Source organism: Eschrichtius robustus, chromosome 20 (genome assembly GCF_028021215.1).
Source record: "Eschrichtius robustus isolate mEscRob2 chromosome 20, mEscRob2.pri, whole genome shotgun sequence".
In the NCBI taxonomy this organism is placed as follows: Eukaryota; Metazoa; Chordata; class Mammalia; order Artiodactyla; family Eschrichtiidae; genus Eschrichtius; species Eschrichtius robustus.
This window is the reverse complement of record NC_090843.1, coordinates 26,988,259-27,060,347: the sequence shown is the minus strand read 5'-3', so window position 1 is coordinate 27,060,347 and position 72,089 is coordinate 26,988,259. Positions and strand designations below refer to the sequence as shown.

At 41.2% G+C, this 72,089-nt stretch overlaps 2 protein-coding genes across 2 annotated transcripts; both read right to left on the bottom strand.

Annotated features, from left to right (window-relative positions):
- Nucleotides 1–33,777: 33,777 nt before the first annotated feature.
- Nucleotides 33,778–61,710, bottom strand: LOC137755556 (leucine-rich repeat-containing protein 37B-like). Its single transcript, XM_068531763.1, has 7 exons — nt 61,127–61,710; nt 58,666–58,737; nt 51,920–51,991; nt 48,584–48,655; nt 47,872–47,952; nt 34,402–34,473; nt 33,778–33,856 (listed from the first exon to the last, which is right to left on the bottom strand). Exons 1-7 carry the CDS (start codon nt 61,708–61,710, stop codon nt 33,778–33,780), a joined length of 1,032 nt encoding a protein of 343 aa, XP_068387864.1.
- A 660-nt stretch (nt 61,711–62,370) lies between these two features.
- Nucleotides 62,371–65,596, bottom strand: LOC137755555 (leucine-rich repeat-containing protein 37A3-like; the record flags this gene model as incomplete). The annotated part of the gene is made up of 2 exons (XM_068531762.1): nt 62,371–62,724; nt 65,471–65,596. Coding segments are annotated over 2 exons (480 nt in total), but the record flags the coding sequence as incomplete, so codon positions are not given.
- Nucleotides 65,597–72,089: the final 6,493 nt, after the last annotated feature.

The window sequence follows — 72,089 nt, the reverse complement described above, 5'->3', positions numbered from 1 at the left end:
TTATGGCATATCTAGCAAACTAACACAATAAGGAAGAGTCTCACTCAGCTCCCTCAAGTGTGGGGCATTTATTATTTCGATGCTTGCTAGAGTTTGAAAACCACTAGGCTAAGACTCCCTCCATCTTGGGCCCACACAAGTTGTGTTCAAATCACCAGTCATACCATAGGCCTATGAGCTAACTAGAAGCCTTTGAGAAGAATGAGGACCCTAAAACACATTAAAATAAATTGTTCCATATCCAGTTGCTTGATCCAAGTATAATTTCTTATTACCAAAGTCCAATTTTATTTCCAATTATTAGGCGTAGTTATTAATATCACAAAAATTTAGACCTATAAAGGATCTCAAAACCTCCATTTGCAAATGAAGAAAACAAAGCCCAGAAAGGTTGTGGGACTTTCCTAAGGTCACACAGCAAGTATGTGGCAGGACAGGAATTTGAAATGAAGAAAGTCTTAAGTGCCTCGTGCAGGGACAAGTGACTGAGATGGTGGTCACCCCTCCTACCCAATCCTTAGAGCTGCCCACTAGGCATACCCACCCTACCCTAACCCATTTGTGACAATCTAAACCACTGACCTCAGCAAGAAGCCTGGCTATATTTCTTAACTTCCCTTGATTTTGGCCTGAGTGTCCTTGGAGCCATGAAGTTCTTCGGGGCACATGCATGTCACTTTTACATCTCCCTCGCACCAGGACAGGCAGTCACATCATTGGTAGCTCCCAAGAGCAGACTGCCTATCCCCCATCCCTCTCTGGGAAGGAAAGAGAAATGTCCAGTTAGTCTGAGGAGTCAATGTGTCCCCTAGAAGTGGACTCTGCCTGGAAAATACCCTAGACAAGCCACCTACAGTGGGCACAGAAGCCTTGCAAGAGAGGGGTGGAGGGAAGCACAGATTTTACAGGGAGTTAGAAAGCCTCACATCTGCTGCCACGCTGAGCACAGCCAGCCTCCTTCATATTTCCCCTCTTCCTTTCTGGCACTTAGAAGGATTCTAAACCCTGTACCCCAGCACCAAAAATAGGCACAATTGCTCAAGCACAATTTCTCACATTTCCTTTATATCCCCTGCTCTATCTGTGCCTCTGGACAGTCTTGGGACAGTATTATAACTTATCATCATACACATTTTATAAGACAATGAGGGTCAAAGAAGTGAGACAAGTCCAAGGATAGTTGGTCATTCACGCAGCACAGCTGGGATAAGAATCTGGGCCAAAGCAGAAACTAACATAACATTGTAAAGCAATTATACTCCAATAAAAATGTTAAAAAAAAAAAAAAGAATCTGGGCCATCTGACCTACTTTTTTTTTTTTTTTTTTGCCTCACTGTGAGGCATTCAGGATCTTCCCCAAACAGGGATTGAACCCACTCCCCCTGCAATGGAAACCAGGAGTCTTAACCACTGGACCACCAGGGAAGTCCCAGACTCTGGGCCATCTGAATCCACACCTGTGCCCTCCGCCATGCCGGTCCTGCCTGGAATCCCACCACAAGGCAAATCCTAGTAATTTATTGCCTTGCTTAAAACCCTCCATGGCAAAAAAGGAGTCTCCTGCACTGTTGGTGGGGATGTAAATTGGTGCAGCTACTGTGGAGAACAGTATGGAGGGTCCTCAGACAACTAAAAATAGACTTACCACATTACCCAGTGATCCCAATCTTCGGCACATATCTGGAGAAAACCATAATTCAAAAAGATACATGCACCCCAATGTTCATAGCAGCTCTATTTACAATAGCCAAGACATGGAAACAACCTAAGTGTCCATCTCAAGATGAATGGATAAAGAAGATGTGGTATGTATACACAATGGAATATTAGTCAGCCATAAAAGAAGAATGAAATAATGCCATTTGGCATGGATGGACCTAGAGATTATCATACTAAGTGAAGTAAGTCAGACAAAGACAAATATTATATGATATCACTTACATGTGGAATCTAAAAAAATGATACAAATGAACTTATTTGCAAAACAGAAATAGACTCACAGACTCAAAAACAAACTTATGGTACCAAAGGGGAAGGGGGGTGGGGGATAAATTAGGAGTTTGGGACTAACACACTACTATATATAAAATAGATAAACAACAAGGACCTACTGTATAGCACAGGGAACTATACTCAATATCTTGTAATTACCTATAATGGAAAAAAATCTAGGGACTTCCTTGGTGGTCCAGTGGCTAAGACTCCCAATGCAGGGGGCCCAGGTTCAATGCCTGGTCAGGGAACTAGAAGATCCCACATGCCGCAACTAAGAGCTCGCATGCAGCAACTGAAGATCCCACATGATGCAACGAAGATCCAGTGCAGCCAAATAAATAAATAATTTTTTTAGAAGGAATCTAAAAAAGAATATATATATATATAACTGAATCACTTTGCTGTACACCTGAAACTAACACAACACTGTAAATCAACTATATTTCAATAAAAAGTTTTTTTAATTCTTTTAAAAAACACTTCATGGCTTCTCATACCCCCAGAACCAAATTCCAGTTCCTAAATGGCTGGGCAGACCTTCACAACCTGGCCTCTTCTGACTTCTGCTGCTGTCCCTCCCCCTGTGTGCCCCACAACCTGCTTCTGTGCTTTTGCCAATACTGTACCCTCTGTCAGGCATGCCCTTCCCCTCCTTCTCCACTTGGCAAATGTCCATTCTCCATTGAAGACTCCAGTGTTACTCAACCTGGAAAGAGTGAGTCGGTTCTCCCCACCATCTGCCTTTGCCCTGTTAATGCTTCTGGGTTTGCAGTTACCTTTGCTGCCCTGTAATTATTGTCCTGTTGGACTACGCTGTGAACACTTGGAAGGCAGGACCTGGCTCTTTTCCATCTCTGATTCCCCAGCCCAGGTGTGAAACCTTGACTACAGTGACTGGAGTTGATTCCATCTGCTGCCACCAAGCTGCCTGGGACAGGAAGGAGTCAGCTCCCATAACCCGAGACTCCTGCTGAAGCAAAATGGAAATATGCAGAACTCCTCTCTCTACATTAGGAACACATGAAAGGCTCCAGCAATAAACATTTTTTAAACAATAATAGCAACATGTCTACCTGTTCTTGAAGAGCAGGGGATTGCACAGAGGCTGTCTTTCCCAAGGATTTCACTCCCGCCACTCCCAACAAGTCAGAATGAACCAAGCTTTTTGGCAAGTGCCAGGGGGACAGCTTCAGTGAAGCCCAAGAGGCAGATCCTGGAAATAAAGGGGGAAAAGAGGAATCTCTGCGAACTCATTGGGTCACTGGGTCTTCACCCAACACCTTGTGATTCCTGCCCCTCCAAGGGTGGGAAAGGCAAAAAAGGAAGACTAAACTTAAACTAGTTGATGTTGCTGCCTCTCGGCCAATGACTGGGACCACAGCAATTCATTCTAGTAGCTGTACATACGGGTAGCTAATCGTTATAGCGTTGAGTCCTGCAGGAAGTGATTATTAAGGCCAATGACAGGGGATCAAAGGGACTTTAAAAAATACAAAGGTCAGGAGTACACCCCAGACTAATTAAATCATGACCTCTGGAGTTGAATCCTGGGCATCAAAATTTTTTAAAGCTCCCAGATGATTCTAATGCCAGGCATGGTTGAAAAATACTGGCCTAGATGCAGGGCCAGGAAAACAGTGTCAGGCAAGGCACCTCGTTGTTCATTCATTCATCCTGCTTCCCTGAGACCAGGTCCTGCCAGTCACTGGGTCAAGGGCGAGTAATAGAAGAAGGAGTTATGCTCTCCTGGTTCACGAAGCTCAGGGTCTGCTCCCAGAGCCGTGAGGCCTGGCCTCTGAGAACAAGGCTATCATGTCAGGGGACTGGGGATGCCATCTAGAACAGAGATTCCCAGGCTTTGGTATTCATAGATATAAAAAAATTAAAATGAGGGAACTGGTGGTGTTGGTTGACCAGCTTTTAATTTTTCCGAAAAAAGCAATAGAGTACTATTTTAAAAGAACTATCATTGATCATTAAAAATCAACCATAAAAATGAATCTCATTTTAAGTCCTCTGGATCATAAGATCTTTTGGAGAATGAAGCCTGTCTATCATTTTCAGCTGCATCCCAAGGGCCAAGATGGACACACATTTGGAATGGAATAATGGTGACAGCAATGATGATGATAACAATGTTTATCAAGTGCTGACTAAACTAACCCCATGCCAGGTCCTGCTGCTTAGTCCTCTCGTGACCTCCCTGAATTCTTAGAGCAAACCCAGGAGGTATTTGTATCAGTCGGGGTTCAGTACAATAAACTCTTGTGTAAATGTTTAGTCCTTTGCCTCCTATAGAAGGGCCTGAGCGGAAAAAGCAAATGTAGATCCCTAGAGAGGGGATTTCCATTGGTACTGAGTTTTTTCCTAGAATCCATGGCACTTGAGCTTAGGGTTTTAAGTCAGAGGCAGGGCTGTTCGCGAATGGAGTGGAGGAGGCTCCACCATCCACCTGAGTGGGTGATGGTTGAGGAGAGGCCAGATCATCTGCACTACCACCAAGTCTATCTCACTGTATGAATCCAGCCCTTTACGCACAGGAGAGCAGGGTCTGTAGCAGTGTAGCCTCAGCTTGTCCATTTGAAATCTGTGAGTAATATGAGATTTGTGCCACGTTCTTTGTTTGCATTTCCCATCGAGTATTTTAGGAACTTCCAGAATAGATCTGAGCAGTAAAAATGTGCCATGGCAGGGTATACCTACAACAGAGACATTCAACTGTAGGCCAGTGTTGTGCCTGCCCTTAATCACTAAGATAATGATCTAAGAATCACAGATGCATTTTTAGTTTTAACCATATAACCTAGAAATCAGTTATTCAGATAGGCATTTTAAATTCATCTGTTTTGGTTGGATTTAGGGTCATTATCATTCCTTATGAAAAGGAAGGTAACCCAGAAGCTTGCTATTCAGAAGGCTATGACAGATACATTCCAGAAACTGCTGATTGTGGTTTTAGGAAAGACCTTTTTGACTGTCCTTGAAGTGCTTCAGTTTCAGTGAGCAAATCAACTTATTTGAAAAGTTAATTGGATGAAAATAATGGTTATCTAAAACATTACATATTCTTTCATTCACCAGATGCTTTCACAGCAGCAGTCTTAAATTTGTTCTTTGTGGCATTTATGAGAAAAACGACAGCAACTATTATCGTCCCCAGTGTTTAGATGTAGAATGACTTGCCTCAGTTCATACAGAAAGTGTTTGATCCAGTTCTTCCTCAATTGCTTGCTTATCATACAGAATAGTGTAGTGATGATAAGCCTTGGACACCTGTGTTTGAGTCCTAACTTTGTCTCTCAGATTTTTTTGTTGTTGTTGTTGCAATTTTAGGTTTTCCTAGCCAGAGACATTTGAAGGTATTTAATAGCTCTAAGCTGCAATTTCTTTATCTGCAAATAGGGTTAGTAATTCAGCTTATCACCTAATGGGGGATATTGTAAGAGGAAATGAGATGATGAATGTCAAAAGCTTAGAACTATGCCTGAAACATAGTAAGCAGACAAAATGTATTGACTATTATTATTGTCGTTGTTTTCTTGTTGAAGAGTTTATTAGATTATGTTATTGGAATCAGCTTAATTTCAGTTTTCATTTCTGATATATTGGGTGAATATGATTCTTATATAATAATCGGCTACGTTTTTGTGAGCCTTGAAAGGGGTCATGCTATTGAACAGCGTTGATTGTGTTCCCTATCGAGTTATACAGCGGTGAGAATGTCACAGGCTGTGCCCAAAGGAGACTTTATGATTAGTAGATTCCCGGAACAGAATTGCTCCTCTGCTTCACAGCCCTGCAGGCTTAGAGACTGAGAAATCCTAGCTAAGTTGTCAGAGACCTTATTTGCTTGTAAGAGTTGACCCTGGATTGGTCTTGGCCTTCCAGCCTGGGCAGTCTTTCCAGTGAAGTTTGACTTCCCTGGTCATCAGGCAGAATCTCCATCAGCTGTCAACTCTGGGTAACAACCTTTAAGAACCAAACTAAATGTCTGGGCTGTTTGTCCCTAATATGCAAAGGTATTGCTTATATGTCCTCAAAACTCCTTAAACCAAAAAGCCTGGTGGCTCTAGCTTGCCTTGAGGAAAGCTGTATTGTCCAAAAGGTACATGGGCCAGTTTCTGCCAGTAGAGTGTTCAAATGCTCTCTCTCTCTCTCTCTCTGTCTCCAAAGCTTTGTTCATTGTATCTGGTAGAATTTTGGTCCCAAGGAGTAGGCACTTGCCTTGCTTCTAATATGAAGTATCTATTATAGTCCAGTGGTATCTATCCCAGGTTTGAACTCACTTTGACCCCCACCTAATGCCTTGTTTTTATTGATTTGAGTCCTCTCCCTCTTTTTCTTGATGAGTCTGGCTAATGGCTTGTCAATTTTGTTTATATTCTCAAAAAAACAGCTTTTTTTTTTCAGTACCCAAAGTTCATTAAAATAAATGTCCTATGATATGTCCTTTAGTTGTAGTAAAATTAGCTCTTATATACTGTATTTTTAACTTTTCTCTCTTTGAATATCATTCACAGGCACAGACCTGAACTTCTTATATAATAATAACTTTTTCTTACTGATGTTCAAGTATTCACAACTTAGCTACTAGTAGCAGCTTTAAGATGACTCTTTGTCCTTTCAACATTATCCTAGACAATTTCTTTTTTTTTTTCACACACACACACACACACACCGTATTCTCTTTTTACAAGAGATATATAGACTGACACCAAGCATTGTAAATGGATGACCACAACAAAAGCAACAATGATTGCAATTACCAAACATGAAACACACTCATACTATGTCATAATACTGACATTCAGTCCAGTAATCCTCCACTGTAACAGCTCCTTTACTTTGCAGTGAAAATTGATTTCTATATTCTTTGCCTCTGAGTCCTTGTGGAATTTTTTCTTTTTAATTCAAAGAGAAAGTCACAAAAATTATAATCATCCTCATCAGTTCACTCAGTCCCTTGTAATTAATTTCTTTTTTCATCTTGATCTTTTGTTAGCACTTTTATGAGTTCATCAGTTTTCCATTACAGTTCTGAAAATGCTTATTCATTCAGTTCAACAGTACAGTTCCCAGAAACCTGTACTTGTCAGAGTCTTTTCTATGAATTCCTTGAAGATGAAACCCTTTTATAGGAACGTATTTGCAAAAGCATCAGAGTACACCCAGAACTGTCTGTAACTGACAAAAGACTTAAAAATGACCACGGTTAAAGATTTGATGAAAGTTCATAATAGTGCAATTGACAATGAAATTTAGTTTTTTCTGAGATATACATTTTAAAGTAATAACTAGAATTATGACTTATAACATGATACCAAAACATATAAGATTTTTAGAAATTTCACGTAATGTCTGAAACATTTATATTAACATATTTCCATACAGATAAGCCAATGAAAGTTCAGTATTAGTTGTTTCGTTTGTTTTTTTATACTGCAGGTTCTTATTAGTCATCAGTTTTATACAAATCAGTGTATACATGTCAATCCCAATCGTCCAATTCAGCACACCACCATCCCCACCCCACCGCAGTTTTCCCCCCTTGGTGTCCATATGTCTGTTCTCTACATCTGTGTCTCAACTTCTGCCCTGCAAACCGGCTCATCTGTACCATTTTTCTAGGTTCCACATACATGCCTTAATATAGGATATTTGTTTTTCTCTTTCAGACTTACTTCACTCTGTATGACAGTCTCTAGATCCATCCACGTCTCAACAAATGACTCAATTTCGTTCCTTTTTATGGCTGAGTAATATTCCATTGTATATATGTACCACATCTTCTTTAACCATTCGTCTGTCGATGGGCATTTAGGTTGCTTCCATGTCCTGGCTACTGTAAATAGTGCTGCAATGAACATCGCGGTGCATGTGTCTTTTTGAATTATTGTTTTCTCTGGGTATACGCCCAGTAGTGGGATTGCTGGATCATATGGTAAATCTATTTTTAGTTTTTTAAGGAACCTCCATAATGTTCTCCACAGTGGCTGTATCAATTTACATTCCCACCAACAGTGCAAGAGGGTTCCCCTTTCTCCACACCCTCTCCAGCATTTGCTGTTTGTAGATTTTCTGATGATGCCCATTCTAACTGGTGTGAGGTGATACCTCATTGTAGTTTTGATTTGCATTTCTCTAATAATTAGTGATGTTGAGCATCTTCTCATGTGCTTCTTGGCCATCTGTATGTCTTCTTTGGAGAAATGTCTATTTAGGTCTTCTGCCCATTTTTGGATTGGGGTGTTTGTTTCTTTGATATTGAGCTGAATGAGCTGTTTATATATTTTGGAGATTAATCCTTTGTCCGTTGATTCGTTTGCAAATATCTTCTCCCATTCTGAGGGTTGTCTTTTCGTCTTGTTTATGGTTTCCTTTGCTGTGCAAAAGCTTTGAAGTTTCATTAGGTCCCATTTGTTAATTTTTGTTTTTATTTCCATTACTCTAGGAGGTGGATCAAAAAAGATCTTGCTGTGATTTATGTCAAAGAGTGTTCTTCCTATGTTTTCCTCTAAGAGTTTTATAGTTTCCAGTCTTACATTTAGGTCTCGAATCCATTTTGAGTTCATTTTTGTGTATGGTGTTAGGGAGTGTTCTAATTTCATTCTTTTACATGTAGCTGTCCACCTTTCCCAGCACTACTTATTGAAGAGACTGTCTTTTCTCCATTGTATATCTTTGCCTCCTTTGTCATAGATTAGTTGACCATAGGTGAGTGGGTTTATCTCTGGGCTTTCTATCTTGTTCCATTGATCTATGTTTCTGTTTTTGTGCCAGTACCATATTGTCTTGATTACTGTAGCTTTGTAGTATACTCTGAAGTCAGGGAGTCTGATTCCTCCAGCTCTGTTTTTTTCCCCTCAAGACTGCTTTTGCTATTCGGGGTCTTTTTTGTCTCCATACAAATTTTAAGATGATTTCTTCTAGTTCCATAAAAAATGCCATTGGTAATTTGATAGGGATTGCATTGAATCTGCAGATTGCTTTGGGTAGTATAGTCATTTTCACAATGTTGATTCTTCCAATCCAAGAACATGGTATGTCTCTCCATCTGTTGGTATCATCTTTAATTTCTTTCATCAGTGTCTTATAGTTTTCTGCATACAGGTCTTTTGTCTCCCTAGGTAGGTTTATTCCTAGGTATTTTATTCGTTTTGTTGCAATGGTAAATGGGAGTGTTTCCATAATTTCTCTTTCAGATTGTTCATCATTAGTGTATAGGAATGCAAGAGATTGCTGTGCATTAATTTTGTACCCTGCAACTTTACCAAATTCATTGATTAGCTCTAGTAGTTTTCTGGTGGCATCTTTACGATTCCCTATGTATAATATCATGTCATCTGCAAACAGTGACAGTTTTACTTCTTCTTTTCCAATTTGTATTCCTTTTATTTCTTTTTCTTCTCTGATTGCCATGGCTAGGACTTCCAAAACTATGTTCAATACTAGTGGTGAGAGTGGACATCCTTGTCTCGTTCCTGATCTTAGAGGAAATGCTTCCAGTTTATCACCATTGAGAATGATGTTTGCCATGGGTTTGTCGTATATGGCCTTTATTATGTTGAGGTAGGTTCCCACTTCCTGGAGAGTTTTTATCATAAATGGGTGTTGAATTTTGTCAAAAGCTTTTTCTGCATCTATTGAGATGATCATATGTTTTTTATTCTTCAATTTGTTAATATGGTGTATCACATTGATTGATTTGCGTATATTGAAGAATCCTTGAATCCCTGGGATAAATCCCACTTGATTGTGGTGTATGATCCTTTTAATGTGTTGTTGGATTCTGTTTGCTAGTATTTTGTTGAGGATTTTTGCATCTATATTCATTAGTGATATTGGTCTGTAATTTTCTTTTTTTGTAGTATCTTTGTCTGGTTTTGGTTATCAGGGTGATGGTGGCCTCATAGAATCAGTTTAGGAGTGTTCCTTCCTCTGCAATTTTTTGGAAGAGTTTGAGAAGGATGGGTGTTAGCTCTTCTCTAAATGTTTGATAGAATTCACCTGTGAAGCCATCTGGTCCTGGACTTTTGTTTTTTGGAAGATTTTTAATCACAGTTTCAATTTCATTACTTGTGATTGGTCTGTTCATATATTCTGTTTCTTCCTGGTTCAGTCTTGGAAGGTTATACCTTTCTAAGAATTTGTCCATTTCTTCCAGGTTGTCCATTTTATTGGCATAGAGTTGCTTGTAGTAGTCTCTTAGGATGCTTTGTATTTCTGCAGTGTCTGTTGTAACTTCTCCTTTTTCATTTCTACTTTTATTGATTTGAGTCCTCTCCCTCTTTTTCTTGATGAGTCTGGCTAATGGCTTGTCAATTTTGTTTATTTTCTGAAAAAACCAGCTTTTAGTTTCATTGATCTTTGCTATTGTTTTCTTTCTTTCTATTTCATTTATTTCTGCTCTGATCTTTATGATTTCTTTCCTTCTGCTAACTTTGGGTTTTGTTTGTTCTTCTTTCTCTACTTCCTTTAGGTGTAAGGTTAGATTGTTTACTTGAGATTTTTCTTGTTTCTTTAGGAAGGCTTGTATAGCTATAAACTTCCGTCTTAAAACTGCTTTTGCTGCATCCCGTAGGTTTTGGATCGTCGTGTTTTCATTGTGATTTGTCTCTAGGTATTTTATGATTTCCTCCTTGATTTCTTCAGTGATCTCTTAGTTATTTAGTAACCTCCACGAGAGGCTGTTTCATCTTCAGGAGAAGAGACTTCTCAGGAAAATCCTTTTCCAGGATTATTTTCTCTTTCAAACCCTTCTATAGAAAACACTACTTCAGAAAACAATACTGCACAAAATGTTTCTGAAAAACTTATTTCTACAGGAAACTCTTGTCTGCCAGGAGGAACCAGCCCTGGAAACACTACCCATAGGAACGTCTCCACTGCACATTCTACTGTTGCTGCAGACAACAGTATGCCAACTGTTCAACACACCAACGAAACACAATGGGAGTACCACAACACAGGCACTGAATTATCCTCTAAGCCCACAGGCTTCACTTTCCTAGGGTTCACATCCCCGGGTGATCAAGTTGAAACTCAGCTAAAGCAGCAGCTACGGTCCCTCATCCCCAACAATGACATGTGAAGGCTCATTTCTCATGTTATCCAGACTCTGAAAATAGACTGCTCGGAGACCCACGTGCAGCTGGCCTGTGCCAACCTCATCTCTAGAACAGGCCTCCTGATGAAGCTTCTCAGCAAGCAGCAGGAAGTAAAGGTGTCCTAAGTGGAATGGGATACGGACCAGTGGAAAAGTGACAACTCTATCAGTGAGAGCACAGAAGCCCAGAGTGAGCAGAAAGAGCAGGAGTCAAGTGAGGTGAGGAGAACCCCTGAAACATGGGACCTGGACTTTTACTCAGTTTAGGACATGCCATGAACGTGCCCAAGCAGGAATACCACGGGCTCCTAGTCTGTATCTTATCTTCAGCCATGACACTGGCTAAGACAGTGATCTCCCACTTGGCTCATTTAGAGAGTGTGCCACTATTCCTAGGGTAGACGAGAAAAGGACATAACACAAGACAAATAAATTGTAGATAAATAAATTGTAGAAGAAAATGCTAATGATAAGATTAATAACATTAAATTTGGCTTGTTCTTATAGAAGCTACTCGCCTGAAAGGATTGGGTTTTATAGTAGTTTAAGAATAGTTAGCTATTGTTTAGAATAGGTTTAAGAAGAGTTAGCTTTCATCCCTTCTATCTCCTTGTTTTTAAAAAATTGTTATTTATTTTTTTAGCTCACAAAAGAAGTTCCAGGATATGGCTGTAACAACAAACTCATCTTGGCAATATCTGTAACTGTAGTAGTGACGATTTTGTTTACAATTCTCTGTCTCATTGAGGTAAGGACAATAATTCATTCAAATCCAGAACCCACAAACTGAGAATCAAAGCCACCTTTCCACCTACTACTACTTGATACTTCTCTTTAGTCATGAGGACTGAGATACAATTTGTTCTTTTACTGAAAATTATATCCCCAGGATTTTTTTTTTCTTTTTTTCGGTGCGTAGGGTCTTCATTGCGGTGCGTGGGCTTCTCATTGCGGTGGCTTCTCTTGTTGTGGAGTACGGGCTCTAGGCGCGTGGGCTCAGGAGCTGTGGCGCACGGACTTAGTTGCTCCGCAGCATGTGGGACCTTCCCAGACCAAGGATCGAACCCGTGTCCCCTGCACTGTCAGGCGGATTCTCAACCATTGTGCCACCAGGGAAGTCCCCACAGGATTTTTAAAGGAACTTCACTGCCAGGAGATCTCTATGGAATTGGATCCATGATAACAAGCCATTGGACTATTTTGACAAGTTAATTTTATAAGAAGGCCAGAGTTGACATGATAGTAAAATTTCCTCAACTCAAAAAACTATGCTGATTTGATGTACTCACCTGTCACTCTTAGTCTACTGTTGATTTCTTTCCTTGTTGGCTGAAGTGATGAGAGGTATACGATCTCCATACTCACGGAGCTATCAGTCACCCTGGGAGGGCTAAAAGGACATGCCTTAAAGATAAAAGTATGATCTCGTCAATTCCTTAGGTTTACTTAGCAGCTTTCTTCTCCGGTGTATTAGGAATTGTGTAGATAGGTTCCATTAAAACACTGCAAGTAATATCCTGCCGCAGGCTACCCTAAAGTATGCATATTTATAGTAACCTATTCCTGGAGCTAGCCTGTTTACCTTTTGGTCAGTTACATAATAGTTTGTTACTTTTCCCAACAGGCAGTTGCTAACATTAAAAGAGTGATTTTAATAAGCCGGCAATCTTGATTCTACCCTACCAGTCCAACCTACTTTATTTAACTTTTCTCTTGTTATGGCAGCCCTCCATTGCAGCCAAAGCAGCTCCTCACTATATGCTAGTTACACCACACCCATCCCTACCTTTGTCTGTGCCTTTGCCCATCTAAATTACGTTGATTTTGCTTTGCCTGTGGAAGTCCTATGAATCTCTCAAAAGCCAACTCAAGTTCAGATATCTTTCTTCATAAAGCCTTCCCTGAATACTCCAGCCCTCCTGATCCTAGTCCTGTGAGGTTTGTCACCATTTCTTAGGGGCCATAGCAAACCAGTCGCCTCCCCTCAGAACTCACCAAAGTGATAAGCAGTTTTTAAAAAGGCAGCCCCCCAAGAGAGAAACACCAAGGTTAGCACATCATGGAGCTGAGCAGAGACGTGCAAGGACCAATGGCTTCCTGGCCTATCAGACTTGAATAAAACCTGACATGATGTACTAACTTCTAAAGAGAAATGTGTCTGTCTGCAGGAGGGTTGGTCAGTAGTGAAAGCATAGAAAAGGTGAGGAGAGAACAACATGGGCAGTGCCCATCCTCACATTGCCCGAGAGTAGAGATGGCACCTTAGGCAGCAGAACTGAAGAGTCAGGCCCACTAGCCATGCTGTGCCTGTTGAGGAGATGGATGGATCCAGTTGCCTCAGGCCTTCCCATTAAATTCTGGATTCAGCTGATTCCTTTTCTAATTCTGTTCTCACCAAGTAGCCTTCGATTGTGTGATTGTGCTTTAGTGTGCCACGGAGGCCTGTTTCCACAGAAGGTAATTCTCTGATTGTGTAGACACGGATGCCCTGTGTGTAGAACTGATGTATTTCTCATTGTCAAGTAATAATTTGGCATTCTGATTTTTGATCAATCCTGTGCTATTGATAAAGTGAGACTGCCACAACAGGAAGACGTGAGTTCTCTCTTGGTGAGGAAGAGTATGGTTTCTGAGCCTAGGAGGCTGGGGACTAGCATGGGGTCAGCTTGCTAGTCATTGGCCATTGCCCAGACTGAACCCTCTACATCTCCAGGTGGCATATGGCCGTTTGCTTTTTTAGAATTTCTGTAGAGTCCCCTTTTTATTGTTTCTAACTTCTATGGAGTTTAACCTTGAATTTGTTTTGTTTTGTTTTGGCCTGTGGGATCTTAGTTCCCCAAGTAGGGATTGCACCTGTACCCTCGGTAGTGAAAGCGAGGAGTCCTAACCGTTATTTCCTCTCCCCACTTATAAGATAAGCTCTTTGAGGACAGGGGCCATGCGTGTTCTTCCTATGGTAGACACTAATGGTGTTCAATGAAAGAGAGATGAGGCGTTATGTCCATTCCACAGTGAGGAATCATGCAACCGAATATTTATTTGAAGTAGCATCGAGTCCAGCAATAGACCATGTGTTCTTAAGACTTTTGAAATGTCATGTTTTAATATTCCATCAGTGGGAGAAAATGAATAAATGGTGATAGAATAGCTGCCTAATTATTTGGGCGGTAAAGAATAGCAGATCCCCATTTTTCATCTTAAATAAACATATTTCCATAAACGTGAAAAAAGACCACATAAAGGTATTAGAAGGAAATAAAAGCAATATTTTTATAATCTTATGGTGGGAAAGAGCCTTCAGAGCCTGATGCCACAAGCAGAGCCTTTGATATATTCCACCATCTTGTCTCTGACACCAGCTTAGCACTGATTCATGCCAAGCGTAAGATGAAGAGTTATCCATATATTGTCTGATTTAATGCCCACAGTTCTGTGAGGATGATATTACTATCCCTCCTTCATAGATGAAGGAGATCAATGTAAGGCCCCAGTGGCCAAACCAAAAGCAGAAGCCAGTTTCACCCGACTGCAAAGCTAGTGCTCCCTACTCCACTCTTTTGTCTTGTCTCCTTAGAGAAAAAACACTGGAAAGATTCGAAACACTGGAATTCAATGAAAGCCAGTATTTCTTTACTATAAAGAGTTTTTTGTTTCTTTGCTTGTTTGCGGGTGGCGGGGTTTGGCCATGCTGTGCAGCTTGCGGGATCTTAGTTCCCTGACCAGGGATTGAAACTCGGGCTACAGCAGTGAAAGCGCCAAGCCCTAACCACTGGACCACCAGGGAACTCCCAAGAGTTTTATAAGTCAACAAGAAGAAGACAAACAGTCCAGGGAAACAGGAGGCAGGGGCTGTTCATAGTAGCAGGTGTGTTGACAGTCTGCCACCATATCTACCCGTCCTCTCCTCATGGCTCATGTGGGGTGGATTTTGTTAGCCAGGCCGTTGTCACCTCATGACGTACAAATAATCGCTAATATTTTCTTCAAGTACTTTTATAATCTGTCTAGAATTTGTTGTATTTGTTTTTTAGTGTGGTTGAGGTAGGGGATCTAACTTTTCCCCCCTACATGAAGATCTAATTGTTTTCAAATCTTTCACTGAATGGTTTATTCTGTCTTCCCTGGTCTAATATACTATCTTCATCTGGACTCTATTCTGTGATCCAGTTATCTTGTCCTGTACCAGTACCAATATCACACTGCTTAATTCCAGTTGCTCTATAACATATTTTATATCTGGTAGGGCAAGTTCCTACTCTTTGACCTTATTTTTCATACATTTCATAACTATTCTTACATATATTCTCACCAAATGTCAGCTGGCAAGGTTTTATTTAAAAATTATTTTGGATATAAATGGATTGCATTGAATTTGTAGGTTAATTTGAGGAGAATTGACCTCTTTACAACATTCTAGGAGGATGGTATTTCATGCCATGTAAGTACTTCTTCTTAATGTCCTTCAGAAAAGTTTTAATATTTTCATCACAGAGTTCTTACAAATTTTTGGTTAAGTTTATTCCTAGGTACTTTATGCATTTTTATTGATATAGTAAATGGGATGTTTCTTCTGTTTTTTAGTGAGTTATTTGTGTTATATGGGAAAGCTATTGAGGCTTATATGTTGATCTCTTGATTTTGTATGTAGCCATCTTACTCATGTTACTTCCAATAAAATTTCGGTTGATTCTTTTGGTCTTTTTAGGTCCCTCATTTCATATGCAAATATGTTTGTCTCTTCCTTTCCAATACTTCGTTTTTCTTATCGTACTGATTAATACCTCCTCCACAATGATCGATAGTAGCAGTAATGATGGACATCCTACTCTTGTTCTTGACTTTAAAGCAATGCTTAGGTTTCTGCTAGATACTTTTATTTTCTTTTCCTACTTCTAAGAATTTTTATTAGGAATTATCTGTTGAACGTTATCTAAAACAGTCAATAAAATATATCGCCAGCTGCATGCAAGACCCTACGTTAGGTACTGTGGAAGAGTCAAAGGATTATTAAAAAGGGTAGAAATCCTTTCCTTAAAAAAGTTGTCGTCTCACTGAGTAGATAAGATTTAAAGTAAAAAGGAATGAATAAAGATTTGGAAATAATTGTAATGGATAATCATGATCATGTTTTCTTTCAAAACAGATTTATTCTCATAGAATTGCAAAAGGGGAAGATAAAAAAAGAAGCAGAAGGTAAATATTGGTCTTTTAAAGCAGAATTTTACAACTACAGGAGAACTATATCCATTTCAATTTCCTCACCAAAGGCAGGAAGAATGTTTAATTACCCTAATGGTTTACCCTAATTTATTTATCAGCAGAATTAGCTTCCCAGCCCAAGCTGAGTTAGAACAGGACTGGCACAGATTCATCTGCTTTCACTAGTCCTTTAAGGAAAGAGGGTGGACGGGGAGAGGTTTTGGTTGTACCTGTTCCTGCTGGCCTGGTGCCTGGTTCCTAGGCATCAGGCCAGGCCAGAGGCCTTCTAGGTGGCTCTGCGGTAGGGAGGGCCACATGGTTGGGGATTTAGAGGCTGGCCTCACTCAAAGCTGATGAAAGGTAGAACATATGAGTCCCTTCTGTAAAGTGGCAAGAAAACGTCTCTTCTCACCTTACTGTTTTTCAGGCCCCTACTCTCTATTCCCTTTATCCAAACCTCATAGAATTTTAACCGGGAGAAACTTTAGACAGTAGTTTGTCTCTTCCTTTTATAATAAGGAAATGGAGAAAGAGAAAGGGAAAATATCTTGCCCCATGGTCATACTGCTAGTGATTATCAAAAAGAAGATGGTCCCTTTCCACTGAGGACTTCTCTACTGATCACACTGTGCTTGGGTTGTGAGCTACGTTTTATGTCACAATTCAGTATACACATACTATATGGGCATAAGTAGTTTCTGAAACAAACTTATTGTGAACTCTGATTTTTTTCTATTCTATTTGTATTCAAAAAGAGTATTTTGTGTTTCCCTGCTGGTCATGGCCTTTAAACTGATTTCACAATTCACGACACCTCAGTGACAGCCTGCAATATGAAAGTCAGAGAGCTATAGATAATTTTGCTAGTTGGATTCAGGTGTTTACTTGGTGTGATTCAACTTATAGGTTAGGATAGAGCAGCCAGGAAAATAAAAGCACCTTCTCCCACAGCCACACCCCCAGCATATGCTGCATGTGCGACTAAGTCCGAAGCAGACTGGTGTGAAGCGCATCTAGAGAGTAACGTGTTTCTGCCCAGCGCCGCTGTGCAGTGTTTTCTCTGAACGAGGGCTCTTGGCCAAGGGCCAAGAAAGGTGAACGGGGCTGAAAATCCTGCCTATACTCCATGCTAAGCCACATGCAAAGGTCTCCCCAGAGACACTGGGGGGCTATTTTGGACAGACACAGAGAACTTCTGGAAGGCCAGCATGCATGGAATGATTTTCAAGATCCCGGGTGTGTGGTGATTTTGCTCATTGTGATTATGGACTGAGGTACCCATTTACTCCTAATAAGACCAGAGATAACACATTGTGAGACAGATGAAAAATGACATGTAACACTAACTGTGTGTGTTTTCCTCTAAGGGGCTTTTTTCGATTTCTGCTGCATAAGAGAAGCTCAGGGGAAAGTGAGAGTCAGCTAAATTTGAGGGGGATATAGTACTGTGGCCAGAGAAAGCAGGGGAGATGCTGAATTAATATTTCCCTTTCTGTGTTCCAGGAGGGCTTTTTCGGGAGAAGGCGGCCACTTTGGCTTAGGGATATGTATAGGCCTCTCAACGCCACACGCAAGGAAAACATGGCACAGAAGCTACACGACAGGGAGTCTTCTGATGAGGATGAGATATTCTATAAGGATGCAGGGTAAATGATAGGGGACAATTTAGAATTCTCCTCTAAAATGAGGAAATAATGAAAACTATAATTGTTCCTTTCAAAAGTAAAAGCCTTGGCATTATTCTTCTTACCCCACGGAAGTCATCAAAGCCCAAGCAGAGAAGCTTCTGGCTGCATATTGGGTTGATGAAGGGGCGGGTGAGGAAAGTGAGACAGCACACGAGACAGCCACAGAGTGAGCCCTGTTCTGCCTCAAGCCACCTGAAAATTTAATTTTCTAATATTGGCTTCTCAGCATTGCTTGCAAAATACTTATTTTTCTCATACTAAAATGTATAAATTCATAGCCAAGTCTAACCATGTGGTAAGGAATTAAAATGTAAATAGTTGAATATTTATACACCACTAACAAGGGCCTGCAAGAAGAAGCAGAGCTGAAACTAGAATCCTTCATGGTAGTCAGTACTTCCACAAGAGGAAATGTGGGCAAAGGAGGATGAGTAGAAGGATGAAGAGGGGCTTCCCTCCCTTGTTTCCCCAGTATCATCAGTCCCTGGGAACTGGAAAACATACCATCCTCAAGGGGCATAGATCATTAAATCAAATAGCAATTTATTCTGGTGCTCTCTCTCCTGGTTCATCAAGTACCAGTTATTTACAACATGCTCGACCTCCTGCCCATAGAGGATCATCTACTTCTGGCCCCTCTCGTACGGTCATTGGGGTTGCCAGAATATTTGGATCACTGGGTCTCCCTCCACTGTGGAGCCAAGGCCTGACTTTTCTCCCAGTTTCTCAAACTCATGTACAAATGTGTACCCTGTCTTGGTAGGGGGTTCTCCACCATTTCAAGCTGGCGGAAAATTCCCATTGGGTTGTTTTTTTTCTTTAAAAAGAAATCCCAACCCTTGGATAACTAGCAGGGAGGTGCCAGAAAGACAGGGTAAAGAAGAATGTGTGAGAGCAGCCATTGCCCAAGATGGCCTCCCTCAGGCCCTGGCCTCTCCTGACTCCACTGCGGGTCAGCTGTGTGCTGCTCGGTTCCCTCCAGCTCAGCCCAGCACCAAACCTACCCACCTCCTGCCTCACCCAGCACAGGCCCAGGGCTGCATTATTCCAAGTTATTATATAGTGACAGTGCCACCTGCGGAAGGTGCAAAGGCTCTTCCACTCCTGCCAAGAAAGTCATTAATCACATTTCTTAAGTCAGTGAGAGTTAAATACATTAATGAGTAAAAGAAATTCTGAATGAACAAGATTTGATAATCTACCAAAATGACCACAGATAGTGCTGGTGGTTTAGTAATATGAGGTGAAGGACTGTGCAAGCCATGGGGTGATAGCAAACGGTCCCCCAGAGGATCAGTGGGCCTGGGAGATAGCCCAGCAGGTTCTGCCGGTTGGGTGGGGTTCCAAACAAAGTGAACGGCCCATCAGTTCTTCTGAGTTATGAGTTTGCTGATGCTGCATGAGAGACATCTGTTCTCTCAGTGCCTGCCCAAGTCACCTCCCAAAGGTTCTTACTGAGAATGAAAAACAAGTGTTTTTCTCTGGGCGGTGACTTCAGTGAGCCAACAAGTATTTACTGTTTTTAAGGCACATGACTAATACTACTAACAATAGGAAGCAGCAGCAGCTAACATTTACCACTTGTTTGCTTGGTGACCAGCCCTGGGTTAGGCATCTTATGGTCTTATTTAGCCCAACAGTCCATGGAAGCATATCTTGTTAGCCTCGTTTGACAGATAGGAAACAGGGTTTAAAGAATGTAGGTAACCTGCTCAAGGACCCAAGGCCCCACGTCCAAAAGTGTGAGTTAAAGTTGGAGCCCAGAACTGTTAGACTCCAACAGGGATGCAGAGACGTATAAGCTGTGTTTGCCACCAAAGAGTTGATAATAATGAGGAGAATGAGGCAGCTGCTGTTTATTGAGCACCTGCTATGGACCAGGTACAGTACTAGGCACTTTGGTTACACTATTAGGTCACAAGAGTGGAAAGTCCCCATGCCCGCTCAAACTCTGTAATGAGTGGGGGTCTGATTTCAGTAAGAGAGGTGGTCACAAAGACAGGGAGCTGACGAGAAACCAGAGGTAGAGGCCCTTGTACTGCTGGGCTTCCCAAAGTGTGGACCAGGATTCCAGGTAGCTCCAGGTTCCTAGTTTGGGATATTTCCATTATTTCAAAGTTGGTACATAAATGAAGTTTAGATAATATTTTTTGTATCATACTACCTCAGATTTGCACAAGTTTTTACTAGTCTCAAATGCTACCCTACCATATTTCTAAATTAAAATTCCCAAGAGTAAGATTCTGCTTGGCCCAGCTTGACCTAGATTGGGCAGTGTTTTTGCCAGAGCCAGAGACTTCACCTGGCCAGCCTGTGAGTGAGCTGTCTCTCCTTGGATCAGGGACTCATCCCTGGCTGTGGCCCAGAAGCAGGAGGGGTGCCCAGGGTCAGGTGGTACAAAACATGGCCGCCTGGTGCTGCCTCTGTCACCATCTTATGATGGACAAACTAGCTCAGAGCCCAACTCCTTACTGAGACCTGAGAGATAGAAGGGGAGAGGGAGATACAAGGCCAACAGCTACTAGATGAATGCAAATTCTGATTCCGATGAAATCTGTCAGAGAATTTAGCCACTTTTTAAAGGATAATGAAATGAGACAATATATGATTAGGGCAAAACTGATACAGGGAAGAAAATTGTAGGATTCAGAGGAGGGAAGGTTAGGAAACTAGGGAGGGTCCATGAAAAAGGTAGAACTTGATCTGGGCCTGGATTATATGCCAGACACTGTGCCTGGTGCTGGGGAAAGAGTTGATTAGGACAAAGTCCCTGCTCTTGTGGGGCCCTAAGACTGAGCGGAGGCACAGACACCTGAAGACATATTATACAGAGAAGACAGTGTGTTGATATGACAATGGCAGTGTACCAAGAAGTGGTTCAGCTCTTGGTTGGCTGGAAAGGAGTAAATGTGAGGGATGGCTTAGAGGAGGGGAAGAAGAAGAAAGCCAAACAGAAGTTTCTTGGGAGGACGAGATGAAGGAAAAGCATTCTAGACGGAGGACAGTACAGAAGCAAGAAGCATGAAACCTTGGGTGGGCTTGAAGCATGTGCAGTCTGGTGTTGCCAAGCATGAAGCACAAGGAGGAAAGGGCAGTAGGTGAGGCTGTGCGGGAGAGCAGAGACCCAATCCCAAAGGGCCTGGTCAAGGCACATGGCCTTGACCAAACAGAGCACAAACTACAATGTTTTAAACAGAGAAGAGACATGACCAAGCTTGAGTTTTATAAAGAGTACTTTGATGGTGGCCTAAAAGTAGAGAGGCCGAGAGGTCAACTTGGGTGTTTAGACAAAGTAGGACCTGGGAGAAAATGGGGCACCAGACCAGAGGTTTTGATGCAACTGAAGAGCATGTACGCTGGATACACATGAGTGAGAACTGAAAGGACAAGAGCTTATGTTCAGAGAATGAAGGATTATACATTTAAGATTTTTTATGACAAATTCCAGATGATGATAAGGTCCAAATGTAACCTGGGAATGGAGATCAATGAGGTGCTGGGAATCCAGAAGGTGATGAGAAATAATTCGGATAGTCCTGGACACTCATTCCTTTCCCCTTTCAGTAGCTCAGTAAAAAGCTAGCTCAGCAGGTACCACAGAGCTCAATGGAAAAAATAGGCTCTCCCTCCTACTGCAACCATTTCTGTCACCAAGCAGTTGCCCCTGTTAGTAGTATAGACGTTCCCTGCCTCACCATCCCTGTAACTGTGATGCACTCCAGGCTGTCTCCTTCTCTACGGGAACTCTGGTCATGGGACACACAATCCAGCTAAGTCTGGTCTAATCCCCCTCTCTGAAAGCTTGAGGGATTAAATGCACCCTGTTATTGTTCTGCTTATAAGTTCCCCTCCCCAAACAATAAAACCCTACTGTATATTTGCACAGTAGGGGGTTGAGGAATTTCGTGCCCAGGAAAATCTGTGTGTTGTTGGCATGGTAAGTATTGTGGTAGATGTGGAACCTAGAAAAATGGTACAGATGAGCCAGTTTGCAGGGCAGAAGTTGAGACACAGATGTAGAGAACAGACATATGGATACCAAGGGGGGAAAACTGCGGTGGGGTGGGGATGGTGGTGTGCTGAATTGGGCGATTGGGATTGACATGTATACACTGATGTGTATAAAATTGATGACTAAGAACCTGCAGTATAAAAAAACAAACAAAACAACTAATACTAAACTTTCATTGGGTTATTTGTATGGAAATATGTTAATATAAATATTTCAGACAGTACATGAAATTTCTAAAAATCTTATATGTTCTGATATAATGTTATAAGTCATAATCCTAGTTATTATTTTAAAATGTGTATCTCAGAAATAACTAATTTTCTTGTCAACTGCATTATTATGAACTTTCATCAAATCTTTAACCGTGGTCATTTTTAAGTCTTTTGTCATTTACAGACAGTTCTGGGTGTACTCTGATGCTTTTGCAAATATGTTCCTATAAAAGGGTTTCATCTTTAAGAAATTCATGGAAAAGACTCTGACAAGTACAGGTTTCCGGTAACTGACTGTACTGCTGAACTGAATGAATAAGCATTTTCAGAACTCTAATGAAAACCTGATGAACTCATAAAAGTGCTAACAAAAGATCAAGATGGAAAAAAAAATTAATTACATGGCACTGAGTGAACTGATGAGGATGAGTATAATTTTTGTGACTTTCTGTTTGAATTTAAAAAAAATAAAAATAAAAAATAAACAAAAAAAATCCCACAAGGACTCAGAGGCAAAGAATATACAAATCAATTTTCACTGCAAAGTAAAGGAACTGTTACAGTGGAGGATTACTGGACTGAATGTCAATAATACGACATAGTATGAGTGTGTTTCATGTTTGGTAATTGCAATCATTGTTGCATTTGTTGTGGTCATCCATGTACAATGCTTGGTGTCAGTCTATTTATCTCTTGTAAAAATAAAATACAGTGTGTGTGTGTGTGAAAAAAAAAAATGAAAAAAAAAAAAAGAAACTGTGTTCCCAAATGAAACCCTGGGATAGGATTAGTCATTTACATCTTTTAAAAATAAAGTCCAACAGTATTAGAGCTGTGGTATACTTATTGGGAAAAAAAAAGGACTGTGGTAGAGGAAACGACTTGGAGCCCAGGACCGAAGTCCCCAACCGTTACGAGGGCATCATTCATTAATGTGCCAGTTCAAAATACTGAGAGTCTCAAGTCTGTCTGGTTCAACCCCTGAATCAGACAGTGTATTGATTATCTGGTGGTATGTAACAGATCACACCAAAATAGTGGCTCAAAACAACAATAAACATTTATTCCTCACAATTTCTGAGTCAAGCCTTTAGGGGAATATCTTGGGCAGTTCTGGCTCTGGGTCTCTCATGAGGTCCTCAAGATATCAGCCAGGGCTGGAGTCATCTGATGGCTGGACTGAGGCTGCAGGATCCACTTCCAAGATGGTTCACTCCCTTACCTGGCTGTCAGGGTGGTGCTGGTTCTTAGAGGGAGGCCTCATTTCCTCCCTGCATGGGCCTGTCTGTCCACCTGCTACTTGATTGAATAGCCTCACTACATGATGGCTGGCTTCCTCCAGAGGGAGCTGTCCAAGAGAGAGACAGAGGTTATTCCTCTTATGGCCTGGCCTCAGAAGGCACATAGCACCACATCTGCCACATAGCATGGTTAGAAGTCAGTCACTCGTTCCAGCTCACATTCAAGAGGAGAGGATTTAGACTCCACCTTTTGAAGAAAGAAGAGTCAAAGAATTTGTGGACATATTTTAAAACTACCATAGACAAGAAAATAGAAAGCACTCTAGATATTTCAAGCAAAAAAAAGCCAGAAAGAAAGATTATATCCAAACAGTTGGTGCTTATCATTGAGGGGGCCAATGGTGGTGAAAGTTGGGGATGGGGGGCATTGCAGCAGTAGCCTTCAGGTTACTTTACCACAGCTGCTTTCCATAGACTCAAAACTGCTGCTGCCACTCAGAAGTCAGGAAACTTTGGGAAACCACTGATGAGCTCATTGCAGCCCCAAAGCCCCAAGGGTGGTGACTAGATGGGTAATATGGAGTCTGCTGCAGAGGAGGAAAGAATGATTTCCATCTGCTTTCCACCTTCCAAATTTCTCACAAGTACATTTTATTGGCAGAACCCTGCTGTCGAGGGGATCTGTGAAATATGGTTCCCAGGCTTCTAGCACCTGCAGAGAAGGGGGTAGAAATGGGTGTCAAGAGCCAACCAACACTATCCAACATACATCCGTATACAGGTATGGTGAGGAGGCACCACCTGTACTTGGAGAAGTCCTGGAGCCCTACTTCTTTTTTTTTTTATAGGCTTATGGGTGTCCAAGGCTTTGTAAAAGTGGGGTGGTGTCCACATAGAATAACATGGTGGAGAGCTAGCTGAGTCACAAATCTGGAAGGTGTCACTGTAGTTGGGCAGCAGGTGAGGTACTGGTTGCTGGTGACATGCAGTCAGCCCCAGAGGTGACTGGAGAAACACCTGGAGTTGATCCTTAGCTGGTCTCTGGAATGTTCTCACTGGAATGAAAGCTGGGTAGACTGCAGGCAGTGCAGCATCGGAGAGAACATAGCTGCCATTCAAAAGGGCTGCCAGAGGAAAGGTGTCCATAGGGAAATATCATTTCTCAAAATATGGTCCGTGGACCTCTACACTCAAACATCTCTGGGATGCTTCTTTAAAAGGCTGATCCTGGGACTTCCCTGATGGTCCAGTGGTAAAGAATCCGCCTTCCAGACTTCCCTGGTGGTGCAGTAGTTAAGAATCCGCCTGCCCGTGCAGGGGACATGGGTTCGAGCCCTGGTCCAGGAAGATCCCACATGCCACGGAGCAACTAAGGCTGTGTGCCACAACTACTGAGCCTATGCTCTAGAGTCTGTGAGCCACAGCTACTGAGCCATAGTGCTACAACTACTGAAGCCCACTTGCCTAGAGTCCGTGCTCCGCAACTGATTAATCCCAAGTATGTTTGAGTACCTAATAGAGTATGAGTGTGCTAGGTACTAGAAAAAGAATGATAAATCTGTAAATATTGTTCATGAGGTATTCATAATCGCTCTGGAGAAGATTATGGATCTTCTCCATACACAGATAATGGATACAATGAATAAATGGATACATACAATGAATGCAATGGATAATGATATGGATAATAAATCTATAGTTATTGGTTTGAAACAGTATCAAGATCCAAGTAATTCCTCCAAAGTCAACAATTTTTGAAGTAAAAGAGCTCAGAAGTAGGTAATGGGTGGGGCTAAGGGTCTGATATATTGAGGTGGAGAAATTCGTGCTGGGGATGGAGAAATGTGCTCGGTGATTTCGGGGTACTTTAGGAAAATGGGCTAGAAACCAGCTTTTTAAGAGTTTCACACTAGACTGTTGATGGCTTTAATGAGTTATACCTTGATTTGCATATTTAAGACTCATGAAAACACTCAAGTCGAAGGATTGCATCTTTGGTGGTCATTTCTCACACAGAGGCGGGAAATCTAAATTTTTAAAGTTCAGTGGATAGTTGGCGCTAACTACTTAGTACTCTAGTCTTCTCTGGGAGTTTGAAGAAGAAGCCAGCTGCATTAGATGTCCGCACCATTCGATCCAGTAAACTCACACTTTGGACTCTACGCTAAAAATACACTTGAATAGAAGCGGTAAACTCCAAGACTTCTGGGCGCGGGAGTTGCGGAAGGGGAACTAGAGGCAGAGACAAGCCCTGAGTGGGAGGGGCGAGGGAGAGGTCCGAGTACTGCCCTCGTCCCACTCCCACCAAACTGGCTCCGCCCCTGAGGCTTCCGTTTGTAAACAGCGCGTGCGCAGACGTGCGTGCGCAGACATTATCATTATAATAAGGTATAACATAGTTAATTTTTAAAAAAGCACATGAGTTCCTTATGATACTCAAAATGAAAAGTGGGGGAGCTCTTCTTTATAGGATAATGTCAGCTAATAAATCAAAAGGAATGATAGAATTAGGAAAGTGTCATTTTGCAACTATCAATGTAATAATCGATTCAGACAAGGATTATCACTGATGGACAGTTGGGTGAAGAGTTGTTTGAAAGTAGGATCTTCACTGATCCCAAAGTATCACCCCACATATTATTTATCAATTACCAAGGGGAAAAATAACTTTACCATGGAGAGATATGGAAGATACCACCTTAGTCAAGTGATCAAACTTAGCACTGGGCCACCTGAAGTGATGAAGTATGAAGAATACATCACCTATATAGTATTCTTTCCCAAAATGTTTACTTTGAATCTAATGAGGAAACAGACAAATCCAGATTGTGGGGCAATTTACAAGACAACTGGCTTAGACTCTTCCAAAATGCCAGTGTCATAAAAGAACAAAAAAAAAATAGTAGGGAAATATTCTAGATTAAAGGAAACAAAGAGATGACATGCAATGCCTAATCTTTAATTGGACCCTGTATCAAAACAAAACAGACTTAAAGAATGTTATTGGCTTCTGGCCAAGATGAAGTAACAAGGTCCAATTTGACCTACCACCTGAAACAATGAAAATATCAGACAGAACGTATGAAACAATAGTTTTCAAGTAACTGGACCTCACGCAATAAAGTTCAGTGATCCCCAGGAGATGGGAAATAAATGAAGTGATCCCTATAATTGCCCTAACTTACTTCTCTGAGAGAGTTTCCAGGTCATGGTACAGGGAAAAGAAGATCAGGCAGAGACTGGTGGACTCCCTGACTGAGGAAATGGAGCTGAGAGTCTGGGAAAACCAAGGTAACTAGAGTTCACAAAGCAGAGTATCAGAGAGAAAAGAAGTGCACAGACAAAGAACTCTGGAGATATGCAGAGGGATCTCTTGAGAATTCAACAAAGTATTGGTCAGTACATTTGTGTGAGGAATTCCTTGATGCCAGGAAAAGAACCACATGAAAGGATTAATAATAAGAATAACTGGACATCACACACGGTTGTAGGAATAGTACCTGTTCCTACAAGTCAGACTGCAAAACCTCATGATACTCAGAAAGGACTTGTCTCCGTAGTTGCAAATAATGAGCTCCAGACTAAAGGCTACTTGGACTCCTACCCAACGAATCTTAAAAGCTAGACCTAAAAGAATAAAATGGTTCTGAGTAACTTAATTTCACCCAAAACAAAGCCCAAGCATTTTACCGGAATATAAATATATATAGCACACCATAAACTAAAACTCACAATATCTGGGATCATATGAAAAATTGCCAAGCATGCAAAGAAGTAGGAAAATATGACCCATACTGAGGAGAAAAGGCAATCAATCAAAACTAACCCATAATCTATACAGATGTTAGAATTGGCAGAAAAGAACATTTAAAAAGTTATTATACATGAAGAAAAGTTATTACAACTGTATTTCATATGTTAAAAAACCCAGACTAAACACTGAAAATGTTAAGTACAGGCATGGAAAATGTAAAACAGACCCAAATTGCGCTTCTAGAGATTAAAAACAATGTCTAAATGAAAAAGACATTGAACGAGGCTAATGGCAGATTAGACACTGCAGAAGAAAGGGTCAGTGAACAGTAAGGCATAGTAATAGAAACTATCCAAAATGAAACAAAAAGAGTAACAAAACAAAACAACAACAAAAATGAATAGAGCATCAGTGAGTCATGCAACAACTTCAAGTGGCCTAATACAAGTGTACTCAGAGTCCAGGAAGGAGAGGAGAAATACAAAAATTTGAAGAAATAATAGCCAAAATTTTTCCAAAATGGTAAACACTATAAACTCACAAAGTCAAGAAGATCAATGAACTTTAAGCATAAGAAACATGGACAAAACTACACCAATACAGAGGAACAAAGATAACAATGACAGCAGAATTCTTGTTGGAAACAATGTAAAGGAGAACTCAGTGGAATAACATCTTTAAAGTAGTGAATTGAATTCTATCAAGCTAGAATTCTATACCCAGATGTGTCCAAACAAAAGCAAAATGAAGACTATCTCAGACATACAAAAGCTGAAAGAATTCATTACTAGCAGACTTTCACTATAAGAAATGTTAAAAGAAGTATTTTTAAGCAGAAGGAAAATGACACCAGATTGGAATATGGATCTACACAAAAGATTAACAATACTGGAATTGGGACTTCCCTGGTGGTTCCCTGGTGGTTAAGAATCTGCCTGCCAATGCAGGGGACACAGGTTCGATCCCTGGTCCGGGAAGATCCCACATGCTGCAGAGCAACTAAGCCTGTACACCACAACTACTGAGCCTGCACTCTAGAGCCTGTGTGCCACAACTTCTGAAGCCCACGCACCTAGAGCCTGTGATCTGCAACGAGAGAAGCCATCCAATGAGAAGCCAGTGTAGCACAACGAAGAGTAGCACCTGCTCGCTGCAACTAGAGGAAGCCCATGTGAAGCAACAAAGACCCAGCACAGCAAAAATCAATTTATAAAAAAAAGCTTAAAAATTTTTTTTAAAGGATTTTAGTCATTCAATATATGTCTCTGACCACAATGGAATTAAATTAGAAATTAACAAATCCGAAAAATCTCCAAATATTTGGAAACTAAACAACACACTTCTGAGTAACTTTGTGGTCAAAGAAGAAATCAAAAGCGAAATCAGAAACTATTATCACGTCACTGAAACTGAAAACATAATATGTCAACATGTGGGATATTGCTAACGCTGTACTCAGCTTCCTCAACTTCCACCTTAACCTGGAAAAACGAGAGCAAATTAATCACAGAGTAAGAGAAGAAAGAACACAATAAAGATCAAAGTAGAAAGAAATATAATGGAAAACAGAAAAATACTATCGATATTAAAAGGATAGTAAGAGAATATTATAGAAAACTTTATACCAATAAATTCAAGATGAAATGGACAAATTCCTTGAAAGACATGCACTACTAAAGTTTATTCAAGAATAAAGATATTAAGAAAATTGGATGTGCAGTTTAAATCCTTCCAACAAAGAAAGCTGCAAGTCCAGGTGGCTTAACTGAGAAATTCTACCAAACACTTAAGGAATAAAATAATGCCAATTCTACACAAACTCTACCAGAAAGTTGAAGAGAAGGGAATACTTCCCAACTTATTTATAAGGCCAACTTTCACCATATCAAGATTAGACAATGACATTACAAGAAAACTATAGACCAATATCTCTCATGAACACAGAGGCAAAAATTCTTAACAAAATTTTAGCATATCAAATCCAATAATATATAAAAAGATGATACATCATGACCAAGTGGGGTTTATCTCAAGAAGGAAAGGTTGGTTTAATATTTGAAAATCAATTTACCCAACTTAGTACACTAAACAAGAAAAATCAGGACATCTCTGGTAGGGCAATGGTTAAGAATCTACCTGCCAGTGCAGGGGACATGGGTTTGAGCCCCGGTCCGGGAAGATCCCACATGCCACGGAGCAACTAAGCCCGTGCACAACAACTACTGAGCCTGCGCTCTAGAGACCGTGAGCCACAACTACTGAGCCCATGTGCCACAACTAGCGAAACCCGTGCACCTAGAGCCCGTGCTCTGCAACAAGAGAAGCCACCACAATGAGAAGCCTGCATACTGCAACGAAGAGTAGTCCCTGCTCGCCACAGCTAGAGAAAGCCTGCGTGCAGCAATGAAGACCCAATGCAGCCAAAAATAAACAAACAAATTAAGAAAAGAAAAGAAGAGAAAAATCACACAATCATTGCAATAGATGCAGGAAAAGAATGAAAAAATCTAACATCCATTCCTGATTAAAGAAAAGAACAGCCCTCAGTAGACTAGGAAAGGAAGGAGACTTCCTCAACTTGATAAATGACTTCGACAAAAAACCCAACATCATATTTAATGGTGAAGGACAAAGTACTTTCTCTCCAGGATCAGGACAAAGGCAAGGATGTCTGCTCTCATTACTTCTATTTGACATTGCACTGAAGGTTCTAGCCAGTGCAATAGGGCAACAAAAAGAAAAGAGATATTCAGAATGGAAAGGAAGAAGTAAAACTATCTTTATTTGCAGATAACATGATTATGTAGAAAACCTGATAGAATCTACAAAAATGCTACTGGAACTAACAAATGAGTTTATCAAGTTTGCAGGGTACAAGATCAACATAAAAAAAGATTAATTTATCTCAACAAACAAGCAGAGATCGAAGTTTTAAAATACTACTTATAATAGAATCAAACATATAAAATACTTAGAATAAATCTGACAAAAGACATAAAAGACTTGCACAGTGAAAACTGTAAAATATTGCTGGGGGGAAATTAAGGAAGACCTAAATAACTGGAGAGATATAATGTATTCATGGATCAGAAGATTTAATATTGTTAAGACATCAATTCTCCCCAAATTGATTTATAGATCAAAATCCCAGTAGGCTTTTCTATAGACATTGACAAGCTAATTCTAAAATTCATATGGAAATAAAATTTAGAATAACTAAAACAACTTTGAAAAAGAACAAATTTCAAACACTAACAGTAACTGATTTCAAGGCTTATGAGGCTACACTTTCAAGACACTGTGATAGTAGTGTAAAGATAGACAAAAAGATCAAAGGAACAGAATACAAAGTTCAGAAGTACAGAGATGTGGACAACTGATTTTCAGGTTCAAAGGCATTTAAGTGGAGAAATGATAGTCTTTTCAACAAATGATGCTGGAACAATTGAATATCCAGGTGCAAAAAAAAAAAAAAAAGGAACATCCATCCAAACAATATACAGAAATGAACTCAAATTGGTTCAGAGATCTAAATGTAAAACATAAAACTATAAAACTTCTAGAACAAAACAGGTGAAAAATTTTATGACCTTGAATTAGGGAAGATATCCTAGATACAACACCAAAAGCATAATCCACAAAAGAAAAAAATAGATAAATTAGACACCATCAAAATGAAGAATTTCTGCCCTGCAAAAGACACTCCTGAGAGAATGAAAAGATGAGTCACAGAATGGGAGGAAATACTTAGCAACTTACATATTGGATAAAGGACTAATTTCCAGAATATATAAAGAACTCTCAAAATTCCAGAAAAATATAGATAAAAGATTCAAAGATATAAAGATGGAAAATAAGCATATGAAAAGATGTTTGTCATGATTAATCATTAGGGATGCTACAGTGAGATACAACTACACACCTATTAAACTATCTAAAATTAAAAATACTGAGCGTAGCAAGTTTTGGCCACAACGTGAAGAAAACGCAACTCTCATACACTCCTGGTAGAGATGTAAAATGATCAAACCACTATGGAAAATAGGTATTTTTTAAAAACTTAAACATACACTTACCAATGATCCAGCCATTCTACTTGCAGGTATTTACCCAAGAGAAATGGAAGTATACATCTATACAAAGACTTGTACACAAATATTCATAGCAACTTTATCTGTAATAGACAAAGACTGAAACAACTCAAATGTCCATCAATGGTGAATAGATAAATGGTGGTACATCCATATAATGGAATACTATTCAGCAATAAACAGAAATGAATTACTGATATATACAACAATATGGATGAAGATTAAAATAATCATGCTGAGTAGGAAGCCAGTTAGAAAAAAGTATACACTGTATGATTCCATTTACATAAAATTCTAGAAAATGCAAACAGAAAGCAGATCAACGGTTGCATGGCGATTGGGAAGGGCAAGGAACGATGGGAAGGAAGAATTACAAAGAGACGTTAAGAAACTTTCTGAGGTGATGGACATTTTGATTTTGATGATGTCTTCATGGTGTGTATGTATGTGTGTGTGTGAACACAGATTATTGTATGTCAATTATACCTCAAAATGCTGTTAAAAGAAATGATATTATATGAGAGAGACAATTGGGGAAATTTGAATGGCAACTCTTTATTAAGTAATATTATTGTGTAGGAATTTAATTTCTTCAATACTCTGTGTTAACAGTATTGTAGTTACATAGGGAAATAATTTTTAATATCCAGAGAGGAGGACATCTAGCTGACAGGAGAGGGACTGCAATTGTGGCAGATGCTGCGGAAGGCTGAGGAAGATGAGGCTAGATCAGTGACCAACAGATGTGACGGCTTGGTGAAGACAGTCATTTGTCAGCTGACCTGACAAAGACGGTTGGAACAGACTGCTAAATGCAGGGCCCTTTTCGCCTACTAATCTCATGCAATCCCCTCAACTAGCCTTGGCATAACAGAAAGTTTCTATTAGCTTGCCATATTGGAGGGGGGATGGCACAACTTAAGGTGCAGTTAGTTGTGTAATAAGCTGTCACAATAGGATCCTACAGAAATAGTTTTTTAAACTGCAAAAAAATGAAACTTGACCCTTCCCTCACAACATATATGAAAATTAACTCAAAATGAATCATAGACCTAAATGTAACTATACAACTTCTGGAAGAAAACATAGGAGAAAATCTTTGTGATTTTGGGTTAGACAATGGGGTCTCACACAATGATTTCTTAGATAAGACACAAAAAAGCACAAAGCATCTAAGAAAAATTGCTAAGGGACTTCCCTGGTGGTTAAGACTCCGAGTTCCCAATGCAGGGGGCCTGGGTTCGATCCCTGGTCAGGGAACTAGATCACACATGCATGCCACAACTAAGAGTTCGCATGCCACAACTAAGAAGCACATGAGCTGCAACTAAGACCCAGCACAACCAAATAAATAAATTAAATTAATATGAAAAAAAAAAGAAAAATTACTAAATTAGAGTTCATCAAAAATTTAAAACCTCTAGTCTTCACAGACACTTTAATACAATGAAGATAAGTCACAACCTGGGAGAAGATATTTACTAAACACATATCTGGGAGAAAGGACTTTTTCCATTGCTTTATATATAAAGCACTCTTATTAAAACTCAATATAAATATCCAATTAAAAAACAGATTTGAACAGACACTTCATTTAAAAAGATATTTGCACATGAATAGACACTCAACACCATCAGCTATTACAGAAATGCAAAATGTGGCAAAAACCACGAGATGCAACTACACACCTACTAGAAAGGTTAAAAGTTTTTAAAAAACAAATATAATGATCAGTTGAAGATGTGGAGCAACTGCAACTCTCATAGACTGATAGTGGGAAAGCAAAATGGCACAGGCACTTTAGAAGACAGTTTAGCACTTTCGTAAAAAGTTAAATATGCACTTAGCATATGATGGAGCAATCCCACCCTTAGGTATTTTACCCCAAAGAAATGAAAACATATGCTCGCACAAAACATATGTTCACACACGCATGTGAGTGTTTTCAGAGGCTTTGTTCATAATAGCCAAAAAACTAGAAACAACTCAAATGTTCATCAAATGATGAATGCGTAAACAAACTGTGTATCCACACAACTAGAATACTACTCAGCAATAAAAAGGAATGAACTACTGACAGGTGCAACAAAACAGATGAATCTCCAAAGAGACTGGCTAAGTCAAAGAAGCCAAAAACAAAAGGCTACATACCACATGATTTCATTTATAAGATATTCTGGAAAAGGCAACATTATACGGACAAAAATCAGATTGGTGGTTGCCAGGGGCTGGTAGTGGGAGGAGGATGGATTGACTACAAAGGGACATGAGGGGTCTTTTGGGAGTGCAGAAGTTTTCTTTACCTCAAATGTGGTGGTGGCTACAGAACTATACGTTTGTCAAAACACATCACACTGTATATTTAAAAATAGTGAATTTTGTTAAATGAAAATTATACATAAATAAACCCGACTTAAGAAAATAATAAAAGAAACCTAAAAAAACAATTGAGTGAAAACAAATGTATGAAAAATCAACTTACAGTTTTTCCAATTCAAGGGTCATCATGAGGATGCTTTCAATTGTTGTAAGTGACACTTGTGTTGTTCCCATGTCTCTGAAGGAGAAACCCAAACATGCATGATATAAAACCCAAAGACAAAAATTCTAAACTCAAAAAGATTCTTAACATGTGATTACTTCAATTCTGGCTTCTTACTTGCCATACATGATAATGCCAAAGAGCTCTTATTGAAGAAATTCAAATTTGCATCATCAAATTAATGACCTTGGTGCTGAACGGTACAATCATTTTTTATTATCTTAACTTCTCATTTTCAATTGCATCTACCTCTTTTGATCACTCTTTTTTAAAAAAATACTGTAACCCTTATTCCTTTTTGCTTTCTGGGATAAATAATATTCCTACATGCATCTACATGTTCCATATCTATATGTGTTCTTCAACACTGTTCTCATTCTCTGCTGGCTGTCTTACCCATATATATTCTTTCTTAATCCTTTTCTTTGCCAATAACTCTTATTTTCAATAACCCAGTTAAAATCTAAATTATGACTTTTTAGCCAAAGTACTCAATCTTTGACAAAAGTAAAAAAGACCAGAAATTATCTCATGAGCCATGAAACTGTTGCAATTCTTACAAATATTTTAAAGCTGGCGATTTAAAAAGATAAGAATCTTCAACTGTTGTCAAAGGATTACGATTGAGAATTCTGAAAAATGGATTGGAATTTAAATTACCTGCATTTTCAATTACTTCCATGAAAGCTTATATTCATTTTTTTTGGTACGGAACGTGAAAGTTTAAAAAAAAATCATTTTCTGTCTTTACCTGTAAATCACCCTTAGCATCTGTAAAACACTCTCTCATTGGGAACTACCCAGGTCTCTAGATGATAAAGTGGAGAAGAGAAACAAACAAACAAACAAAAAAATAGAAAAAAAAAGTGGTTAGCAAAGAAAAAGTATGCCAAAGAACTTCTCAGGTTAAAAACCCTAGAAGTGACTATGCTGGTAGGAAGCCCTTGTTCTGTAAAAAAGTACTATTTCTAGTGTCTTCCATAATTCCAGGTGTTTTTCTTTCATCTCTACAAATTTTTTAAATTTCATGATTTAAACTACCCAGTTAAAGACAAAAATAGGGCTAAGTCCTTGGTTCTGGAGCCAAAGAAGAAGAGATAAATCCAAGAGGAACTGGTGAAAGCCATACTCCCATCACATAGTCCCATGTGTATTCTTGCATCATAGCCTTTGTTACTGTGTATGATGTAATCACCTGTTTACTTGTCAGTCTCCCAGATTGCCAGCAACTTGAGAGCAGGGACCACACTTTATTGTCATTATTATTCCTGTGCCTGACATAGTGCCTAATATTTACGAGGTATTTAATAAATGTTTGCTGAATAAATAAAAAACATTTTGTTTATATATCAATAAAATAAACAAATTAAGTTTGGGGAACAAAATTTTATTCCAAAATGCTGGAATAGATTTTCTTCTTAGTTGTTTCTTTCTTTTTTTCTTTTTTCTTAGTTCTTTAAAATAAATAAGGGGGAAAAAAACCCCAAAAGAAACAGGAAGAAAGAAAAGAATATCTGACTTCAGGTTAACTCTACTCAAGAATTAATAATGTATTTTGCGAATATTATAAAGATAATTATCAAAACTAATATCTTTTGGGTTGCCAGGCATCTGTGATCAGCATTTAACATTTAATCCTCACAGTAACATTATGTGATAGATATATTACCCCATTGTACAAATGAGGAAACTGAGGCACAGAGAAGTTATATAACTTGTCCTAAGTCATCAAGCTAGTAAGAAGCAGAGCTGGAATTTGAACTCAGTTCTGACTCTAAAGCCTGTGTTTAACTTGAATGAAAAAAAAGGGGGGGGGGTTTAAAACATCTGTTACTTTAACCTTAATTTTGAGAGCACTAAATATAGAAATACCTTTTCAAACTTCATCTACCCATCTGGGAAAGCCTCTATGAGAATGATATTTTCTCTTTTTATTTATTTATTTTTCTTTTTATTTATTTTTGCCTTAATCACCTCCCATGATAAATATTTAATTAGCCTATGGTCATTGAGACTTTAGAGATTTTAAAAAATATTGCAGGAAAATCAGTAAAAATGATGGAGGAAGGACATCTGAAAATTCATCCCTCCATAGAAGCAACAATAACAATAACAACAACAACAACAACAACAAAACTGGCAAAAATGGTCCGAAACAACTTTTTCTGAACTCTGGAAATTTAACCAACAGGCTTGCAGCAAATTGGGGAGCAATTTATTCAAGGAAAACAAATTAATTTCTCTAAGAACAATGAGATCTGTGTTGCTTTAACTTGTCCTTGACCTTTGCTCTCCATGCCAGTGGTAGCCTTGAAAAACAGCCCACATCCCTGGTACCAGGAGGAGCAGCATGGACTGGGAGGTCCTTCAAAGCCTCATTCCCAAAGAACTGTCATTGTTTTACATGTCTGGTGGTCCCCTGGAAGACCTCACTTGAAAGACTTGACTTTGACCTGACTGAGAGCTGTCTAGTGAGAAAAGCCTCTCTCCTCAGGTGACATTTTTGGAAAACATTTCCAAGCAAGTATTTTAACATGGCGGTTGCATGAGGCAATGGATAACAGTTTGGGGCAAAAAACAGCCCAACCAAAAAGCTTAAAAAGAAAAGCTGAGGAATGAGATGTCCACAGAGACTTTGAAATGTTCCAATGTATTCCTGGGAAACTGGAAGACCACAAGACATATTCCTGGGAATCTAGGAAAATAACTGTTAGCATTAATAAATGAGTTCAGCAAGGTTGTAGGATATAAGATCAATATTATTTCTACACACCAGCAATGAGTAGTCCAAAAATGAAATTAAGAAAACAATTCCATGTGTAACAGCATCAAAACAAGTAAAATACTTAGGGAAAAATTTAACCAAGTAAGTGCAAGATTCACACTGAAAAGTACAAAAGTGTTGAAAGAAATTGAAGAAGATCTAAATAAATAGAAAGATATGCTGGATTCATGGACTGGAAGATAATCTTATTAAAATTTCACTACTTCCCAAATCGACCTATGGTTCCGTTGCAATTCCTATCAAAATCCCAGCTGACTTCTTTCCAGAAATTGCCAAGCTAATTCTAAAATTCATATGGCAATTCAAGGGAACAGAATAACCAAAACAATGTTGGTAAAGAACAAAGTGGGAGGACTCACACATCCTGGTTTCAAAACTCAGTTCAAAGCGACTGCAATCACAGTGTGGTACTGGAATAAGAACAGACATGTAAATCAATGGAACAGAATTGACAGTATAGAAATAAACCCTCATATTTATGGTCTATTGATTTTCAACAAGGGTGCCAAAACAATTCAATGTGGAAAGAACAGACTTTTCAAATGATGCCGGGACAACTGTACGTCCACACACAAAATAATGAAGCTGGACTCCTACACTTCACACCATATGTGAAAATTAACTCCAAATGGATCAAATACCCAAATGTAAGAGCTAAGGCTATAAAACTCTTAGAAGTAAACACAGGAGTAAATCTTTATGACCTTGCATTAGACAACAGTTTCTTAGATATGATACCAGAAGCACAGGCAACCAAAGGTAAAATAGATGAATTGGATTTTATAAAAATGAAAAAGTTTGTGCTTCAAAGGACACTATCAAGAAAGTGAAAAAACATACAGAATGGGAGAAAATACTACAGGTGGGAAGAATAAGATGCAGTTGGGAGAAGAAAAGTGTAGTAGTTGCTAGGTGTGACAATCTCAAAATTTTGAACTATTACAAATAAAACAGCCACCCTAAATCACCCCAAAGGACAGATCCAAGTTATTTTTGTTTTTAGCGTTTATGCCTTTCTAAATCTGAGAAACTGCCAGGATTCTAGTACACAGCAAAAAGTGATGACAACACCCTGAAGTGTGTAAGCTTTTGTGTGTACATAGCTATCTAAAGGAAACCAATGCTAGTTGACTGGGGGAGCATTTGAGCGGCTCTGTGACTGCAGCTCAATTTGCCTTCAAAATGTGGCCACACCTACCTCATTGATATTCTCAACAATGGGGTAAATAATTCAATAGGGATAAGGCTTTGATTTTCCTCTTATTCTCTCTTAGTGCTTATGTTCTTGGTACAATATTGATGTACCACAGACAAGCCAGCATGTGAATGTCCTCTGTCTGGTTAAGTTATATAGCCTTTCTACATTGTAGAGTCCTTCAGTTTCTAAAATCATGGAGCTTGTATTGTTAGAACCAATGAAGTGACTAAAAGAATTGTTAAAAATAAGCCATCAGTCTGGACCTGCATAGGTGAATGAAGGAGAAACACTTTAAAGTCAGAAAAAAAAAGTAGACTTAACATTTAGGATTATCAACCACTGCTGGTTTTCCATAATATATTTCATGCCTGATTTTATCTGAAAGAGATATGATTACTACTACCATTCAGAAAGTGGTACTTTATTAATTAATAAGCTCTTGGCTCAACTTTGAGGTAGATTTCGGATTTAAAATAGACTACCACACTGCTAACTACTTCACCTGATGTTTGTCAATGACAAAGAGGCTTCATTAAAGAAATCTACTGACTTATAATTACCTGAAACCCGGTGATGAATCAAGGTTTTTTTTTTTTTTTTTAAACATCTTTATTGAAGTATAATTGCTTTACAATGGTGTGTTAGTTTCTGCTTTATAACAAAGTGAATCAGTTATACATATACATATGTTCCAATATCTCTTCTCTCTTGCATCTCCCTCCCTCCCACCCTCCCCATCCCACCCCTTTAGGTGGTCACAAAGCACCGAGCTGATCTCCCTCTGCTATGCGGCTGCTTCCCACTAGCTATCTATTTTACATTTGGTAGTGTATATATGTCCATGACACTTTCTCACCCTGTCACATCTCACCCTTCCCCCTCCCCATATCCTCAAGTCCATTCTCTAGTAGGTCTGTGTCTTTATTCCCGTCTTGCCACTAGGTTCTTCAGGGCCTTTTTTTCCCCCCTTAGATTCCATATATATGTGTTAGCATACTGTATTTGTTTTTCTCTTTCTGACTTACTTCACTCTGTATGACAGACTCTAACTCCATCCACCTCATTGCAAATACCTCCATTTCATTTCTTTTTATGGCTGAGTAATATTCCATTGTATATATGTGCCACATCTTCTTTATCCATTCATCCAATGATGGACACTTAGGTTGCTTCCATGTCCTGGCTATTGTAAATAGAGCTGCAATGAACATTTTGGTACATGACTCTTTTTGAACTATGGTTTCCTCAGGGTATATGCCCAGTAGTGGGATTGCTGGGTCGTATGGTAGTTCTATTTGTAGTTTTTAAAGGAACCTCCATACTATTCTCCATAGTGGCTGTATCAATTTACATTCCCACCAACAGTGCAAGAGTGTTCCCTTTCCTCCACACCCTCTCCAGCATTTATTGTTTCTAGACTTTTTGATGATGGCCATTCTGACCGGTGTGAGATGATATCTCATTGTAGTTTTGATTTGCATTTCTCTAATGATTAATGATGTTGAGCATTCTTTCATGTGTCTGTTGGCAACCTGTATATCTTCTCTGGAGAAATGTCTATTTAGGTCTTCTGCCCATTTTTCGATTGGGTTGTTCATTTTTTTGTTATTGAGCTGCATGAGCTGCTTGTAAATCTTGGAGATTAATCCTTTGTCAGTTGCTTCATTTGCAAATATTTTCTCCCATTCTGAGGGTTGTCTTTTGGTCTTGTTTATGGTTTCCTTTGCTGTGCAAAAGCTTTTAAGTTTCACTAGGTCCCATTTGTTTATTTGTGTTCTTATTTCCGTTTCTCTAGGAGCTGGGTCAAAAAGAATCTTGCTGTGATGTATGTCATAGAGTGTTCTGTCTATCTTTTCCTCTAAGAGTTTGATAGTGTCTGGCCTTACACTTAGGTCTTTAATCCATTTTGAGTTTATTTTTGTGCATGGTGTCAGGGAGTGTTCTAATTTCATACTTTTACATGTATCTGTCCAATTTTCCCAGCACCACTTATTGAAGAGGCTGTCTTTTCTCCACTGTATATGCTTGCCTCCTTTATCAAAGATAAGGTGACCATATGTGCGTGGGTTTATCTCTGGGCTTTCTATCCTGTTCCATTGATCTATATTTCTGTTTTTGTGCCAGTACCAAACTGTCTTGATTACTGTAGCTTTGTAATATAGTCTGAAGTCAGGGAGCCTGATTCCTCCAGCTCTATTTTTCGTTCTCAAGATTGCTTTGGCTATTCGGGGTCTTTTGTGTTTCCATACAAATTGTGAAATTTTTTGTTCTAGTTCTGTGAAAAATGCCAGTGGTTGTTTGATAGGGATTGCATTGAATCTGTAGATTGCTTTGGGTAGTAGAGTCATTTTCACAATGTTGATTCTTCCAATCCAAGAACATGGTATATCTCTCCATCTATTTGTATCATCTTTGATTTCTTTCATCAGTGTCTTATAATTTTCTGCATACAGGCCTTTTGTTTCCTTAGGTAGGTTTATTCCTAGATATTTTATTCTTTTTGTTGCAATGGTAAACGGGAGTGTTTTCTTAATTTCACTTTCAGATTTTTCGTCATTAGTGTATAGAAATGCAAGAGATTTCTGTGCATTAATTTTGTATCCTGCTACTTTACCAAATTCATTGATTAGCTCTAGGAGTTTTCTGGTAGCATCTTTAGGATTCTCTATGTATAGTATCATGTCATCTGCAAACAGTGACAGCTTTACTTCTTCTTTTCCGATTTGGAATCCTTTTATTTCTTTTTCTTCTCTGATTGCTGTGGCTAACACTTCCAAAACTATGTTGAATAATAGTGGTGAGTGTGGGCAACCTTGTCTTGTTCCTGATCTTAGTGGAAATGGTTTCAGTTTTTCACCATTGAGGACAATGTTGGCTGTGGGTTTGTCATATATGGCCTTTATTATGTTGAGGAAAGTTCCCTCTATGCCTACTTTCTGCAGGGCTTTTATCATAAATGGGTGTTGAATTTTGTCGAAAGCTTTCTCTGCATCTATTGAGATGATCATATGGTTTTTCTCCTTCAATTTGTTAATATGGTGTATCACGTTGATTGATTTGTGTATATTGAAGAATCCTTGCATTCCTGGGATAAACCCCACTTGATCATGGTGTATGATCCTTTTAATGTGCTGTTGGATTCTGTTTGCTAGTATTTTGTTGAGGATTTTTGCATCTATGTTCATCAGTGATATTGGCCTGTAGTTTTCTTTCTTTGTGACATCTTTGTCTGGTTTTGGTATCAGGGTGATGGTGGCCTCGTAGAACGAGTTTGGGAGTGTTCCTCCCTCTGCAATATTTTGGAAGAGTTTGAGAAGGACAGGTGTTAGCTCTTCTCTAAATGTTTGATAGAATTCACCTGTGAAGCCATCTGGTCCTGGGCTTTTGTTTGTTGGAAGGTTTTTAATCACACTTTCAATTTCAGTGCTTGTGATTGGTCTGTTCATATTTTCTATTTCTTCCTGGTTCAGTCTCGGCAGGTTGTGCATTTCTAAGAATTTGTCCATTTCTTCCAGGTTGTCCATTTTATTGGCATAGAGTTGCTTGTAGTAATCTCTCATGATCTTTTGTATTTCTGCAGTGTCAGAGGTTACCTCTCCTTTTTCATTTCTAATTCTATTGATTTGAGTCTTCTCCCTTTTTCTCTTGATGAGTCTGGTTAATGGCTTATCAATTTTGTTTATCTTCTCAAAGAACCAGCTTTTAGTTTCATTGATTTTTGCTATTGTTTCCTTCATTTCTTTTTCATTTATTTCTGATCTGATCTTTATGATTTCTTTGCTTCTGCTAGCTTTGGGGTTTTTTGGTTCTTCTTTCTCTAATTGCTTCAGGTGCAAGGTTAGGTTGTTTATTCGAGATGTTTCCTGTTTCTTGACGTAGGCTTGTATTGCTATAAACTTCCCTCTTAGCACTGCTTTTGCTGCGTCCCATAGGCTTTGGGTCGTCGTGTCTCCATTGTCATTTGTTTCTAGGTATTTTTTCATTTCCCCTTTGATTTCTACAGTGATCACTTCGTTATTAAGTAGTGTATTGTGTAGCCTCCATGTGTTTGTATTTTTTACAGATCTTTTCCTGTAATTGATATCTAGTCTCATAGCGTTGTGGTCAGAAAAGATACTTGATACGATTTCAATTTTCTTAAATTTACCAGGGCTTGATTTCTGACCCAAGATATGATCTATCCTGGAGAATGTTCCATGAGCACTTGAGAAAAATGTGTATTCTGTTGTTTTTGGGTGGAATGTCCTATAAATATCAATTAAGTCCATCTTGTTTAATGTATCATTTAAAGCTTGTGTTTCCTTGTTTATTTTCATTTTGGATGATCTGTCCATTGGTGAAAGTGGGGTGTTAAAGTCCCCTACTATGATTGTGTTGCTGTCGATTTCCCCTTTTATGGCTGTTAGTATTTGCCTTATGTATTGAGGTGCTCCTATGTTGGGTGCATAAATATTTACAATTGTTATACCTTCCTCTCGGATCGATCCCTTGATCATTATATAGTGTCCTTCTTTGTCTCTTGTAATAGTCTTTATTTTAAAGTCTATTTTGTCTGATATGAGAATTGCTACTCCAGCTTTCTTTTGATTTCCATTTTCATGGAATATCTTTTTCCACCCCTTCACTTTCAGTCTGTATGTGTCTCTAGGTCTGAAGTGGGTCTCTTGTACACAGCATATATATGGGTCTTGTTTTTCTATCCATTCATCCAGTCTGTGTCTTTTGGTGGGAGCATTTAATCCATTTACATTCAGGGTAATTATCGATATGTATGTTCCTATTCCCATTTTCTTAAATGTTTTGGGTTTGTTATTGTAGGTGTTTTCCTTCTCTTGTGCTTCTTGCCTAGAGAAGTTCCTTTAGCATTTGTTGTAAAGCTGGTTTGGTGGTGCTGAACTCTCTCAGCTTTTGCTTGTCTGTAAAGGTTTTAATTTCTCCATCAAATCTGAATGAGATCCTTGCTGGGTAGAGTAATCTTGGTTGTAGGTTTTTCTCCTTCATCACTTTAAGTATATCCTGCCATTCCCTTCTGGCTTGCAGAGTTTCTGCTGAAAGATCAGATGTTAACCTTATGGGGATTCCCTTGTGTGTTTTTTGTTGTTTTTCCCTTGCTGCTTTTAATATGTTTTCTTTATATTTAATTTTTGACAGTTTGATTAATATGTGTCTTGGCGTGTTTCCCCTTGGATTTATCCTGTATGGGACTCTCTGTGCTTCCAGGACTTGATTAACTATTTCCTTTCCCATATTAGGGAAGTTTTCAACTATAATCTCTTCAAATATTTTCTCAGTCCCTTTCTTTTTCTCTTCTTCTTCTGGGACCCCTATAATTCGAATGTTGGTGCATTTAATGTTGTCCCAGAGGTGTCTGAGACTGTCCTCAGTTCTTTTCATTCTTTTTTCTTTATCCTGCTCTGCAGTAGTTATTTCCACCATTTTATCTTCCAGGTCACTTATCCGTTCTTCTGCCTCAGTTATTCTGCTATTGATCCCATCTAGAGTATTTTTAAGTTCATTTATTGTGTTTTTCATCGTTGCTTCCTTCCTCTTTAGTTCTTCTACGTCCTTGTTAAATGTTTCTTGCATTTTGTCTATTCTATTTCGAAGATTTTGGATCATCCTTACTACCATTATTCTGAATTCTTTTTCAGGTAGACTACCTATTTCCTCTTCATTTGTTAGGTCTGGTGTGTTTTGACCCTGCTCCTTCATCTGCTGTGTGTTTTTCTGTCGTCTCATTTTGCTTATCTTACTTTGTTTGGGGTCTCCTTTTCATAGGCTGCAGGTTCGTAGTTCCCGTTGTTTTTGGTATCTGTCCCCAGTGACTAAGGTTGGTTCAGTGGGTTGTGTAGGCTTCCTGGTGGAGGGAACTAGTGCCTGAGTTCTGGTGGATGAGGCTGGATCTTGTCTTTCTGGTGGACACGTCCATGTCTGGTGGTGTATTTTGGGGTGTCTGTGGCCTTATTATGATTTTAGGCAGCCTCTCTGCTAAGGGATGGGGCTGTGTTCCTGTCTTGCTAGTTGTTTGGCATAGGGTGTCCAGCACTGTAGCTTGCTGGTCGTTGAGTGAAGCTGGGTCTTGATGTTGAGATGGAGATCTCTGAGAGATTTTTGCCGTTTGGTATTACGTGGAGCTGGGAGGTCTCTTGTGGACCAGTGTCCTGAAGTTGGCTCTCCCACCTCAGAGGCACGGCCCTGATGCCTGGCTGGAGCACCAAGAGCCTTTCATCCACACGGCTCAGAGTAAAAGGGAGAAAAAATAGAAAGAAAGAGGATATAATATAGTGAAGTAAAATCAAGCTATTATAAAGCAAAGCTATACAGACAAAATCTCACCCAGAAGCACATACATATACACTCACAAAAAAAGGAAAAGGGGAAAAATTAATATATCCTGCTCCCAAAGTCCACCTCCTGAATTTGGGATGATTCGTTGTCTATTCAGGTATTCAACAGATGCAGGCACATCAAGTTGTTTGTGGAGTTTTAATCCGCTGCTTCTGAGGCTGCTGGGAGAGATTCCCCTTTCTCTTCTTTGTTCGCACAGCTCCCAGTGTTCAGCTTTGGATTTGGACCCGCCTCTGCGTGTAGGTCGCCTGAGGGCGTCTGTTCTCCGCCCAGACAGAACGGGGTTAAAGGAGCAGCTGCTTCGGGGGCTCTGGCTCGCTCAGGCCGGGGGGAGGGAGGGGTACAGAGGAGGTGGGGCGAGCCTGCAGCGGCAGAGGCCTGCGTGACGTTGCACCAGCCTGAGGCGCGCCATGCATTCTCCCGGGAAAGTTGTCCCCGGATCACGGGACCCTGGCAGTGGCGGGCTGCACCGGCTCCCAGGAGGGGCGGTGTGGAGAGTGACCTGTGCTCGCACACAGGCTTTCTGGTGGCGGCAGCAGCAGCCTTAGCGTCTCAAGCCCGTCTCTGGGGTCCGCGCTGATAGCCGCGGCTCGCGCCTGTCTCTGGAGTTCATTTAGGCAGCGCTCTGAATCCCCTCTCCTTGCGCACAGCGAAACAAAGAGGCAAGAAAAAGTCTCTTGCCTCTTCGGCAGCTGCAGACTTTTTCCCGGTCTCCCTCCCAGCCAGCTGTGGTGCGCTAACCCCTTCAGGCTGTGTTCACGCCGCCAACCCCAGTCCTCCCCCTGCGATCCGACGGAAGCCCGAGCCTCAGCTCCCAGCCCCGCCCTCCCCGGCGGGTGCACAGACAAGCCTCTCAGGCTGGTGAGCGCTGCTCGGCGCCTAGACTCTGTGCGGGAATCTCTCTGTTTTTTCCTCTGCGCCCCTGTTGCTGTGGGATCCGCGCTGATAGCCGCAGCTCATGCCCGTCTCTGGAGCTCGTTTAGGTGGCGCTCTGAATCCCCTCTCCTCTCGCACCAGGAAACAAAGAGGGAAGAAAAAGTCTCTTGCCTCTTCGGCAGCTGCCGACTTTTTTCCGGACTCCCTCCCGGCTAGCTGTGGTGCACTAACCCCTTCAGGCTGTGTTCACGCCGCCAACCCCAGTCCTCTCCCTGAGATCCAACTGAGGCCCGAGCCTCAGCTCCCAGCCCCGCCCGCCCCGGCGGGGGAGCAGACAAGCCTCTCGGGCTGGTGAGTGCTGGTCGGCACTGCTCCTCTGTGCGGGAATCTCTCCGCTTTGCCCTCCGCACCCCTGTGGCTGTGCTCTCCTCCGTGGCTCCGAAGCTTCCCCCCTCTGCCACCCGCAGTCTCTGCCCACGAAGGGGCTTCCTAGTGCGTGGAAACCTTTCCTCCTTCACGGCTCCCTCCCACTGGTGCAGGACCCGTCCCTATTCTTTTGTCTCTGTTATTTCTTTTTTCTTTTGCCCTACCCAAGTACGTGGGGAGTTTCTTGCCTTTTGGGAGGTCTGACGTTTTCTGCCAGCGTTCAGTGGGTGTTCTGTAGGAGCAGTTCCACGTGTAGACGTATTTCTACTGTATCTGTGGGAAGGAAGGTGATCTCCGCGTCTTACTCTTCCACCATCATCTCTCTCCCCCCCCATGAATCAAGGTTTTGTGGGACCTGAACCTCATCTACTTTGGGAAATCCTATCTAATAAAAGCATGCAAAGTTATGAATACAAAAATCGCTAGGACCCCTCTCAAGACCTCGGAAGGGACCTATGCAAGTAAGGAGCCCTGAAGCCTAAGCGTCATTGAATTCATGATAAATCCACCTCAGCTGGGGCCCTTTGCCAAACTTATTTAATGCAGGCAACTTATAAGCACCCCAGTAATATGTCATTATAGGTAGTCAAATGACTTAAACTCGAGGGTGGTATCTTCCCTTGGTGGCTTGCCTTTGCAAAGAGATGCACTAAAGTTTGTATCTCACCATGGCAAATGTTTCCTGAAGCAAATTAGCTTTGTCTATTAGAAAGAATTAGCCCAAAACAAAGACTTACTATACTGTGACAATCTTTTGAAAGTAACTGTGAATGAGTTTTAGGAGCACAGTACTAATTTATTTCCAACACCAGATAGTTTTGATGCTTTCACTACCGTTTTCTGTCATTTAAGAGGAACACAAATTCAAAAGGAACAAGTTGGTGCCTCTTGCATTACAAATCTTTTCTAACCGACCACCCATTTTCTACTTCATCACCCACCTCCTCACCTTGTTACCCTGCTGAACAGATGCTAGAATGGCTCTCATATATGTTTTCCCATCAACATCCATCTTTCTCCTTCCAGTATGAAAGCTTCTTGGGGACAAATTCCCTGCCCTATGCATCTTTGTATCCCCAGCACTTAGTACAGTGCTGACACACAGTGGGCATGGCACTCAGTGAATGTTTTTGAATGAATTCATTAATTTTTAAACTGTGATTGATTGATTGACTGATTTCCACAATGTATTTTCCTGTGTTGCCTACATAACTCTAGTGAAACTCTGATTCTTATAAGGAACTCTTGGTGTTATAGGATGTTTAGGAAACGTGGTGAGTTTAAGACGTTGTATTGACGCTACTAAAACCTCCTGGTGAAGGGACCTCATGAGCCTGCTCTCCGGTGTGCTGGCAAAAGAAAAACTGACCCTCGGTGCTCTCTCCCCAAGGTAGGCATCAGCACACTAACAAGGGAAAGGAAGGAGGCCGCTAAAGATATGTATCTGCAGGAATTGCTAATCCAGCTCCAGATACAGCCTCAACACCTTCATTAACCCAAAATGAACTGTGTGAAACTGGATTTCTGAACCACAAGACAGGTAAGAGAGCCTTTTCCAAAGCCAGGTGTAGAAGAGCTCTTTACCTTGAGTCTAAAATCGCCTTCGGGCCATTGAACGTACCCACTATCATTTCCTTGTGTCATGAGAAATCACAGAATTTTTGAGCTGAAGGGGTGTAAAACCCACACTTCTTACTGAAGAGTAGTCAGCAAAGAAAGTATATTGAATTAAGCTACAGCAATGTATTTTCTTTATATTTCTCACACTACAGCTGAACACAAACAACGTCTTTTTCCATACCTCAAAGCTTCCTATTGGCCACAGATAATTCACGTCAGAGATATATGCTTTTTGAAAAATAATGTTCTGGGTGGCTGGGGAGAGCCCTGTGGTGGGTGTTCAGGAATTCTTTCTGCTTTGCCATTTAAAAGAGCTAATAATGGTTGGGGAAGCACCCACACCTTTTGCTCCCTGAAGAATTCGGTGCTAAACTTAGTCCTTTGTAGCTCTGTGTTGCATACATTTTAAGAAGTTAGGAACTTTGCACATGAGCAGGAATCAAAGTGAAATTCAAAAGTGGAACTTCGTGGACCATTCGCATATTGGAGAGGCATCAGTGGGATTCCATGACAATGCTAATTTGAGTGTTTTTGCTTGGTGCCTTTTATTGCCCGTGCCAAAGATCAGTACTATGGAAAGCAGAGCGATTCATATATATGAGTTAAACAAGTCTCTTGGCCTCTTTGTACCTTAGTTTCCTCATTTGAAAAAAAAAAAAAAAGGCTCTCAAGACATACTTTCCAGAATTCATACTGGGCTTACACCCAGCTTACCAATAACTGCATGATGTTTTTACACACAGTTTTTTACATGTATTCATCTTCTATTTCACTTACAACTTGTATAAAAACTGCATTCCATGCCAGGTCTGAAACGTTCCAAAGCTCAGTTCTGTGAGTAAATTGCAACCAAGATTTCTACAAAAAAAGACACAAGCAAAAGGAGAAGAAAAATATATATTCTTTCAGAACATTTATCCTTTGGCAATAATTCTAATTTATATATGATGAAACATAACAACACTACTCCCTCCATACGCTAAAGAAATCTCACTGTGGAAGACATTATGATTTATACTTTAATGATTATATATGTGGTGCATTAGATACAAAATAGTAAATGCTCATTAAATACTTGTGTTAAGTGATCTTTATTTCTCTAGAAAGGCAGCACTATTGACATTTTGGGCTGGATAATTCTTTGCTGTGGGAGGCTCTCCTGTACACTGTTGGATGTTGAGTAGCATCTCTGGCCTCTGTCCACTAGATGCCAGTAGCATATACAGTTCTGACAAGCAAAAATGTCTCCAGACGCTACCAAATGTCACCTGCGTGCAAAATCACCCTGGTTGAGAGCCACTGCTCTATAATGATTCACTCTGATCTGTGTAATAATTCTCACACTAATCTTTGCTAGAGACAAAAAGGATTTGCTACAAAATTTTAGTAGTGATTTTAATCATATTTCCAAAGGAGTAACAAATTAATTTTATAAAAAATTAAGCTTTACAAAAATTCCATATATAATGAAGTTATACTTGTAACTTACATTACCTGCAAAAAAGGTAGTGGTTCAAACGTACGTCTTTCAATAGACTGTATTTTATTGCAGGATAAATCTCTAGGAAAAGGAAAAGGAAAATATTGCCTCAATTAGCTATTAGATATCTAATTAGTAGGAATAACTAGTAGAGGTTAGAATGATAATAATAAATAAGAAGCTTTGGTCTAAACTCCAAACCTTAGGAATTATTATTTGAACCTTCCAGAGCCCCTAGCCCTGACTTCACCTCTCTTAAGAGTCTCACCTTCAGGATCTTCATAAATTAAATATACAACTATAGATCTTGATAGATTTTGGAGGTAGTCTTTCCTGAGAGCAGAAGCATTGATTAGATTCCACCTTCTGTGGTCTCATCAAATTCTAGATTATGAGCTCAAAGTTTTTATCTCTATATATCATTATAATTTCTAATATTAAAAGGAATATTCTTATGTTTACACACTTCCCAGTAGAGTTCTGTTTTTCTAGGCCAATTCATTGTGAGATGAAATAAAAGATACCCTTTCACACAACTTGAAAGGAAGTTACTTCTGTCATTAATATGTAACTTTAATTCAGTATTACACTTTCTATCATATTGACTTTTATTCGAAAATACCTACTCTTGACTATAGCCGACTATCTTATTTCCATTGATTCCAGCTTAGTCTCTCATTTCACCTGGATGGGTATAACTCTCTTCTGACTGGTGTTTCCATCTCTACCCTCTCCCTTTCTAAGCCATCCTCCACGTGATCACCAGATTAACTCTCTGGAAGTGGTTCTCAAATACCAGCATCACTTGTGAACTTCTTGAAGATACAAATACTCAGCCCTACTCTGGACCTCTGGAATCAGTAACTATGGGGATGGAGCTTGTGTTTTCACAAGCCCTCCAAGTGGTTGGTTCTGTTGCAGGCTAAAGCTTGTCCTAAAGCACTGCTGTGGTAACATGGTAGCTTGACATGTTATCCTTGGCTTGGCCTCCAAAGCCCTAGATGATCTGGCTCTAATCTCCTACTCTTCCCACTTGCACTCTACAGGTACTCAGAGTATTCTTCCTGTGTTTGGCCTTTCTCCCACTTTCCTGTTGCAAGCTTATTCTTCCCAAGGTGTCTGTCATTGATACCCAATGGCCCTTCGAGGTCCCGTTTAAACAGCATTGCTCTAGTAACATCTTCCCTGATCCAACTTGAAGTCTTTTTTCCCTCTTTTGTGCTCCAATAGCAACTTATAGCTCTCATTGCCCGTATTCATTTCTTTCTTTAAATATAGCTATTTTTGCAACCCATTTCCTCTGAGCGTAAACTCCTTCAAAGTATGGACTAGATCCTGCTTATGTGCATCGTCTATCATGTTTAAAACCAACGCGTGGGCATAAAGCAAACTCAAATATTTATAAACTCAACAAATAGCTGGGGAGTGGATAGAAGGAGGAAATGACTGTTTTAAAAGAAAGGTAGTTTTATGACTGCATGGTGCCTCCACAGCACTTTGTCATTATGGTTTGAGCTTATATGTTTATTTTCACTGGGAGATCATGAGTTGCTAAAAGGAGTCCTGTCTTACCCATCTTCGTGTTCACAACACTAGGCATAGTGCTGATTAGCATATTCTGTTTTCGCTATTTTATTGATTGGCATTTTTTTAAAGAATGAGAATAATTATGCTAACATGAAATAATCAGATTATAAAGTATTTCATAGTAGAAGTAATGAAGGGCCTATTCCACTGTGCAGTTATCTGATTTGTTTTTCTCCAAACTGTGTTTGTCAGGTTTGGAGCCCACATGGCAGAGAAGAAACTAATATAAGGGTGATTGCCCCTTAAGGCTTGGAAGGTTTTATAATTAAAAGAACTATTTTTAGGGTCATGTGAGGCTCTTTATACCCACTTCCCTTAAGGCTTTTATATTTGCAAGAAGAATCTATTTGCTAAAGAGGATCATTAATTGGCTTAATAAGGATTAATGACATACACAGCTTTAGATGCCATGGACAAAGGACAAACCTGAGCTTTTATAGCAAAAAACACAGTTATCTCCTTATCCCTAAATAAAAAGAAATACTAGGCAAGCATTTCCTCTTTGATAAAGAAGCTGGAGAGGGAATTCCCTGGCAGTCCAGGGGTTAGGACTCAGCGCTTCCACTGCTGGAGACCTGGTTTCAATCCCTGGTCAGGGAACTAAGATCCCGCAAGTCGTGTGGCGGGGCCCAAAAAACAAAACAAAACAAACAAACAAACAAAAAACAGAAAAAAAAAGGCTGGAGAGATTTTTGTTAGGGGCATTTCTGATATGCTTATTTAGTGTAAGCATTTCTAAATATACCACTTAACCATCATCTTAAACATTCTTAATATTGGTATCACAATTCCTGCATCGAAATCCTTAACAACAGTTTGTTCTTTTGGTAACTTAATGTGTTCTTGACAATACTGATTTTATTTTTAAGATTTTTTTTTGGATGTGGACCATTTTTAAAGTCTTTATTGAATTTGTTACAATATTGCTTCTTTTTTTTTATGTTTTGGTTTTTTGGCCATGAGGCATGTGGGATCTTGGCTCCCTGACCAGGGATCGAACTCACACCCCCTGCATTGGAAGGCAAAGTCTTAACTACTAGACCACCAGGGAAGTCCCTTGACAATACTGTTTACATAATTCACCTGCTTAAATATTTAATATTTAAATGTTAATTTAATTTAGATTAAATTATCAAAGTTATGAGTTAATGGCATTCATATTAATGTAAGTGTTCTATATTTTCTTGTCCTGTAGGGGACAATTTGAGGTTAACTTTAATGCCTCTCATTTCACTAAACCAACTTTTTCAAGCCTTTTCTGTAAAGGCCAGATAAGTCAATATTTTAGGTTTTGCAGGCCACATACAGTCTCTGTCACATATTTTTCTTCGTTTCTTTTTTTTCTCATTTACAGCCCTTTAAAAATCACTTTTAACTTATGGGCTGTATAAAAACGGACTGTGGGCCAGATTTGATCCATAGGCCATAAACAAGATATAAATACAGATGGAGAGTATATGAACACTTATATAACAAGGTTCATATGGGAGTCTATAATTGCTCAGACCTCATTACCACTTTTCCTCTACAACTAAAGTGTATTTTTCTATCTATACCTTGTCTATATAATGAAAAAATTAAAAATGAATAGGAGATATTTAGTGCGAGTGATGGGCTGGGGCCCTACACAGACTTAAAGTATTGTAGAATTTTATTGCTAGAAGAAACTGAAGACATTATCTAACTTGAACCCCTTAATTACTTTATAGATAATCTACTTTATAGATAAGAACTCATAAATAAATATGATTAACTTACAAAAATCGGAGGGATAGCAAGCCTTCAAAGGAGTCCTTATGTAATTCAGTCAAATAATTTTCACTGAGAATTCTGAAAAATGAATAGGTTATTTCTGGATCAAACTGCAAAATAACTACAACTATATACGACATAGGACTAACTCCTATATGTGGAGGAAAGCTGGGTAATGGTGCCACCTAAACAACCTAATTCTTATTTAATTTAGGGATGGTGATTTCTGCTCTGTTTTCATTTAAACCTTCTTTTCACGTCCTTTGTGTCCATCTCTCTCCATCACGCATGTTCACGCGTGTGCACACACACACACACACCCACACACACCCACGCCCCACCCACTCTTCCCACCAAATCATATAGTTAATGCCTATTCTCTAGATCACGAAGTCTCTGTTAGAACCCAGCTCTGGGTGGCACCAACGTTGCAGAGCTGCCCTTCCCTCCTCTCTTTCCCCAAACCTTATTGGGAAGTCCCACACAGAACTGTACCAGGGCAAATGAAGCCATCTGATTTTTTCCCCCATTAAAAATTTTCTGAAAACTAAAATGTGCATAAAATATACGTAACTGCTCAATAATTCAATTGAACAACTGTTCAACTGTTTTATAATTACAAAACAGACCCCCACGTAATACCATTCATGTCAGGAAAGAATCCTGCCAGCATCCCAGAAGACCACGTGTGCCCTTTTCCAATCACAACCCTCTCTCTGACTTCCTAGAGGGAACCACTATCCTGACTTTAATAATAATTTCCTTGCTTTTTAAATGTAGTTTTGCCTTTTCTCTATCAGCCATAAACAACCCAGTTTAGTCTTGCTTCTTCTTGAACTTTATATAAGTGGAATCATATTATATGTATTATTTTCCATATTGCTTCTTTCATTCAACATTATTTTGTAAAATTATTTTATTTTTGCCTGTAGTATGTAGTGTTGCACGTCCAACTAAATGAGGCTTCTGCGTATTTGAAAGTGGCTAATGTGACTGAGTTGAATTTTTAATTTAATTAATTTCAATTATTTTAAAATTAAAATTTAAAAAACTGATACTCAATGTAATTATTGGAAAATGTTTATGTTAGCAACAATTTGCATATGTGATACTACATTTTTGACTGTAAATTTTATGAAATCTCAATACCGATCAAGTATTTGTAATAAAATTTAGCAACCAAATTGTGATTTCAAAGAGTTAGTATGGGAAGAAAATGTAGATTCTCTCATTAATTTTTATATTGATTACATGTAGGTATGATAATACTTTGGATATTTTTAAATACTTAGTATGAAAAAAATGTAGAATATCTTATTAATAATGTATATAATGATTACATGTTAAAATGATAATATTTTGTATATAAGGGTTAAGTAAAAGATATTAACATTTATTTCATCTGTTTCATTTTACTTTTGTTTTTAAGTGGCTACCAGAAAATTTAAGATTACTTGTGTGGCTTGCATTATGTTTCTGATGAAGTGTATGACTTCTAAGTATGATTATACCACACTTTATTCATTCAACTGTTGATGTATACAGAGATTTTTCTAGTTTTTATTTATTAAAAACAATACTGCTTTGAACATTCTTGTATTTGTATCCTGATACATATTTGCCTGAGTTTGTCTAGGATGTAATAGGGATACAAAATTGTTTCCTAAGAAGTTGTGCTATTTCAAGTTGGCCGATTGAAACATGTCAAGTCTCCACCCCTTCAGCTTCCACCAAAATCCCTAAGAATGATAGAAAAGATATAACTTAAGAATCACAACCTTAGCTCAATGTGTGGGAGCAGTTCCACAAATGCTCCCCTACCAGAAACGTCCTGGAGCTACCTACAGGGTGATCAGTTGGAATAGTGCAGTAGGAGCAGCCTACAGCACACATCAACCCCACATCTTTCCTCCTTGATCCAGGCAGCAAAAGGTGTCTTCCTCTAGGCAGGAGCAATTGGTGTTAGAAAGGGGGCAAGGTCCCAGAACCCTGGAAGAAAGGTATGCACTCCCTGACTAGCCACCAGAAGTCACCTTCCACCTCTGCCTTATTCTCAGGGGAACCCATTGGGAGTAATAAGCCCCAACAGCTCATTTCACTTCTCCCCTAAAGCTGGGAAACAAACGCAGTAGAATCTCAACTACAAAGATGAATTACATTCAGGAAGGACCAAACAATGTGAGAAAGCCAACTCCATTAAGGACAGAAAACAAAAACAAACATAAGAGCTTATACCCAATGAATCAGAGTTAACAAAGCACAAGAGGACCTTAGGATAGCACAATTATTACCCTCAGACAGATGTAAACAGATAGTGCATCCATTAATCAACTCAAGAATATACGAATGAAAAGTGTTAGCAATAATAAAAAATCTCAGTATATGAGAAGCAGAAATGACAGTTAAAGAATACATTAGGAAACTGAGAGATATAGCCAATGACCTCTCCAGAATGCAGAATGAAGGGAGCAGGAACGATTCACAGTCAAGCCTGACGCCTGGGTCTGCCAGAGGAATGTTAAGCCCTTTGCTTCCGCTGGTCTCACAATAAAGACTAGGAACATGCTGCGGGGAGGAGGGGGTGGTGTTTTGCACCTGTTTCCTATAGCTGATAAGCAGGAAGGCACATAGCCAGTATCCCAAGAGTGGAGTGAGGGAGTAGTAGAGAGAGCCAGTACAGAAGAAACTCTATAAGACATCAAAGGTAGGTTTCTCGTGCCTGGAAGAATCCCCTTCCTTGCAGGTAATATTAACAGTGGTACATCCTTCAGTAGCCTTGGGGATCTGAGCACAGGCTATGTTGCCTTGTGAAACTATTTCCACTGAGTTCTGCATTTAAAACCTTCTGCTTTTCACTCACAGTGTCTCTTGGTCACATATTTATATTAATTCCATCTCATAGCTTAATTCCAGCTCATAAATTAATTCTTTACTCATAGCTTATGAGAATTAAAATATTACTACCTGGAAACTCTGTAACTCAGTTATTAAGGTGGTTCATATTATACAGAATATAGTCACATACATTTTTAAAAGATCACTAAAACAAAAACACAAAAGACTTCAATTCCCACAAAGAACTATTGGAGCCCTGAGCATGCTTCAAAGACCCTGACCTCAATTTGAAATTCGCCATGTTAGAAGGAATCGCAGTGATTGTCAGAATACATGTTAGGGGGAATGGTCAACAGATGGTGCTAAGATTGATTGTTTTCTCACCTCTAAGTAGTGGTTTCATATTTCCATGGAAATGATCCAAAAAGAAAAAAGCCAAATCAATGTGTCCAACGACATTTATGGTAACCCTTTTCATACCTTCAAAGGTAGGAAAAAACTCTACCTCCCCATATCGCATGACAAAACTGTATGTATATACCATAAATGAAATACAAACGTCACAGGAAATGATGGTATATGAAAAAAAGCTACACAAAAGTGGAACTCATATATACTAATTATAACTTTGAACGTTGACAAGGATTCAGTAAGTACAGCAAAGAGATGGAGCTGATCCTCAACTCTTTATGGCACTGTCTTCTCTGATTGGCTGATGCCCATATCAGACTGGTTAGAGTTTGAATATCATGGTAGGACAGGGGGTAACCAAACAGTATGTATTTCAAATTAATGGGGTTTCTTTCTGTGAAGTTGTTTGGATGACAGGATAGTAGAAATTTAAAAAATAATAACGGTATATTCAGCCTAGAAGTAAAGTTTAGACTGAGAATGAGTCAGTCACCAAAAAATTACCCAAAAAGGAGCTTCAAATAAGCAATAACTGAATAACTGAAATAAAATACATTAATCTGTAGAACTCCAAATATTCATTTTGACTGAAGAAAAAATTTTAAAACTATGGGGAATCAGAGTTAAAGCTAGATCTAAAACTTTCTCACACCACGAAAATATCAAAACCAGGCATGAAGTAACATTTAAGAAAGATCCATGTGTAACTTCTGACCAGGGTTCTGGTCTAAGGCAATCTTCTGAATTTCACATTCATTCTTGATTCTGTATTATTGACAATTATCCTTCTCTCCACCTCCGTAACTTCTAGGAAATTGAGAGGGCTCAGGGTTTGTTTGTTTGATTGATTTAACTATATATATAATACAAACAAGAGGCCTTTCTGGAACTGATTTACTCTCCTTCCCCTGCTTTCTTTCTCTCCAAAGTACTTAGCAATGCTTGAAATTATATCTATCTCTTTATTATACTTATATACTTATTTTTATATATTTGTAAACCCCCTGAGAACTGGGATACTTGGGTTGTTTCATTCTTGGGCCTGAAACCCTAGCATGTAAAACAGTTCCTGGCATATAGTAGATACTCAAAAAGTATTTATTGAATGAATTCGGAAAGTGACAAGTTATCAACTATCAGATACTTTTACTTAAAACAAATTATCCATTTATCGTCACTCATGAGGATAAGTACAGGAAAAGAAATGTCTTTCTTCTCCCCTACATTTGTGACTCAATCTTTTGAGACAAGAATCCTTTGAGAATTTCAGAAAAGCAATGGTTCTTTTCCCTAAAAAACTGCACTTTCTTGAACACACGCAAAAGTGTGCATGCAATTTCGACTTGTGGATCACCCTTTTAGGGCAGAGGTCTGTGAATAGAGAGGACTGAATCCAGAGTGCCAAACTTGGATGGGAAATAAAATTACATCTCAGTTTTCACAAATCTCTAACTAAAATCAGCACTTCCTTCCATTATGAATGTAGGCAACAAACCACAGTAGATCAGCAGTATAGTTAATTTGGTCCCCAATAGAAATCACAGGTCATTTCATATCACGTATATGCTGCAGATACCTCGAAATATCTTTTTTTTCTCATCACTACCCCGGAGTTATAATATTTATTAGACCTACAACTAGATCTTGTTATTTAATGTGTTAAGAGAAGCATATTTATTACTATTTCATTAATTTTAAAAATATTCCGAAAACTATTTCAATATAGTTGGTTTCCTTTGTTTTTCTATATATTTTGACTTATTATACATTTTAAAACATTATTCCAAGAACATAAGCTTCTGCAGCTTGCCAAAGAGGTATACACGGGGGAGCAGGAGGTTAAGAAATTCTGCTTTGGGGAACCACTGACCTCAAGTTAGGAACCTCTGCTTATAAGGTATAAACCTCAAGCTGACTTAGGAATCTTCACACCTTACCAGACTCATGTTATAGTGTATCGCCTCCCAAACACATGCTTTTTAAAAATTAATTTTTTAATTTCAATTTATTTTTTAAAAATATGTCATATATATTCACATCTCAAAATTCCAAAAATATGTAGCACACAATTCAAACTTTTTCTCTTACCTCTGTCCCTCAGTCTACCACCCCCCTCCACTCCCAGAGGAAATTAAGTTATCTATTTCTTGTGCCAAATGACTTTCATTTTTCTTACAAGTTTGGGAAATAAAATCTCCAAGTTAGATACTATCATGGGAAATATAAACTACATATACTATTTAGGAAATCTGTAAATTAAAACAAATTGCCTGGTTCTAGTATTTTTTCCCTTACCAATAGGATATCAGACTAAGGGGGCATCTCTTTAAGGGTGGTCATAACACCTGTTTTTAGATTGACACTTATGTCTTTTATTATTAATTCAGAAGTCATTTATGACTTGTCTATTCAAGTTGAACTAAGGATATTACCACAGACTGTCATGAAAAATTACTTTGAATGTTTTTTTCCAAAATCACTTATGTATCTAAACTGACTTTTTCTACAAATCAATAAAAAAAATAGTAACAGAAAAATGGGCAAAGGACAGACAATTCAGAGATGAAATACAAATGTTCAGTAAACATATAAAGATATTTAAGTTTACAAGTAATAAGAAAAATTCAAATTCAGATGGGACCCCTTTTATTCACCCGGCAGATTAGCAAAAAAAAAAAAAAAAAAAGGGAGAATATCCAGTGGTGGAAGGGTGTGGGGAAATGAATGTCATCACAGCAGGATGACTGGAGTATAAGCTGGCACAACTTCTTTGAGGGCAATTAAAATTTTATATCTAAATAGTCTTCACCCCAACAATCCCATTTCTAGATAATTATTCTATAGAAATAAATGACCAGGCTCACAAAAATGCATGTACAAGGATATTCATTGCAGCAATGCAAGTAACAAGAAAACTGGACATAATCTAAACATCCTTCAATAGGGGCATTATTAAACTGTGATACATTCATACTATGGAATATTATGCAGGAGCTTAAATGAATGGGGTAACCCTCTAGGTACTGGGAAGGAAAGAAATCTAAGACATATCATGAAATGAAGGAATCAAGTTGCAGGATGTTACTTATGTAAAAAAAACATAAGAAAAACACACAAACCTATTTTGCTATCTGTAAATATGTATGTACTCAAACGTATGGAAAAGAGTCTGGAAGGATTAATACTAAACTCAAAGTAGTGGGTGGGGGATTAGGACACAAGGAGGGTTTTCACTATACCTGTTATTTCATTATTATCTATTGAGAATATAACCATGTATTACTTGTATAATGGAAAATAAGTTTAAATTGGCTCTTACTGATCTTAAAGAGGTCCTGCCAAATTTAATTTTTAAAATAAACACAGAATTTCAATCATTAGGCTGCTTTGGGATATGGAAGGGGAAATACCTTTTCTCACAGGTATTGACCTCAAAATTCTGGACCACGAGGGATCTTACAATGCAGTTAACTTTTTGTATTCATATTTGGGGAGAGTATACTCACAGCTTCTCAGCCCAGCGGTATGCCTTCCATATACTTTCATCAATGTAAGAAATAGAGTTTCCTTGGAAATTTCTGTGAAGAAACACAGTTCATATCCTTGAATAGGTAGGAAAAGAATGTAGAGACTAAGGAAAAGAATCATGGCCACCGTGTGGGGAATATTCAAACGCAGAAAAGACCAGCTTTCTAATTCCCACAGCTTATCAGCTTCCCAGTGTGCACAATTAATAAAAGCATACTGTGAGGCCACTGGCACAAGCAATGAGGCATCTCTTCAGAACCTGAACTTCCTATCTGTCCAATTTCTTGGATACATAATGCCAATTACTTTTTTCCCAAAATCACTTATGTGTCTAAAATGACTCCTACAAATCAATGAGAAAAATGGCAAACATTTATCAATATCAGCAAATGAATATAAAGAAATCCTATGCTAGGCTACACCAAAGCTTTGGCTCAGTGCCCTCAGAATCTGTCCAGGTGTTAGAAGGATACGGCAATTAGAAATTAGAGGGACTAATACGAAAACATCTCTTAAGCATATTGCATAGGGAAAAGTACAAGTTACTGAGCAAGGAGTAAAGTTATTACCTCATTAGGGGAAAAAATTGCAAAGGAAAGAGCTCGGAAGGAAGGACACACATTAAAACAGTAACAGGAGTTACCTTATTGGTAGTAGGGAAGGTGGGGTGGAATTTTCACATTTTATCCTATATACTTCTGTGACATTTCTATTTTTACACAGTGAGAATGTATCCATGAATTAGACATGTTTAAGAGAAGCTGTTAAATGCCTGAGGTTCAGTTTGAACCACTAACTCAGTGGATGACTTTGAATCTTTAGCTTTAGCTTTGTCCTCTTCCCTCAGCAACAATGTAACTGTTCAGTTTATATGCACATTTTTCACGCGAGTCAGAAATACGTCATAACGGATACCTGTCTGCCCATCTGCCTGAGGGACATTTTCACTCAAACAGAGCCTTCTGGTTGCTTTATGCTCACCAATAAAAGATGCCTAAGACTGAACTCATCTCCCTCAAAACTGACTCTGCTTCTCAACTGCTGGATTTCCACCTGTTATACCACCATCATTCTGCCCATCAACACATGTGATTTGTCTCTTTCCTGTACTACAATCCCCCAACTCTAGTCAATTACTACATCTTGTCAGTTTCTCCTCTGTAGTACTCTCGGGATTTTCTTTCTACTTCCATCACAACCACTCTAATTTGGCCCCTTCTCACTGTACTCCTAGATTTTGCTAAAGCATTCTATTTGGCCTCCCTGAATCAAGCTTTCGTCTCTAGATCGCTCTACATATGAAATCTAAAATAAGACTCTTGTTTTAATCATTTGTCTCTCTTGCTTGAAAACTTGCAGTGGCTCCCCATATCTTACAGCGTAACTTTCAAACCCCCATTGCCGATAGCCAAGGTTTATCATAATCCGATCTTTCATTGTTGCCTAACCCAATTCTTTACAGCCAGACTAATCTATTAAATTCTGATCATCCCTGCAGTCACACCTTTGCCTAGACTGTACTGCCTATTATTTTGCTGACAAATCACAGCCAATCTTTAAGTCCCAGCTAAAGATTTAGCTTATCCATGCAGCCTTCCGTGACCTCCACACCCCTGTGATTACAGGTTCTGGTGAATCACAGCACCTATCTGTATTTCTCTTAACACTTAATTATATATTACCTCCCTTTTAAGGCATATCCCCTTTCTTCCCACTTGTCATTGTCATGTTCTGGAGACAATGCCATACACTTCTGTGGCTCCCACGGTACTTAGCCCTGGGTTGGGCACAAAACGGGTGCTACATATAGAAAGCCAGGGGACAAATATGAGTTCTAGATATAACTGAGGGATTGAATAATAATAATAGCTAACACTAAAATATATGCTAGGCACTGATAGAAGACCTTTACCTATATTAACTCATCTAAATCTCCCAATGAGATTCGAGTCATGGGGAGATTTACGAGTCATAGGAGTCATCCTATGAGATGATGACTACCATAATCCCCATATCACAGATGAGGAAATTGAGTCATAAAGCCAATAAATGACAGAGCTGGGTTCAAACCCAGGTAGTCTGGCTGCGGAATCTCTACTCTTAACCACTTTGTTGTATTACCACCAATGAGACGGGGAGAGGGACATGTTGCTATAAAGACGATGGAGTAAAGGTGGGAGAAGAGTAGATGTTAAGGAATTAAATAATGGGGTAAAAAATGGAGAAGGAAAACATAAGGGCAATTAAAAGTAGAAGACTGGAGGAGAGGGAAAAATAGTAAGAAGGAGAATGAAGATAAGGAATCATTGACAAACAAAAGGTAGAAACAGAAAGTCAGTCAATGAGGGTTGGGGAGATAAGGAGGACCCAGGAAGACCTGAAGAAAGGCTGCCATGTCAGGCAGGATGCAGAGAACAAATGAGGAAAGGCGATTCTTACATGATGGTGAAGGTGCCCTTGTAGGCGTTAGGCTCTGGCTCAGGCACTCTGTGGAGCTTCCGCTTGGGGCTGAGACCAACACACGACAGCGTCTCATTTTTGCAGGTACAGAGCTCACATATGCTGATGTTTGTGGTGGCATTCTGTTCTGGCTGCTTCTTTTCTGGGGTATATTTTACACCAGGAAGACCTGTGGATACTGAATACTGAGTCGAAGGAAAAAGAACTGTCTCGGATGGCCTTGGTTGCTGAGATATGTTAACTCCCAGGTCCCCAGGTGGAACTGTGAGTTGAGTCAGGTTTGGTTGTGCAAGTGTCACCTCAGGGTGTTTTGGAGGAGGGGCTGTAGTCTGCTGTAGGGATGAAGAATGTCCAGCCTCCATAGTGGGCTCTGGAGTTGTGGTTTGCTCTAGGTCCACATGATGAACTATGACGCTGGATAATGTTGAATGCTGACCTTGATCCTTACTTGGGGTTTGAACTGTCACCTCCTGCTGGAATGGAGATTGAACTACAACCTGCTGAGGTGCCTCTGGAGGCTGAGTTGGGGTCTCCTGCATGATTGCAGAAGGTGCAGTCTCCATATTGGATCCTGCAGTAATGGTAAGTTCCACATCCATAGGTTGAATTGTGACTTGAGTCAGGTTTGGCTGTGCAAGTGTCATCTCAGGGTGTTTTGGAGGGGGAGCTGTAGTCTGCTGCCGGGCAACAGAATGTTCACACTCTGTAGTAGGTTCTGGAGTTGTGGTAAGCTCCAGGTCCAAAGGTTTAACTGTGATACTGGGTGATGTTGGATGCTCAGCATGATCCTGATCTGGTGCTGGAACTGTCACCTCGGGATACAATGGAGACTGAGCTACAACTTCCTTAATGAGCTCTGGAGGCTGAGCTTGGGTCTGCTGCATGGTTGGAGAAGGTTCACCCTCCATACTGGATTCCAGAGTTAACATAAGTTCCAGGTCCAAAGGTTGAACTGTGACCTCAGTCAAGGTTGGATGCTGAGCCTGAACTTGCTCTGGATTTGGAAGTGTCACCTCAGAGTATGTTGGAGGAACTATAGTCTCCTGGAGGGGTGTGGAATGTTCAGCCTCCATAGTAGGTTCTGGAGTTGTGGTAAGCCCCTGGTCTAAAGGGTGAACTGTGACACTGGGTCATGTTGGAGGCTCAGTGGGATCCTGATCTGGTGCTGGAACTATTGCGTTCTGATATACTGGAGGCTGAGCTACAAAAACCTCCTTAGGTGGTTATGGAGGCTGGGTTAAGGTCTCCTGCATGGTTGGAGAAGGTTCATCCTCCTTAGTGGGTTCTGGCCTTATGGTCAGTTGAAGGTCCAAGGGTTGAACTGTGACATCAGTGAAGGTTGGATGCTGAGCCTGAACTTGCTCTGGATTTGGAAATGTCACCTCGGGGTATGTTGGAGGAACTGCAGTCTGCTGCAGGGCTCTGGAATGTTCACCCTCCGTTGTAGGTTCTGGAGATGTGGAAAGCCCCTGGTCCAAAGGTTGAACTGTGACACTGGGCAAGTTTGAATGCTGACCTTGATCCTGTCCTACTGTTGGAACTGTCATCTCATAATGCACAGGAGTTTGTGCTACAACCTGCTTAGGTGCCGCTGGAGGCTGAGATGGGGCCTCCTCCTGGGCTGGAGAAGGTTCTGTCTCTTTCAGGGGTTCCAGAGGTAGGTCTGCGAACTCCTGTTGGACTGGAGAAGACTCCATATTCTCAGGGGGCTGTAGAAGCTGAGGAAGGGTCCCTTGAGGGACCGGAAATGGTTCCACCTTTGCAGGGAGCTCTGGTGACTGAGCCTGAAGCTCCTGCTGTGTGGGAGAAGGTACCACCTCCTTAGGGGGCTCAGGAGATATAGCTGAGCCCCCCTGGGCAACTGGAGACTGAGCTGGGGGCTCCTCGTGGACTAAAGAAAGCTCTATCCCTCCAGGGGGATCTGGAGTCTGAGTAGGGTCCTCCTGCTGCACTGGAGGTTGTGCAACCTCTTTAGTGGGCTCTAGAGTTAAGACAACCGCCAGATCCACGGGTTTAACTGTCATATTAGGCAACACTGGATGTTCAACTTCACCTGGACCTAGAGGTGAGAATGTCACTTCATTATGTACTGAAGGTTGAGCTGCACCATCTGTAGAGGCCCCTGGAGGCTGAGTTGGGTGCTGATGCTGGACTGGAGAAGGTCCAACCCACTCAGTGGGCTTTGGATGCTGAGCTGAGCTCTCCTGCTGCCTTGGAGAAGCTTCAGTTTCCTCAGGAAGCTCTTCAGGTTGAGTTGGGGCTCCCTGCTGAACTGGAGAAGGCTCAACATTTTCAGAGGGGGTTGGATGCTGATCTGAAACCTCTTGCTGGACTGACAAAGCTTCCAACTGCTCAGGGGACACTGTAGACTGAGCCGAGGTTTCTTGTTGGGGTGGAGAAGTTTCAACCTCATTAGTGAACGCTGGAGTTACGATAAGTGCAAGATCCACAGGTTTAACAGTGGCATCGGGCCGCTGCAGAAGCTGAGCTTGATCCTGACCTAGAGGAGAAACTGTTGTCACGTGATGCTCTGGAGAGAAAACTACAGTCACATTAGAGAGCTCTGGAGACTGGGTTGGAGAGGAGTCAACCTCACCAGGAGACTGTGGAGGCTGAGCTGTGGCTTCCTGCTGAGGTGCAAAAGGCACAAGCTCAGGAGCCTGTGGTTGCTGATCTGGAGTCTCCTGCTGGGTTGTGGCAGGTATAACTTCTTCTCCAGGATGCTCTGGATACTGAGCTGGGGTCTCCTCTTGTACTGAAGGTTTATTATGTGCACCGGCTTCTGGAGATTGGGCTGGAGCCTCCTGCTGAAGTGGCAAAGGTTCAACCTCCTCGGGTGGCTGTAAAGGCAGCGTGGGGGCCTCATGCTGGGTTGGAGAAAATTCTGCATTTGTAAAGGGCACTGAGGGCTGAGCTGAAGGCTTGTGCTGATTTGGAGAAGGTCCCACCTCTGGAGTGGGTTCTTTTGTTATGGTAAGCTCCACATCTGCAGGTTTGACATCGACACTGGATAAGGTTGAATGCTGAGCATGACAGTGACTTGGAGGTGAAACTGTCATTTCATGATGCTCTGGAGGTTGAACTGGCTGTTCCTCTTGAGTTGCAGAAGGTTCCACCTCCCCTCAAGAAGGCTCTGGAGGCTGAGCTTGTAGCTCCTGCAGGGTTGCAGAAGGATCTATCTATCTCCGCTGGAGACAGGGCTGGGATCTCCTGCTGCCTTGGACACCATTCTGCCTCACTAGGGGGCTCTGGAGACTGAGCTGAGGCTTCCTCCTGGGTTGCAGAACTTTCAGCTTCTCCAAAAGACTCTGAAAGCTGAGCTGGGGTCTCCTGCTGGGTTGCTGGCTTCACCTCCTCAGGAGGCTCTGTAGGCTCAGAAGGCTGAGTCGGTTGTTCCTGTTCACTTGGAGAAGGCTCAGCTTCCACAAGAGGCTCTGGAGGCTGACCTGTGGTCTCCTGCTGGGTTGGAGAAGGTTCAACTTCCCCAGGGGGCTCAGAAGGCGGAGCTGCCTGTTCCCGCTCACGTGAAGGCTCAACCTCTCCAGGAGGCTCTGGAGGCTCAGCTGAGGTCTCTTGTTGGGTTGGAGAAGATTCTCTGTCCTCAGGATGCTCAAGATGTGGAGCCAGGGCCTCCTGCTGAGCTGTAGGAAACTCAGCTTCCGGAGTGGGCTCTGGAGTGATGCTAAGTTCCAAATCCAGAGGTTGAAGTGTCACACTGGGCAAGTTTGAATGAGCGTGACGCTGAACGCCAGGGAGAGATGCTACCTCATCCCTCACTGGAATTTTATTTTATTTATTTCTTTTTTTAATTAATTTTGAACTGATTTGTATTTTTGTGAATTTTTTATATGAGGGTTTTGCTATTGCGATACTGTTCTTTTTCTTACTAATCTGCAAGAATTTTTAATAGGTTACTCTTTTTTTTTAAAAGCAGATATTCATTTATAATTATTATTTATTTAATTATTTTATTTTTGGCTGTGTTGGGTCTTCGTTTCTGTGCGAGGGCTTTCTCCAGTTGTGGCAATTGGGGGACAGTCTTCATCGCGGTGCACGGGCCTCTCACTATCGTGGCCTCTCTTGTTGCGGAGCACAGGCTCCAGACGCGCAGGCTCAATAGTTGTGGTTCACAGGCCTAGTTGCTCCGAGGCATGTGGGATCTTCCCAGACCAGGGTTCGAACCCGTGTCCCCTGCATCGGCAGGCAGATTCTCAACCACTGCGCCACCAGGGAAGCCTCACTCACTGGAATTTGAAGTACATACTCAGTAGGGAACCCTGGAGCCTGAGTTGGGGCCTCTTGATGGACTAGAGAAGGTTCAACCTCCTCAGGGAGATCTGGAGGCTGAGATGGGGTCTCCTGCTGGACTGGACAAGGTTCAACCTCTTTGGAGACCTGTGGAGTTATGGCCAGTGCCAGATCCAGAGGTTTAACAGTGACATTGTACAAGTTTGACTGCTGAGCTTCATTTACCCCATGATGTGCTACTGGTCGAACTACAACCTCCTTAAGTGTCTCCAAAGGCTGGGCTAGGGCCTCCTGGGGACTTGAAGTTTCTAGTTCCTCAGGGGCCTCTGAAGGCTGAGATGGAGCCTCCTGCTGAAGTGGAGGTAGCTCTACCTCTTCAGTGGGCTCTGGATGCTGAGCCCGGGCCTCTGCCTGGGGTGAAAAAGATTCAACCTCCTCCGGGGTCTGTGGCTGCTGAGCAGGGGCCTCTTACTGGGGTAAAGATTCAGCCTCCTCAGTGAGCTCTGGATGACGAGTGTGGGCCTCCTGCTGGGATGGAGAAATTTCAGCTTCCTCAGGGGGCTCTGGAGGTTCATCTGGGCTCCCCAAAAAATCCCTAGGTAGGCTCTCCTCAGGGTAAAAGGCATCCATCCATACTGAGATCTAAATAATCACCCTGCAACTGTTGTTCTAGACACTAGAGAGTGTTTTTTTTCAAATTGGCCTATAGTTCCAACAACAACTTTGGCAAGCCGTTGATGCTGAACTAGATCTTTCTTCAGGCTTGGGGGTGAAACAATAAACTTCATTGGTTTTGAGCTCTTACTACCTAGAGGTGGAACAAGTATTTCAAATGATTGGTGACCTTCAGCCTGATCTAGACCTATGTTTTTAGTCTTACATTTGCATTGAGAAGGCCGAACCAAGGCCTGAGTCTGATTCCAGTCCAGCACTGGAACTTCCTCTGGGAGCTTTTGAATTTGGGTTTGCTTGTTATTCAGATCCTGATGTGGGACAGCAAATTGATCTGGCCCTGTAGGCAGCTCTCCAACCGAATCCGTGTCCGGGTATGGAACCTCAGTCTCAGTCAACTCCTGATGAGGCGGGGCAAACATCTGGACTGGAGATGAGGACGTCAAGTAATTAAAGCCCCCGGCTTCTGTCAGGTGTAAGGGCAAGGGGCAATTTGGGAGGGGATTCTGAGGCGTGTGAAGACCAAGCCTCGATCATCCGCGGGGGGCGGGGGTGGGGGTTTATTACTGAAGGTTTATTATGTGTACCGGCTTCTGGAGATTGGGCTGGAGCCTCCTGTTGAACTGGCAAAGGTTCAACTTCCTCGGGTGGCTGTGAAGGCAGCGAGGGGGCCTCATGTTGGGTTGGAGAAAATTCTGCATTAGTAAGGGGCACTGAGGGCTGAGCTGAAGGCTTGTGCTGATTTGGAGAAGGTCCCACCTCTGGAGTGAGTTCTTTTCTTATGGTAAGCTCCACATCTGCAGGTTTGACAGCGACACTGGAGAAGTTTGAATGCTGAGCATGACGGTGACTTGGAGGTGAAACTGTCATTTCATGATGCTCTGGAGGTTGAGCTGGCTGTTCCTGTTGAGTTGTAGAAGGTTCCACCTCCCCTCAAGAAGGCTCTGGAGGCTGAGCTGGTAGCTCCTGCAGGGTTGCAGAAGGATCTATCTATCTCCGCTGGAGACAAGGCTGGGATCTCCTGCTGCCTTGGACACCATTCTGCCTCACTAGGGGGCTCTGGAGACTGAGCTGAGGCTTCCTCCTGGGTTGCAGAACTTTCAGCTTCTCCAAAAGACTCTGAAAGCTGAGCTGGGGTCTCCTGCTGGGTTGCTGGCTTCACCTCCTCAGGAGGCTCTGTAGGCTCAGAAGGCTGAGTCGGTTGTTCCTGTTCACTTGGAGAAGGCTCAGCTTCCACAAGAGACTCTGGAGGCTGACCTGTGGTCTCCTGCTGGGTTGGAGAAGGTTCAACTTCCCCAGGAGGCTCAGAAGGCGGAGCTGGCTGCTCCCGCTCACGTGAAAGCTCAACCTCTCCAGGAGGCTCTGGAGGCTCAGCTGAGGTCTCTTGTTGGGTTGGAGAAGATTCTGTCTCCTCAGGATGCTCAAGAGGTGGAGCCAGGGCCTCCTGCTGAGCTGTAGGAAACTCAGCTTCCGGAGTGGGCTCTGGAGTGATGCTAAGTTCCAAATCCAGAGGTTGAAGTGTCACACTGGGCAAGTTTGAATGAGCGTGACGCTGAATGACAGGTAGAGATGCTACCTCATCCCTCACTGGAATTTTATTTTATTTCTTTTTTTAATTAATTTTGAACTGATTTGTATTTTTGTGAATTTTTTATATGAGGGTTTTGCTATTGCGATACTGTTCTTTTTCTTACTAATCTGTAAGAATTTTTAATAGGTTACTCTTTGTTTTTACAAGCAGATATTCATTTTTATTTATTATTTATTTAATTATTTTATTTTTGGCTGTGTTGGGTCTTCGTTTCTGTGCGAGGGCTTTCTCCAGTTGTGGCAATTGGGGGACAGTCTTCATCGTGGTGCACAGGCCTCTCACTATCGTGGCCTCTCTTGTTGCGGAGCACAGGCTCTAGACGCGCAGGCTCAATAGTTGTGGCTCACAGGCCTAGTTGCTCCGAGGCATGTGGGATCTTCCCACACCAGGGTTCGAACCCGTGTCCCCTGCATCTGCAGGCAGATTCTCAACCACTACGCCACCAGGGAAGCCCCACTCACTGGAATTTGAAGTACATACTCAGTAGGGCACCCTGGAGCCTGAGTTGGGGCCTCTTGATGGAGTAGAGAAGGTTCAACCTCCTCAGGGAGCTCTGGAGGCTGAGATGGGGCCTGCTGCTGAACTGGAGAAGGTTCAGCCTCCTCGGGGCTCTCTGGAGGCTGAGATAGGGCCTCCTGCTGGACTGGCGCAGGGTCAACCTCCTCACGGCTTTCTGGAGGCTGAGATGGGGTCTCCTGCTGGACTGGAGAAGTTTCAACCTCTTTGGTGACCTGTGGAGTTATGGTCAGTGCCACTTCCAGAGGTTTAACAGTGACATTGTACAAGTTTGACTGCTGAGCTTCATTTACCCCTTGATGTGCTACTGGTCGAACTACAACCTCCTTCAGTGTCTCCAAAGGCTGGGCTAGGGCCTCTTGGGGACTTGAAGTTTCTAGTTCCTCAGGGGCCTCTGAAGGCTGAGATGGAGCCTCCTGCTGAAGTGGAGGTAGCTCTACCTCTTCAGTGGGCTCTGGATGCTGAGCCCGGGCCTCTGCCTGGGGTGAAAAAGTTTCAACCTCCTCCAGGGTCTGTGGCTGCTGAGCAGGGGCCTCTTACTGGGGTAAAGATTCAGCCTCCTCAGTGAGCTCTGGATGACAAGTGTGGGCCTCCTGCTGGGATGGAGAAATTTCAGCTTCCTCAGGGGGCTCTGGAGGTTCATCTGGGCTCCCCAAAAAATCCCTAGGTAGGCTCTCCTCAGGGTAAAAGGCATCCATCCATACTGAGATCTAAATAATCACCCTGCAACTGTTGTTCTAGACACTAGAGAGTGTTTTTTTTCAAATTGGCCTATAGTTCCAACAACAACTTTGGCAAGCCGTTGATGCTGAACTAGATCTTTCTTCAGGCTTGGGGGTGAAACAATAAACTTCATTGGTTTTGAGCTCTTACTACCTAGAGGTGGAACAAGTATTTCAAATGATTGGTGACCTTCAGCCTGATCTAGACCTATGTTTTTAGTCTTACATTTGCATTGAGAAGGCCGAACCAAGGCCTGAGTCTGATTCCAGTCCAGCACTGGAACTTCCTCTGGGAGCTTTTGAATTTGGGTTTGCTTGTTATTCAGATCCTGATGTGGGACAGCAAATTGATCTGGCCCTGTAGGCAGCTCTCCAACCGAATCCGTGTCCGGGTATGGAACCTCAGTCTCAGTCAACTCCTGATGAGGCGGGGCAAACATCTCGACTGGAGATGAGGACGTCAAGTAATTAAAGCCCCCGGCTTCTGTCAGGTGTAAGGGCAAGGGGCAATTTGGGAGGGGATTCTGAGGCGTGTGAAGACCAAGCCTCGATCATCCGCGGGGGGCGGGGGTGGGGGTTTATTACTGAAGGTTTATTATGTGTACCGGCTTCTGGAGATTGGGCTGGAGCCTCCTGTTGAACTGGCAAAGGTTCAACCTCCTCGGGTGGCTGTGAAGGCAGCGTGGGGGCCTCATGCTGGGTTGGAGAAAATTCTGCATTTGTAAAAGGCACTGAGGGCTGAGCTGAAGGCTTGTGCTGATTTGGAGAAGGTCCCACCTCTGGAGCGGGTTCTTTTATTATGGTAAGCTCCACATCTGCAGGTTTGACAGCGACACTGGAGAAGTTTGAATGTTGAGCATGACAGTGACTTGGAGGTGAAACTGTCATTTCATGATGCTCTGGAGGTTGAGCTGGCTGTTCCTGTTGAGTTGCAGAAGGTTCCACCTCCCCTCAAGATGGCTCTGGAGGCTGAGCTGGTAGCTCCTGCAGGGTTGCAGAAGGATCTATCTATCTCCGCTGGAGAGAGAGCTGGGATCTCCTGCTGCCTTGGACACCATTCTGCCTCACTAGGGGGCTCTGGAGACTGAGCTGAGGCTTCCTCCTGGGTTGCAGAACTTTCAGCTTCTCCAAAAGACTCTGAAAGCTGAGCTGGGGTCTCCTGCTGGGTTGCTGGCTTCACCTCCTCAGGAGGCTCTGTAGGCTCAGAAGGCTGAGTCGGTTGTTCCTGTTCACTTGGAGTAGGCTCAGCTTCCACAAGAGGCTCTGGAGGCTGACCTGTGGTCTCCTGCTGGTTAGAGAAAGTTCAACTTCCCCAGGAGGCTCAGAAGGTGGAGCTGGTTGCTCCCGCTCACGTGAAGGCTCAACCTCTCCAGGAGGCTCTGGAGGCTTAGCTGAGGTCTCTTGTTGGGTTGGAGAAGATTCTCTGTCTCCTCAGAATGCTCAAGAGGTGGAGCCAGGGCCTCCTGCTGAGCTGTAGGAAACGTAGCTTCCGCAGTGGGCTCTGGAGTGACGCTAAGTTCCAAATCCAGAGGTTGAAGTGTCACACTGGGCAAGTTTAAATGAGTGTGACGCTGAACGCCAGGTAGATAAGCTACCTCATCACTCACTGGACTTTGAAGTACATAGTGAGTAGGGAACCCTGGAGCCTGAGTTGGGGCCTCTTGATCGAGTAGAGAAGATTCAACCTCCTCAGGGCGCTCTGGAGGCTGAGAAGGGGCCTGCTGCTGCACTGGAGAAGGTTCAACCACCTCGGGGCTCTCTGGAGGCTGAGAGAGGGCCTCCTGCTGGACTGGCGGAGGTTCAACCTCGTCAGGGCCCTCTGGAGGCTGAGATGGGGCCTCCTGCTGGACTGGAGAAGGTTCTGTCTCTTTCAGGGGTTCCAGAGGTAGGTCTGGGAACTCCTGTTGGAGTAGAGAAGACTCCATATTCTCAGGGGGCTGTAGAAGCTGAGGAAGGGTCCCTTAAGGGACTGGAAATGGTTCCACCTTTGCAGGGAGCTCTGGTGACTGAGCCTGAAGCTCCTGCTGTGTGGGAGAAGGTACCACCTCCTTAGGGGGCTCAGGAGATATAGCTGAGCCCCCCTGGGCAACTGGAGACTGAGCTGGGGGCTCCTCGTGGACTAAAGAAAGCTCTATCCCTCCAGGGGGATCTGGAGTCTGAGTAGGGTCCTCCTGCTGCACTGGAGGTTGTGCAACCTCTTTAGTGGGCTCTAGAGTTAAGACAACCGCCAGATCCACGGGTTTAACTGTCATATTAGGCAACACTGGATGTTCAACTTCACCTGGACCTAGAGGTGAGAATGTCACTTCATTATGTACTGAAGGTTGAGCTGCACCATCTGTAGAGGCCCCTGGAGGCTGAGTTGGGTGCTGATGCTGGACTGGAGAAGGTCCAACCCACTCAGTGGGCTTTGGATGCTGAGCTGAGCTCTCCTGCTGCCTTGGAGAAGCTTCAGTTTCCTCAGGAAGCTCTTCAGGTTGAGTTGGGGCTCCCTGCTGAACTGGAGAAGGCTCAACATTTTCAGAGGGGGTTGGATGCTGATCTGAAACCTCTTGCTGGACTGACAAAGCTTCCAACTGCTCAGGGGACACTGTAGACTGAGCCGAGGTTTCTTGTTGGGGTGGAGAAGTTTCAACCTCATTAGTGAACGCTGGAGTTACAATAAGTGCAAGATCCACAGGTTTAACAGTGGCATCGGGCCGCTGCAGAAGCTGAGCTTGATCCTGACCTAGAGGAGAAACTGTTGTCACGTGATGCTCTGGAGAGAAAACTACAGTCACATTAGAGAGCTCTGGAGACTGGGTTGGAGAGGAGTCAACCTCACCAGGAGACTGTGGAGGCTGAGCTGTGGCTTCCTGCTGAGGTGGAGAAGGTACAAGCTCAGGAGCCTGTGGATGCTGATCTGGAGTCTCCTGCTGGGTTGTGGTAGGTATAACTTCTTCTCCAGGATGCTCTGGATACTGAGCTGGGGTCTCCTCTTGTACTGAAGGTTTATTATGTGCACCGGCTTCTGGAGATTGGGCTGGAGCCTCCTGCTGAAGTGGCAAAGGTTCAACCTCCTCGGGTGGCCGTGAAGGCAGCGTGGGGGCCTCATGCTGGGTTGGAGAAAATTCTGCATTTGTAAAGGGCACTGAGGGCTGAGCTGAAGGCTTGTGCTGATTTGGAGAAGGTCCCACCTCTGGAATGGGTTCTT

What these genes read in the sequence shown, in the direction of transcription:
- LOC137755556 (XM_068531763.1), bottom strand. Translation starts at nt 61,710, where the DNA reads ATGGAGACTGCACCTTCTGCAATCATGCAGGAGACCCCAACTCAGCCT. An exon ending in CTACCTTTTTTGCAGGTAAT is followed by an intron (nt 47,953 to 48,583) that starts GTAAGTTACAAG and finishes CTTTTTTTGTAG; the next exon opens with AAATCTTGGTTGCAATTTAC. An exon ending in TCGCCAGCTTTAAAATATTT is followed by an intron (nt 33,857 to 34,401) that starts GTAAGAATTGCA and finishes TTTCTCCTTCAG; the next exon opens with AGACATGGGAACAACACAAG.